Source organism: Tauraco erythrolophus, chromosome 24 (genome assembly GCF_009769465.1).
Source record: "Tauraco erythrolophus isolate bTauEry1 chromosome 24, bTauEry1.pri, whole genome shotgun sequence".
Classification (NCBI taxonomy): domain Eukaryota; kingdom Metazoa; phylum Chordata; class Aves; order Musophagiformes; family Musophagidae; genus Tauraco; species Tauraco erythrolophus.
The window spans coordinates 8,270,800-8,341,347 of NC_141488.1; the positions used below are offsets into that span (position 1 = coordinate 8,270,800).

Consider the following 70,548-nt stretch of genomic DNA (forward strand, 5'->3'; position numbering starts at 1 on the left):
AAGGGTGACCTTGTGGCCCGGGAGCCAGGGAAGCTGATCCTGATGGCACTTGATTGATGGGCTCCGAGGAGTCGTTCTCGCTCAATGTCAGTCAGCCGCCGCTGCCGACTGCAAATGAGGGTACAAGAAATTGGGCAGTAATCAATGCCAGATGGAAAGTGCGATGGAAAATGCCTCTGTCTGGAGCGCGCAGCCGGGAGGGACACGCGGCCCGTGCACGTGCACAAACACTCTCACGTTCTCTTTCCGCTGGTCAGTTACTGCACACAAAGACAACGGGAGATGCAGCTCCACAGGAACCCACCGGACAAGGAAACCACTTGCCAAGAGCTGCCAGTTCCGAGTCCTGCCAGCTCCCAGCAGCTCTCGCAGATAAAAGAGAGCTGCTGTTATCCTGCCAGAAAGGGGCAGAGACCTGAAATGCAGCAGCTCTGTGCTTGGCAGCGAGTGGTGCAGAGCGGAGTCACCCGTGGTAGCGGTGAGGGCAGCGCGCAGGGAGCAGAGCTGCCGGGCACTGGGGCGTCCTGAAGGGCCAGGGCAGCCGCAGCGCCCTTCTGTGCTGTGAATTGCAGCAGAGCCTTGGGAGAACGTAAACCTCCGGGACGGTGGAAGCGTGTCCCCTCCAGGGCTGGCACGGCTGGGCCCGCTGAGGCAGCACAGACCAGGGAGGGGAGGTCGGGTGGTGCTGAGCATAAATCATGGGCTCTGCAGCACTTGTGCATGAGCGCTGCTTTAATTTATGCCCAAGTGCCCAATGAGTTCACGCGGGAGTGCCCAGCTAGTTCAGGCGTACGCATCCAAACAATGCCTGTGCGAGTGCCCCGTTGGTGGATGCCTGAGCCCCTGTGCACAGGGAGGCTGCCAGGGACCCCTCTGGCATCGGCGCAACGCCCCACTGCGTGCCAAAACGCCGGTCTGGCAGAGGAGCTGGCGACACCCCGGTGCAGGCACAGCTCAGAGCGGGTGGCTGGAGATGTCCCAACCGAGCACTGAGGAGCGCTGCTGTGGGGCAGGTGGTTTTTGGCTTGTTGGAGGAACCAGGTGTGTCGCTGGGAAGGAGTTACGGGTTCATTTTCTCATCAAATACCCAGCTCACCCTGAAATGAAGGAGAAAACTTCAGAGACAAAGTTTGATGCTAATAGCCCAAGTTAATTGCCAATTGTTTGGAATGGGGTTGTTGGAGCCTGTGGCTTGCTCCACATACTAACATCTCCTTCCGCAGACACCTCATCCATCTGCCACTTGCCATCTGCTCCCACAATACTCCCTGCTGTATCTGAAGTGTGCTGTAGGAAGGTTCTTGGAGCAGAGCTGGAGCCCCGGGAAGGGCAGTGCCTGCTGTGGTGGGGGAGGCCGGCCCCAGCTGCGGGCAGGAGCTCAGGGGCAGCACAGCACACGTGTTTTCGGACACTGACGGTGGCCCCTTGTGCCCCGAGCAGAGCATCTCTGCAGACACCTCCTGCACATCTCACCCCTCTACCAATTAATTATGTCAAAACACACAGACACTTCTTGACCTAAGGGAGCCACTCATGTCTCCGCTGGAGCCCCCTGCCTGCGCTGGCTGCCTGTGCCCCAGACGAGGGCAGCCACCCCCTCCGGGAGGAGGAAGGAGCTGGGATGTGGGATGAGTGCACCTCGGGGAGCCCAAAGCATCCACCAGCGCAAGTGGTCTGGAGCACGTCACCCTGGTCCAGAGGGGACGCACTGGGATGGAGGCTGCAGCTGTGCTGGTGTCCCCAGGCGAGAGTGGCACTGGTGGGACCCAACAGCTCCAACACTGCATCCCACAGCCCAGGAATGTGCTCCCCGGGTGGGGGGCTGTGCAGGCGGGGGGCTGTGCAGGCAGGGGACTGGCAGCTCTGTACAGGCAGAGCCATGACCAGGGTGGGCTGAGGACTCGGTAACTAATGGAACCAGACAGGGGCTTGCAGGCTGCGAGGAACGTCTCTGCTAAGGTTTTCTTTTTCTTCATCTGCCAATGACCTGGTGTCACCTTCTCACTCCTTTTTCTGGCTAAACCCTGGCGCTGCAGTCAGACCACTTCTGCTCTTTGTAGCTGTTATTCTTCTTAGAAACAATTTGCTTTTGAATAGAAGTAGAAATACTATTTTAAATACAGAGCCACTGTGTTGCTTTTTCTGCTTCCCAAGATCTCCCCGCGCTGACAATATTCTTATCCCATTTGGAGGCTGAAATTGTTTGCTACAGTCATAATTGCCTTTTGGCTCCCAAGATTACTGAGGAGTCTTTCCCTGCGGGTATGCCATGGCAGCACTCCTCTGGCCACACGTGCGGTAGCAGCAGCCGTGCAGGGTGTGCTGGAGGAGTGGGTCTGATCGATTCCGGGCTAATTCCTGCCTGCGAGACGGGCAGGAGGGGAGCGCTCCCAGTCTGACTGCCCACGGCGTAAGGACGGAGCATGGGGACCCTGCTCTTCATCCCACCTCCCCTGCTGTGGGTGGGAGCCCCGGCACCGCAGTGCCCCCAGCAAGAGGGGACTGTCACCATCCCAGCGGTGCTTTTAATCAGCCGGAGCTGTAAAGGGAATCAGTCACATTAAAGGGGAATCGTAAAGCTGCTTTGGAAAGCAGAGGGCCGTGCAGAATTGCTCAGCTGTGTTTGCTCAGAGCCCAGCCGTTTTATGGTGCCATAAACCTCCCGGCACGCAGGCTGAGGGGTGTAAATCCTGCCCTTACTCCTCCACGTGCCAGCGAATGACGGGCACGGCGCAGAATGGGGCGCGCCGACACGGGGCGCAGGCACTGCGCCGCCGTGTCCTTGGTCTCGCACAGCTATCCCGGCGAGATTTACTGTTACTGAGCAGACAACTTCGCGCTCCTGGGACACAACAGACATTGCAGCTTCACCATCTCTGCACGCTCATTGTAACCAACTTGCTGAGCTTCTCAGGCTCCAGCGATTTTCCTCCTCGTCACCAGTCTCCGGATCGTGTCGCTCCCTCCTCTCGCCCTCGGCTCTGGCCCAAAGTGGCCACCGAGGCTCCTCCTGCCCGGGGGTTACAGAGATGTGGTGACAAATCGCTGGTTAAGTCGTTGTCGGGATCACACACGGGCAGTAACGGGGCTGTAATGAATTAAGTTCTGTTAAAATTGATGCAGGGCTACTGTAACGAATGTGCATGAGTTGTGTGGATTAGGACACAGGCGTGATGAATATTGTCTATCAGCTGTGATAAAAAGCCTATCACCCCTACACATATTTTCAAAAACTAATTTAATACTGAAAGAGATTATTAAAAATGAGGAGAGGAAATTGTCTGGGATATATTTAGAGTCCCTCGCCAGGTAAGATGAATTCCAGAAGTCAAAATACCGCCCGTGGGGTGCAAGGATGGATGCAGAGACTGTGGTAGCTCGTGGCAAGAAGACGGGGCTGAGGCAATCCTGCCGCTGGCGGAGCGTGTCGGGAAGGACAGCCCTTGTCAGGACCTGTGTGCTGAGCAGATCCTGCAGTGCTGGGGCTGTCCCGGGGCCGTGGGGAGCTGCTGTAAATGCTGCTAAAGGACCCCGGGGCTCCCGTGAGGGCAAAGAGCTTCTGCAGAACATGGTCTGAGAGCGGCCTTTGCCTGGAGCTGCCAGGGAAGGAAACCCCCAGCGCTGCCGGTGCCAGGCGGGCACTGGTTCTGTCGCGCCGTGTTTAATTCTCTTTCATTAAGAGTGTGTGTGCACACACGTGCCCCGCGCTGCTCCGCCAGGCTGGGTCTGAGGAGACGCAGCAGTGCCAGCCCGCTGCCTGCCGAGCTCCGGACATCTGGAAATCTGAGTTTTGATCTTGTCTGTTCCCTCGGTCTTTCATTTAATCTCTCCGAGCTGTTGACGATGACAAGATCATTAGAAACCCAGTTCCTGTTGCAGAGCTCTTCCTCCCGAGCAGTGTGTAACCACGCGGATGATGCCTGCAAGACAAGAGACTTAATTGTGTTCTGCCAGCATCCAGGAGGATGTCAGTGAGTCAAACGTAAAGCCAGGCTGGATGGGGGTGGGAAACGCACCTCCATTACTCACCTAGCCTGAATGAGGTTTCGGTTTTATTATCTCCCGAAATAGCCCGTGCCTGGGAGGTGCTGATTGAAGCCATTTGAAAACATGACAACATCCTCAGGACAATAGGTGTCTAATCTAATGAAGCCAGAACGCATTAGCTAAGAGCTGCGTAAAGCGAAGAAAATGCAATTAAAGCATTCCTGGGGACAGATGTCGACCTACGTAGGGGACACTGATATGAAGACGTCGGCAGAAGTCTAATGAAAATAAACGATCTGTTTGAAACATTCCTCAAATCAATAACGGAGTCCAAGCCACTGCCGCTCCCCCCAGCCCGCGGCGGCTGCCACCTCGCTCCGTCTCACTGGCAGAGGCTGGGACAGGGCTGGGACAGCCCGTGCAACCCCGGGGACACAATTCTGCTTCTGCCACTCACCGGCTCTGCCCTCTCTTCCCACCTGAAAATTCCCTTTAGAAAATCCATTTGCTTCCCAGCAGCGTGTGTGCTGCACCCCGCAGGGCTATCCCAGCCCAGCCCGGACCCTGGACCTTGGTGGAGCACAGGGGTCCTGCCCGGGGCACCCAGCCCCAGTGGGGCAGTGCCTGCGGGTGCACAGCTGGCACACACCGGGTGGTTACCAACACTCACCCGCACCGTGCCGTGGCCACGGCAGGAGTCATGTCTTTGCAGCAAATCAGTCCAGGAGAGCGCCGCTGCCTCGTCATTCCCTGGGATTGCAGGGCTGCACGTACGGACACGCACCTGTGCTCATCGGCACCGCCAGCAGATCGGGGCTTTTCCCAGACAAACGCCCTTCCCGAGGTGGGGAGACTGAAATCTTTCTCACAGTCTGTTGACAAGACAGGATCCCTTCCCTTCTTGCAGAATTTTGTAGGGTTTTGTCTCTGAATAACCACTGAAAATACCTCAGGCTGCTGAATTTTGATCAGTCCTTTTCTTCCTTAAAGACTAAATCAGAGGAACGCGCAGAACCTCTCCGTGCAGCTCGACATTGATGCATAGGAGCCAAATTTCAGAGGTTTCACCATCCATAACCATGGCTTCTTGCTGTGTCTTGTATTTCAGGTTCTCAGACTCTCTCTGACAGATTTCCTTTTATTCCCAGCACCTCGCTGACCTGGGAAGTGTGACAAGATTTTGGTCTCAGCCCATACATCTCGCTATCTTCTATCCCGGTGCTGGTTCGGAAGGCAGCAGAGCCCTTCCCCGTGCGAGCGGTGGGTGCCACCCCGCTCCCTTGCCCACCCGCTGGTTTTTTGGCAGAGCACCGTGCGGGAACAGCAGCCGAGCCTCTGCACTTACGCGCCATCCCGGCTGCGTAAACGAGGGCTGTAATCGGGAAACGCATCTTCCCGCTGCAGTGTGACTTGTGTAAGCAGCGGAACGATTCAAAGCTCTGGATGAGACACTTAAAACAAAAAACGCTGTTTCAGTCCCCCAGGTGAGCGACAGACCCTGCCCGCAGGCGGGTCACTGGCACCAGGGCTGCCCCTGACCAGGCACGACCATCCCTGCCCGCACCCCTCTGCCTGCGGAGACCCCCAGCCCATTGCTGGGGAAGGGGAGGGCTGGCTCCTGGGGCTGCTCCTTGGGTGCTGCCATGGATGGGCACCTCCAGCTCCCCGGGCCAGGCTGGTGCCCCACACGAGACAGCACCTGCAGGAGCAGGGATGGGAAGGGCCACCTGATCCCCCGCAGTCTCACCATCCGACTCCCTGCCCGCTCCCTGCCCCTCTCCTGCCACAGGGTCACCCAGCACCTCCCCAGCTCCTGCACCACTTGCTGTGGGGGCACGAGGCCACGCTGCAGGTCCCCATCATATAGCTGGGCAGCCCATCCTGGGCAGGGGACGATGCTCCAGCCGGACTTCTGTGGGAGATGTGGTTAGAGCCTCCCCACCAGCACAGCCACTGTCACCTCTCTGGGTGTCTGGGCACGTGGGAATGGAGGAAATGCTCCTTCTCCTTGAGTGCTCGGAGTGGATTGTGTTTCGCTCCCTCCAGCTGAGGCGCTGCTATACTGGAGCTCCATCAAGGACCTGGGTTTTCAGTCGAACGCATATTTGGGTAGAGACACCGTTCTCTCTCTCTTTAGGCTCTTATCTGTGTTATAAACAGTAACTAAAACCACCCACTTTTGTAAATTGCTGGCAAACTCACATCAAATCACGATTCTTTGGCAAGAGCTTAAATTGACAGTGAGAAACTTATTTCTAGAAGAAAGTTTTATTTTTGGAAGTTCGATTCATTATGCCACATCACATTTTGGTGCAGCGTGATGTGACACCTGACACATTGCATTCCCCACAGGTCGACGCAGAGGTTTATATCTTGCTCAGCACGCGGGCCTCGGAGAGCCGCTCTGCTCTTATTAGGCAAGACAATACTCTCCATGATAATTTTACCAGACTTGGGGAAACTCTTATCCTTTTGTGGGCAAATGCTACAGTCATAATAGAGTTTCCTTACAAAATTATTGAAGTGGAAACCAGGAGCTGTCCCAGCTGCAGGCACTGTAGACTCTACTATGCACTTACTCATGATTAGGGAGTCAGGCATGTAGCAGAGCTGACTGTGAGCGTCTTTCTGCCCAGCTCAGCACAACCAGCTGCCCAGTAACACAAGTACTTTGATTGCCGGTGCTTTAGATGGAAAGGACTCAGACACATCTGGGAGACAACTGAGACGGGTGCTTCTGTCCCACCTCCTGCTCGTTCAGCTCCCACCTGGGCACTCACCCCTCCGAGCACGCAGGGGCTGCTCGGAGCCACTGCCAGCCCCCCATGCGCTGCCAACCGGCTGGCGAACAGGGGTGTCTGCTAAACCGGTGTGTGGTGCTACGGTTTCAATCTTCAGCTAGCAGGATTTGGCACCACCTTTACTAACACAAGAGACTCTTTTTTTGGGTGAGAACAAGAAAACACACAGGGAAGAGAATTGCAAGGAAATGTATAAGCTCGACCCACAGATGCTGGCTGGGCTCAAGGCTGGCACTGCAGGAGCGCCCGCCCTGCAGCAGGAGCATGACGGCATGCAAGGGCACCAAAACATGAAGACCCCTTTTTGGGGTGTACACAGACACAGATAGGTACACAGAGACACACACACACATGCACGCACACACACACGTGTACAGTTGGCACCAGTATAAAGCAGTTGCTTTGGGAGCCAAGGGCTCTGTTGCTGCTCCTCACATGAGCTGCTGTAATGAATTCTGCTGCTCCTGCAAAGCTGTGCCCTATCTCCACTTAATTTGCCTTTGCCCAGACACAGGGAAAGCAGTCTGGGTCCCTGAGGCTGGTTTTCCCCAGGGGTGTCCAGCATTACCAATTTACATACCACTTACCCTGGGAGCTTGTATTTACAGTCACAAACCGCTATTTATCCAGCACACCAATTGCTATCACCCCAGAGCACCTAAATCTCACAAAAAGCATTTTCATTACCCTATGAATCTCTTTGTCTCCTGGCGTTTAACAGAATTCACTTAAAAATATTTAACAGCATACAGCTCCCATGGCTGAGTGCCAGCCCTGTGGGTGCCTGCAGAGATTGTCCTGCCGCTTCCGTGCCTGGAGCACCGGGACCGCATTGCTCTGCTGTGCTCTGGTCCATGGCCCTGTGGCCACGGGGTCTTTATGAGCGAGCACGGGCTGCCCGAGTTCCCCTGCCCCAGAGCTGTGCCCGGACAGCTCCTGGGTGGCACCGGCACAGGCACAAAGGCAGGTGCCAGGGGGCACACGGCCTCTGTCAGCTCTTGCTGTCAGGCTCCGAACGTGGCAGGTGGTTGGAACGCAACACGAGCCAGGCAGGGACGGGGCCAGCTCACGCTCTACATGGCGGTGCGGCAGAGCCTGTGCCGAGGCGGGGGCTTAGGGACCGATCCGGACCCGCCGACTCAATACTGTTCCTCTGCTTTTGTTCGTGCCCCTCAGCTGTGGCTGCTGCCGGGAAGGCAGCCGCTGCACCGAGCGATAACGGCTTCTCTTTGTCTGATGCTGAAGGTGCTTGTCAGCCTCGGCAAGATAAAAAGGCCAAAGACATTTATAATTGTGTAATTAAACGGCTGCTGTGCCTCCCAGGCCGCTCCTGCGCTGGGCAGACGGCTCTGCTGTCAGTGGCTGAGGCCGACGGCAGCCGAGGGTCCCCGCGGGCGGCTGGCACCCAGCCCTGCGCCGGGGCCACCTGAGCCAGGACCCTCTAGAGCCAAGCTCTGTTAGTATTCCCTGGCATCGCTCTCCTTCCCGTGCTCATCCCAGAGGCAACGCAGGGGGGAAAGGGACGCGCACCAGCGAGCCAGGCTCATCTGTGCCCACCATGCTGCTGTCGCCGGAGCAGCAGCTCGTCCTGGCCCCGTCGGCCACCGCGGCAGAGACGGGGCCGCGCAGCCTCTCTGCAGGAGATGTCCAGAGAGGAAAGGGGAAGGTGATGGATTCCACGTCCGAGGCCGCTGAGTGGGAGCGAGGGGCAAGAGGAGAAGACTTGGCCCCTTCTTTGCTCTCGCTGGGACCCAGAGCTGCCGGTGGGGCTGGCCAGGCACTGAGGCCAGCTGCTCTTGTGAGCGCCACGCAATAAATGTTTTATTTAAAAAATCTCCACCTATGAGGCAGCACCTGCCAAGGGCTGAGCCCTCCCCTGACTGATCACCGCTGCACCGCACGTCAGGCTGTGTCTCAGCCACAACAGCTTATTGATCCCCCCGTTGTCACCAAACAACATCTCCGTTACAGCTCTCCGTCACTCTTCACACGAGGCACCAAGTGGGATGAGCTCAAACGTGCCAGGGCAGAGAGGAGACAGGCTGAAAGCCGAGACCGAGGCTCAGAGCTGGGACGGAGCCAACAGAGCTGTGGCACGGAGCCATGGAGCTGTGGCATGGAGCTGTGGAGCCATGGCACAGAGCTGTGGAGCCGTGGCACAGAGCCGTGGCGCCGTGGCACAGAGCCACGGAGCCGTGGCGCAGAGCTGTGGCATGGAGCCATGGAATGGAGCCACCTTCCTGCTGACCTCTCCCGGTGCGCGGGGACGCAGCTGCTAATGACTTCTCAGCCATCTCCGCGAGCCGCCACACGCAGCCTGCGGCGGCCTTGCTGCCGTATGACATGATCTCAATTAACAGCTCGATTTGCACAGCGCGCCGCAGCCGGCCCCTGCCCCGCTCCCGGGAGAGCCCCTGCCCACGCACCACGGGAGAGCCGTGGAGCCGAACACGTGGTACCTTTGCCGCTGCTCCCGCCGGCCCTGCGGGAGGGTAACACCCGCAGCTGGAGCCCCCCCCCACCCCCAGCATCACCCTTGTCCTCCACTGCACCCCCTTGTCTGTGCTGGGGGTAACCAGCCCCCAGCAGCACAGGGGTCCTCACCCTCCCTCGCAGCCAGGAGGGGAGGTGTCCCACGTGCCCAGCCGCGATCGTGCCAGGAAGGTCACGGAGAGAGGTAAAACCATCACCCGCGGACCACGGGAGGCAGGAGTGCCGCTGACTCTGGGCAAGAAATACATCTGCTTGGCTGCGCCTGGCAATCCACTACTCATAAACGCGCTTCAGAGCACTAATTATTTCTTTAAAGTGCCAATATAGCCCTGGCCGGGCTCCTAGTGAGGACTAGCTGAATTAATTGATCGACAGAAGGCAAACAGACTTCACCCAGTCTAAGCAGCCATTCGGCTCTTCTTCCCGAGCAGCTGTCACTGCTGTCAGCGCACCGAAACGGGGCTTTTGTACTAAGCAGCCCACGAAAAAGAGAAGAAATGGGAACTAGTGGAAGAGTCACATCAAATTATTTCTAAATATTGTTGTTTGTGCAGTGTTTGCATTTAACATGCTGCCCATACACCGCTTTCATTTACTCAATTAAACAATTAATTACATGCCTTGAGCACAGTAACTGCAGCGTTTTCCCTCTGCTCAGCAGCATCCCCACTTACACAGCAACACGTACATTAGACTGACAATTGCACTCGCATTGACAGCTCCGCACCGTGAGCACTTCCAAGGGCATCTGCTCCTCGGGGTGATGGGAGGACCTGCCTGCCCGAGCAGCATCCAGCCTGACTGCCACCCACAGACCTTCCTGTCCACAACTAGGTCAGTAATGGTTTTTCCCCTTCCTAACAAAGTGTCAATCGCAAGAAACCACCATCCTGAGTTCCACTGTTGCTGCCACCTCTGCTGCAGGAGCAAAGGTTCTCATCTCAGCACACATGCTATAAAACAATGCATCATTTCACACCTTGCTGCTACTAAAACTCTTCCTTCCCTGACACCTGCTACCTTTGCTAAAGCGGTGCTCCTCATCAGGACACCTGAAATGACCCACACGGACAAGCCAGGGCAGAATTAGTGGCTGTTTTTACTTAGGTATTTAGATATCTTGTTATTGCAATCTTCATACATGGTTCAACAAATACAAAATTAACAAAAACATCAATAGATCTTTATTACCATTTTCTATTATTATCATTAATTATTCCAAACCAACTGTGATTCCCTGGAGATGTCTGACTATAGTTCAAACATGAAATGTACACAGTGTCCCTTATGATATTATATTACATTTGTTTCAAGCTTATAAAAATATATATTAACTTCTCAAGTAGGTATTTACAGTATATAACATGTGGTTGATGAATATCAAAAAGCATTTGGAGACGAACCAACTTGATTCCAGTTTTGGTTTCACGTGGGGGGGTGTTGCAGGGTGCCAGTGACCGCGGAGCCCGGGCAGCACCATGTCGGGCAGCGGCCAGAACTTCCCCGTTCCAGCTCCAGCACATCGTTCCGACCCCAATGCTCCTCAGGCTCCGGCCGCCCCAGGGCTGGGGGCACGGCCCGTGCCCACTCGCTCACACCCCGCTACAGCGCCGCGCTCTGCCTCTCCTCACCGTGCAGAGGAACAGCCGGTGGAGAGGTTCCCACCAGGAACGTTCAGCCAAGCCCAGGAACAGGAGGTGTCCCGCTGCCGTGCCAGGGCAGCACAGGGCACCGTCCAGCCTCCCAGACACTCACACCACAGGCTGGACGCTGGGCACAGGGGACACGCGGCGGAATCGGTGCCCTGCGTTACAGCCGCAGTGCACTGACGGCAGACGGGATGTGCCAAGGGATGGGGGAGCTTTCCAGGGGCTTCTCCATGCAGGAACAGTCATCAGTCCTGGTCGCGCAGGAGCTCAGACACACGCGCTCGCTCTGCTCCTCTAATTCCTACCTGGCCTCCACTCCGCCTGAACATCTAAAACCTCATCCTCTCCTAACTGGATTTGTCAGCTCCAGCACAGCCTGCACACCACCAAGCACTCGCGCTTCCTCCTGCTCCAAACAAGCCCGGCAGCGCCGACACCGCCGCAGAGCCGTGCGCTCGGCAGCCCCGAGCCCTCGTTAGCACCAGCGTGATCGGGGCTCCCCGCAGCCTCGGCAGGAGGAAGGGGCCTTCCACCGTGTCAGGGGCTGCGTGGGCAAAAAGACAGAAATTATTTGGAGGCATTTCCCTGGGTCGAGCAGCTTCAAAACAGTGTTGCTAATTAATTTAATTATAAGGCATTGAATGCTTCCCCAAAGAGAGGTGCTGAGAGGATGCAAGTTAATTTTAAAATCCTAACAGTCTATAGCTTACTCTGCTCATTTTATTATCCTCAGCACTGATGAGGAGCTCAATGAAGTGTTTATCGTTGCAACAAGCTAGGCTAGAAAGCACTACCTCCATGATGTGCTTTTCCTTTTCTTTCTTGAAGGAGAAGTCAGGAGAACAAATACCTCTTGCTTCTGCCGAATTAGAGCACAGTTCCACCCACAGAACCACACTGTCTACAAGAAACAGCTTTCTGAAACACCACATCCAAGTCCCTCACCAGAGTAAGACAGAAGTAATTAAACACTGAATTTCTTTGGGGAACAGCTAGAGAGACTCCAAGAAATTACACCTTTAATTCTGATTGAGCTAGAGAACGCAGCACGGGAGCCTAACTCAGCGGGGGAAAAGCTGAAGAAACGATCGAGAGATGGTCTCATCTTCACTCGGAGCACTCAGAGAGCGAGCACCACGCGTGACACAGCCCACGGCACAGGAAGCCACGGGGCTGCAGCCCCATGCAGAGCTGAGCTGCGGTGGGAGGGCAGGGACCCCCACTCGCTCGGCCGTGGCAGCTTCCCGAGGGACCCGCGGCTCCCGGCCAGCCACTGGTCACTGCGGCTCAGGAGAAGCTGCCGTGACTCCAGAGAAGCTCTGCTGAGGTTTCTCTCTCTCCAGCCAGGCAATGTCCGGAGGGGCTGAGGAGCAGATCCCGGTGGCGGGCAGCACACGGAGCCGGTGCCTCCTCCTGTCCATAACTTTGGAGACCGGGTCTGAGGGGCTCAAGAGGAACGTGCCGCTGTGTGCTCACGGCCAGGTCTGTTTCCAGGCTCCGGAGCACTCTGCTGCCGCGTCACCAAGCCCTGGATTTCCCCAGACCTGAAAGCAGCTGCACCAGCCTGGAGCCAGCCCCAGCACGGACCTCCCAGCACGGCTCCTGCATCCCAGCGGGCAGGATGAGTACAGGGAGAAGAGAGGGGATCCGGAATCAAGTTGGTTCAACTCCCTGCCTAGAGATCTATACTATACTTTCCCTATAGATAAAATGTAAACATAAAGAGCATACAAATTGCACTTGATCCTTGGGATCTGACATTGCTACCAAACGAAGGTACCACTCCTCTGGGTGTGGGACAGCAGGACAGCGCGTGACCGACCGGACCGGGCACGGGCCCAACTTATGGACAAACTATTTCCATTTGAAAACTAACAAAGTGACATTGGGGAACACTGTTTAAACTGCAGAGCTGGCAGGAAAGAGCTTCTGTTTAACCCTCCCACTGCCGGAGCAGCTCCGCCTGTGCCCGCTGCCCAACGCAGCTCCGGGTGCCGCAGAGTGCACCTGCCTCGCACTCCGCACACGCTGCTCTGTGCCGGCTCACGCTCCCCTTCGTGTTTGCTACTGGGAGCTCAAAGCCTCCCCGGGGGAAAGCGTCCATCTCCCCACCAGCGGCCCCACTGGGGTGGCCGGACCCGAGTGCGGTGCTCACCACAGCACTGCCTGGGAATGCTGGCATGGGCAGAAAATGGATAAACCAGCATCAGCTGGCATGTTCTTGAGACCACTGGTCAGTGAAGTTGAGGCACAGTGTTCTGATCTCTGATGCAATCAAACTAGAATATCTGAAAAAGTGAAATGTTGTCAGTGCCGAGCGCCCCTGGCCCCTGCCCGGCCGCACCGCTGAGCCACAGCAGCCCGAGAGCCACTGGAAAGGAGACCACCGCCACTGAGGCTCTACAAAGCAGAAGCTGGATCCCGACAGTAATGTGTCCTGCGAGGGCCAGCGGGGCCAGGACAGCCACCGGCACCTACGGCCGTGCCGCTCCGCTTGACGCACGAGAGGGAGAGCAGGAGGACGGCCGGGCAGGGTCAGTGCCGTACCTGCCCCACCACACGCTGCCATGGGGCCCCTCGCTCCATCATCATCTGGAGTCTCATCCCCTCAGAGCAGGATAACAGGAGGATGTGACTCCGATTTCCAGCCGCACTGGGAACATCTCCCACAGCATTCATTCCCTTTGTAAATCTTTGCCTTTCATCATGAATAATTCACTTGCAATACTTACAGATGATAATAAAAGGCCTACAAAACTCTGCACAAGGCTGCAAAGACCTATTTAATTAACTAACTTCAAGGAAACTTGTATTATTAAACAGATGCTATTTATGTCTTCTGTCAGGGATCAGGTGTGCGTCAGCGGGAGCTGCCAGCGTGCCAGGCAGGCAGCACCACGCTGCCGTCGGCAACAAAATCAAGCGCGGATGCGCCTGGATTGCATGGCAGGATTTCAGGGCTCCCACGGATGCACCAGTCCTCCTTGGCACAGCCCCTGCACCACCTCAAACACCCGGACCCAGGGCACCCCCCGCTGCAGAGGCTGCGGTGCTGCAGGGCATGCTGGCACGCAGCCCTTGGGCACAGACCTCCCCCCAGCCATTACCCTGCAGTGGAAAATTGACAACCTGGCACGGCAGAGCAGGACACTCCAGCAGCCCTTCCCTTTCCTGCTCCCAAGCAGGCCCAGGGCAGCCAGGCTGCCAGAGGAGAAGGGCACTCATCGCAGCCAAGGTGGCCCTTCCAGCGGCTAAGGCACGCTGCCAGAGCAGACATGGGCAGCATCCACCCAAAGCAGAGCCATGTTCGCCATCTCTCTGACTCCAAACCAGTTCCCAAGTTTTCATCCCATTTCTGGATGAATTGGGAGGTTCCTTTCCACTGCTGCGGGTTGAATTAGTGTTGTTCACAAAACGTTTTCCCCTGCGAAAGCTTCCAGACCTAGAGGGGGAAGAGCACTCGTCCATCCACCGCTCCGAGGCAGAGCAGACGCTTTGAGCGGGATGCTCCAGCTCGGCTGACAGCGCCCCAGGCTCTGGCGTCAGCCCACGGCTGCGGGCAGCAGCGACGCTCTGCCTGCTTCGCTCCGCAGCTTAGGCACCGCAGGCGGAGCCCACCACAGCTGCCCACAAAGCCAGCGAAGGCAAGCTGTGGGATGCTGTGCCCAAAAAACTGCAAGGCATGAAAAGCAGGGAAGAGATGCTAACGCAAGGACAGATGCCTCAGGACCAGCCCAGCACGGCGGCAGGTCCCTGCCCGCGGCTCAGGCTGCGCGTGGGCGGCAGCGTGCTGCCTGCTTCGCTCTGGTCGGTGAGTTCCCCCTGCACTGCTGGGCTCCAGCAGTGAAACGAGGGAGCAGGACCTGCGCAAAAGGCAGCGAAGGCTGAGAGCATCAGCAGGGCAACCCGAGGGCTCCACTGCTCGCCCTCTCTTGACTATGGCTCTCTTCATCAAAGCTTTTCATTTCTTCCCTGAAATTGTCTTGTCAAGAGAGCCTTAGAAACATTCAGCACCATTTGCTCTGAAATTCTGTGGAGAATATTTGTTTTTCTTCACCAACTGTGGTGTCAAGACTCAGTGAAGTAACTCTTGGAGTGGAAGGGACGTGTCTGGGAAACAGTTTCCTTCAGCATAGCAGATGGGTAAAGTCACCTTCCAGCAGTTGAGCGCTGGGTGTGAGCTGTGCTCCGGTCTCTAAAAATAAAAGCAATAAAAGCTCCTTGTGGGGCTGCTAGAACATGTCAGCTTGTATAAAAAATACCCATGGATTTCACCAGTAGGATGCTGGATACGAAAATGCTGTCAGCTCTGGATTAAGACAGTGCACAAATGTCCATCCACCCTGTTAACCTAATTACCATATGAAATGGCATCATCACAGTTCGACTCATCTGACAAAGCAGTGCTAGAGAGAGCCACGTCCACCCAAGCACACCGCGTGTCACCGCATGCGTCCCAGGGATCCTCGGCTTCCCCAGCACGGCGGACGGGAAGCCCTGCTCTCTCGCCACATGGAATGACTTGTTTGGCAGCAGCCCAGTGATTCCCACGTCCCACCTGAAACCACATGGGTTCAGAGACTTGGTCCAGTTCGGGGCCGGCTCGCTGCCCCCGCCCCGGGAGCGCGGGGTCAGTGCTCTACGCCTCTGCGGGGGCTGCTCACACCTGCACACCTCGGCCGTGCATCTGGATCACCTGCGCCCGGAGAGTCTGGATCCCGCTCAGGATGGTCTTCTGGTGCTCCGCCAGCGTGATCCCCAGGCTGAGGACATCTCTGCAAAACGAGCCCTGCGTCAGCCATGGAAAACGAGCCCTAAAGTGCCCGACACCCACCGCTCCCGGGGCAGCGCGGGTTTCAGACCGTCAGGCTGCTGCGGACCTGCTGGAGTAAGAAACCCCCAACCTGTTGTCCCAGGCAAAGCAACACCGACCCTGACCGGGAATCCGGGGGCACCGCACGGCTGCGGCATGCCAGGCGTGGGACGCTCCGGCCCTGCTGCCCCGTGCGCCTGCGTACCGGTTAGATGTGACTCTGCTTTCTGGAAGGAACAGGTAACGCTGCGCTTGCCAGAAACTGCACGTTTGAATCTCAGCTTCAAAAACCAGCAACAGAGCTGCACAGCACAGCGCAGCCCACGCCAGCGGGCTCTTACAGACCTGTTTTGGAACATGTGTCCTCTCGTTTAGTGATGCCTGATTGTAACTGCAAAGCAGAGCGTGCTCGCGCTGCGCCCACCAACATGCGATCATAGCCAGGAAACCAGTTCACTTACTGGGCCGTCATCCTGGCCACCGATTCCAGGTAGCAGTAGCCTGCAGCGGTGAAGTTGTCTTTGTACCTGCCCATTTCTATCGCTTCCAGCCACTCGCCCACAGAGCTGAACGACGGGAAGGCTGAGAAGGTACGCTGGGTGAGGGGGATGGATGTGCCATGGGACCTGCCAACAGAACAGGGAGGTGAGGAGGGAGCGGGGCACGGCACGCCGGAGCTGGGAACCAGCAGGCGAAGCAGAACAGCCGGAGGGAGAGCAATCACCTGGTGCACGTGGAGCTGGGGCATGCCGGCGATGCCGGACCCTGCACCATCTTGCTCAGGATGTTGTGGATGTACGAGAACTTTGGTCTCTGGCTGCGGTCCTTCTGCCAGCAGTCGAGCATGAGCTGGTGGAGGGGCAGCTGGCAGTTCAGCGGGGCGGGCAGGCGGAACCCGTCCTCCACCGCCTTCATCACCTGCAGCAGCAGAGGAGGGTATGGGGAATGGGGTCAGGCAGCGTGATGCAGATCACAGGCACACCCCTGGGGCAAACCCCCCTCCTCGCACCCCGACGGGGGAGCAGTGGCGGCTCCTCCTGCACCACGGGGCCACCTGCACGCCATTAGAAATGGCAACATTGGCATCTACCGCGCGGCCGTTGGGGACTCACGTCCTGGTTGGACATGTCCCAGTAGGGCCTCTCGCCGTAGGACATGACTTCCCACATGACGATGCCGAAGCTCCACACGTCGCTGGCGGGACTGAAGTGGTGATACTGGATGGCTTCGGGGGCTGACCACAGCACCAGGCTCTTCCCATTCTGGATGGGCAGGAGGAGAGACATGACACGCTCACGCAGCAGGACGCAGCCGATGCACGCGCTTCCCGGGCAGCCGTTTGTTGTGCCCTGCCTGGCATCACACGGCAGACCCCGACCAAGCCCACATGCCACACGCAGGGTTAGGACTAAGAGAAACCCTTTGCCTCAATTTGTTTTAAAACGGCCATGCGACCGTATGCTACACGGGAACGTGAGTCCTCAAATATTAATGGGAGAGGAGAATGTCTCTGGGAAGAGCTGATGGCATTTTGTACATTAATATTTAAAGCAAACCGGTTCAGAGCAGCGCAAACACACAGTCCCTCCACCCTGGCTTGCTCTCCTGTAATTAGCAATCCCCACCTTGGCATCTGCAGAGCCCTCCAGAGGCACCAGGGGATGCAGGTGACAGACACCGCAGCTAATTGTAATCAACAGCGGGCAGACCTTGAGCCCAACACCACAGCCCCACTGCCCCGCGGGGGGAGCAGCCAGGGCTCCCACTGGGTCCCCACCCTCGGGGGACCCTGCTCTGTACCCGGCGGCACGCCAGCACCGGGGCAGCTCTGCTTGAGAGCTCTGCGGCACGGCAGCCACGGCCGAGCTACAGCTCTGTGCGACGCGCTCGCTGGGGGTCACGCTTTGCCAGGGCCACCAGCCTGCTCACGGCTGGCAGGCAACCGCAGCTCGCGGCAGAGCGCGGGCTGAGCCCGGCAAACAGGCGCTTCCCCCGGGACACCTGTACCCCACGCTGGGACACGGGCAGTGGGTCGGGTCCCTGCGGGCAGCGCACAGCAGCCGCTGCCTCCCCAGTGCTCCCTGCAAACAGTAAGTGCTCACTGGACTGGGAAATCAATGCTCTTTAAAATATTAACGCTCCGTTAATGCGGTGTGCCCGCAGCCCCGGCTGGCACCAGTGAAATACATCTTACTGCTCTGCAGCGACACGCGTCGACACGGCATGGGGAAGAAGTGGGGAGGGAGAAAGAGCCGCTCGGCGAGGGGCTGCGGGCTCGGGGCCCATGGGGTGCTGCCCACCCGTGGGCAGGGGCAGCCCCAGCTCTGCACCCAGGGGCTCCCGCAGCTCCTCCAAGCGCGTGTAGGCACTCAGGAGACGCACTGGCTAGCAGAGCTGACGAGGCATGAGTGTGAAACAAGCAGGACTTAAATTCTTAATTGAAACCCATGAATTTCATTGCAAGTGATAAAACAGACAGAAGGAACCCTGAGGCTGCCAGAGCCGCCTGCAGCCACCCGCGGCCCCTCTGCCAGTCTGCCCAGACACGCAGCCAGAGGAAGAACGGTGCCGGACGGCTGCTGTGCAGCTCCTGGCTAAACACATTTGATTTCTAGTGAGAAAAACTTCTAAGGTGCAGAGTCTGCATTCGTACACGAGGAAGGAAACGGGAACCTAGCAGAAATACTGCTTCTGGGTAGGATTGCTAGGATTCCACCTGTGGAAGCTGGCTGACTTTGCACTTGATCCATAGTTGGCATTCAGAGTAGGCTGCACACCTCTCCAGGGATGCCGGGCCCCTCTCCAAGCATTCCTGGTCATGCCCTGCCTTGCAGCCAGGGAGATGCACCTCTGTGGAGGGTTTGTGGCCGTTCCATCAGCATTTTGGTTTCGGGGAATGTGACAATAGAATCTGGAAACGCAGCTTACCATGGTGGAGAAGATGGTCTCCATCTTATCTTCTTGTGGCCGTCTGAAACCAGTTATTTTGCAAGCCAGGCTGCTGTTCACAAGGACTTTGTGGGCAGCAAGGCTCTTATGCACGTAACCCATCTCTGCCAGGTACTTCATGCCAGAGGCAATCCCCTGCAGCATGCAAACAAGTTGGGTGGCTGTGAACTGTCCCTCGTGCTTCTGTAAAAACAGAGGAGAGAAAGCCAAAGGTGAGTAATGTCCAGTTCAAGGGGGCACTGCCAGCAGAGCCTGAGCAGGTGGCAGACCCCAGCAGTCACTACTGGCTCCCACAGCACTCACCCTGAGGAAAGAGTCCAGCACGCCATTCCCCATGTACTCCATCACGATCATCATGGTACTCCCTGCACAGACAGACGAGGAGCACTGCGTGAGTCCTGCCTGCTGCTGCGGGCAGTTCTAACGCTGTGGGGGTCAGAAATCCAGGTGCTGCAGTGCCCGGTATCGAGGGAGACAAGGACTGTATCTCGGGCAGTTTGCCATGAGCAGTGGGTCCGAGGCTTTCCTGTGGTTCCCAGCTGGGAACACGCAGGATCCCCATATCAGATGCTCCTTTTATCAGGACACTGAACCACATCACAAAGGAGGACAGCACTACTCAGCGAAGGCAGAAACAGCAGCTCAGCCCAAGACTCGGGGCAGAAATACTTCCTCAGCTAACAAAAAGGCTAGTCAAAACCAGCACACGTGCTCGTTTCTTTGCATTTACATGAATATCCATTTAACTACAGCATCCGCAGAGTAGCTCAGCGCACACACTCCCACGAGAGCTGGGAGCAGCCACAGTCATCTGTTTTCCTGACAGAACCTCACTTCAATTTGCTTTTATGAAGAGTGCACAGTTTTGCTGCTAAGCCAGTCCTGCTACCCGGATTTATTAATCTCGCTGTAAGCATTTTATTAATCACCAGAATGCTAAACAGCTAATACATGAGGAAACACCCGATTTCCAGAGAGCGACAGTATGGCACCTCCAGCAGCTGGTCATCGCTCCGAAGCGGCAGCGGAAGCACATCACGGGCACAGCAGCCTTCCTCTGCTGTGCCCAGCTCGGGCTGCCCGCATGGCACTGCCCCCCCTCACCTCTGGTGATGACCCCCTCCAGCCGGATGATGTTGGAGTGGTCGAACTGGCCCATGGTGCACGCCTCCGCCAGGAAGGAGCGCCGCTGCTTCTCCGAGCACGCGGCCCGCAGCGTCTGGATGGCGACCGGCAGCTCCCGCTTGCTGGGCAGCTTCAGGTACCCCCGGCAGACTTCCCCGAACTCTCCTGCGCGGCAGAGGGGCGAGTTAAACAGCGTCCACGGCCACGGCGGGACGACCCTCACCGCTTCCCTCGAGGGGGTATGTGCTTTGCTTTGGGACCACGAAGCACATTCCTGCAGCACGAGATGTGTCTCGCCGTGCAGACACGCGAGGTTTTCCCATCGTTACCCCGAGGCTTTGCCAACCCCTGGACTCAGAAACACACGCAGCCCCGCGCGGCTGCAAGCTCCCCCGCAGAGTTTGTTCCACCACCTTCCCCCACCTTTGCTGAGCACACACACGGCTCTTCAGGCGAGTTTGGCACCGGCGTGTGACACTAAAGGCATGTGATACCACAGCGGAGTTTCTTCTTCCCCTTCCTACACCTCCAAGCCGTTCTCCCTCTCTCTCTCCACGCTCTGCTCAAGGGCATGTTGCATTTTTTCTCATGAAAAGCAGATTGACCCCGGCTGGGGGGTTCACGCTGCCGGTGCCTGTCCCGTCCCGCTGCCCCACTCAGCGCGTGCAGGGGCCGCGTCCCGCGGGACAGCGCTCGCAGGGCAGGATGGCTCCCGCAGTCGGAGGCACAGCATCCCGCGCGGCACAGCCACGCGCTCGGCAGCAGGAGCTACCAAATGCAGAACACAAAAGGCCAATATTGGCTCTACAGCAAAAAACGTGAAGCTATGAAAAGCTTTATTGATTTGAAAGCCAGGTACTTGTTCGGTCAGCAGTAAGACAAATGCCCTCCCAAATTCCTCATATTTAAACGTATTGCTGACTAATTTTTCTGGATTTTTTTTCCAACACCAATTTGCTTCTGACAGGTATGTGGGATTAGTCTCAGCTGCTCCACTCAGCAGCTACAAAGAAAACCTCCTCTTCTCCTCAGTGTCCTCTTGCCTTCAACACCGTCCTTTAAGCGGGTGGGCAAGCCCTTCCCTCTTCCCTTCCTCCACCTCTTCTTTTTCTGCAGCTGAATTTATCTTTAGGAAAAGAAATGACAAAGAATAATCATGTTTCCCACGTTCTGGCACACATTAGTGATTAAGGCTCTAGGGCCCAGTGAGGGGATTTTAATTTGCTTTTAAGTTTTAGGCAGTGAAGTTGATGAAAATCAATAAATCATTAAGTTCACATATTTATAAATAGTTTTCACGCTGCTGTCAAACTGCCCAGATGCAGATAATTGCTGATGCTTTCTGGTCCGCGCGTCACTCTGCTGGCTGTACTCAGTGCCTCAGAAAAACAAACGGGAATGCAAAATCGAGATCCCGAACAAAACACTCACCAGCCCCATTCCCACCTCCCCGCTGCGAGCTCGTATCCCTCCGAGACAAGAACAAAGGTCTGCAGCACGTGGGAGACACCGTCCAGGTGGGCAGAGCCCACGGGCAGTGGCGGCAGAGCCGGCACGCGCCCATGGCACGGTGGGTTGGGCAGGACCGCAGCAGCAGCGGCACAGCACCACCGCGGCCCCATGTGCCAGGGCGAGAGCGGAGCGGGACGGGGGACATGCACAGCACACAGCACCGCCACCACCCATGGCACCACCACCACCCCATGGCACCGCCACCGCCCCACGGCACCCACGAGAAGGAACTTGCCTGTCCCAATGATCCTCTCAATTTTAATACTAGCGTTATCCAGCTCTTTGGCAAAGAGGTGCACGGCCTGCATGGGGTCTTCGCAAGTGTCAGGGTCGATGTACGTCCTCCTGGTCGGTATTTTAACTGCAGGAAAGCAGGAAATGCACAGAGGGCGCGTGAGAAGGGCCCCGCAGAGCTCCTGTCTCCTGTCCCAGGACACGCTCCGGCAGGTTATCCACCTCCAGGTCTGCTGGCAGGACTAACCTGCCACCTTTCTATAAGCAAAGGAAAAGACTCGGCTTTCAGTGTGCCCGGAAATTTCTTGTGGGATAAAACGAACCAAATCACTCTGCTCCACTGCCACAACCCCCGGGTTAAAGGGGAGCAGCTCCTTCACTCCGGCGCAGCTCCCTCCCGGGCTGAGCCCACCCACAGCGCTAAGCCTCCAGTACCCGAATCATCTCCAGTCAAGAGCTCTGGGAAAGACAATGATAATAACGAACAACAGCCATGTTCCAGGTCCCCTTGATTAGCAGCACCGGCAGCAAAGTCCCTCCCACCAGCAGCTACCATCTGCTGCACAGCGAGCGACCCTGCTGGGGAGCATGTCCGGGAGAGCCGCACGGAACGAGGCCGACCCGCTTACGGGAGCCCTCGCAAAGCTCCGGAGGGAAACAGCCACCCGCTCGCTGGGGCTTCCTCGAAGCCCTAATTCACATTTCCTGGAAACAAACAGCAGCACGAGGCTCTTCCAAGCCAGGTGAAAGGGCTGAGCCGCATCCCAGCAGCACGTGGGCTCTGCTGTTTCCGAAATGCTCCCGGAAGCAGAGGAGCATGTGTGCGCTTCACGGGCACATGCCAGGAATCCAATAAACTCATCAATCCTGACATCTGAATTTCCTTTGACAACTGTTGTCTGTAAAATTATTGCTGCTCAATAATCAAGAGTAGCCCCAGAAAACAAAGCTGTATCCTCATGTAGATGTTTGTGAAAAGCTGACGGAATAATCCGTACACCCTGTGGAAAGCTGAAAGCATCCCCCCGTCCGTCGGCACGGCAGTGACCTGTGTGCAGGAGGACAGACACTGGAGTATGGAGCTGTCAAACTGCCATCCCAGAGCCTCACTGCGCCGAGCCCCCGCTCCGGGATAACGCAGGATGACAACACGTCAAAGGCAAGGATGCTCTGTCGGGCGCTGGGTTACTAATGGCAACGACCACGGGCGTCCCCAGGCAGCCCCATCAGCGCGTGGCCAGGCGTCACTTACAGTGGAAGTACAGCTCCTCGTCGCCGTCCTGGCTGGCTTTGCTGTACCCACACTGCCTGCAACGAGAACGCGGCGCACACTGTTGCCCGGGCAGCAGCCTCCCACCGCAGCGCACCGGAGCAGAGCCCAGCCCGTGGCACGAGGAGCCAGCAGTTCCTCCCAGCGCCCACGCTGTGAGCCAGTGCTGCCCGTGCTCCCGACAGCCCCCGCTGCGGGCTCTGCCGCAGCCCTCCTCCCCTGCCCCCATCCCACAGCTCCTCGGCCCGTGCCCGGCTCAGCCCCGGCCCCGCTCACCTCCTCCAGACCATCACGCCGATCACCACAGACACCAGCACTGTCAGCCCCGCGATGGCCACCACCGCGATGACAAGGACGGGGTTCTGCTCGCTGGAGGCCACCGTCACTGCGGGAGGGAAGCGGAGCTGGTCGACAACGCGCCCTGGGACAAGCCCAAGGCACGAGGCAACCCCGGCTGCTCTTCCCGGAGCTGGCTGGCATCCTCCAGCCAGGCTGTGGGACAACTGACCCGCAGCACCGGGCTACTTCTTGCCATCCTCATGGCAATTCGTGTTCTGGTTCAGTTATAAAAGCTCGAGCTGGTGCAGCCAGACCACCGTGCAGGGCAGCACCGCGGGCACAGACGGAGCAGCCCCAGCGCTGCCACACCGGGCTCCTGGGTTTGTTAATCAGCGCTGAGGAAGGTCCCTGTTTATCGGAGGGACATATTAAAATTTATGGCTTACAAAGAGTTTTCCTTCATCACATTAATCCCTTCCCTTCCTGCTTTTGCTAACAGGGGTATTAGAAAGCTACATTCTATATAAAATTTTTATTGGCTTCAATTCATTCTGAAAATATCTTGTGTGGCAAATGGATGCAATTTAAAGCCCTGTTAAACACCATCTGCGAGTCGCACTGAGCCAGCCGGCTCGGGGCCTCCGTTTCCAGCCAGGGTGGGTTGTTACGCTGAAGCCCCCCCACCTCCCCGAGCCCTCGTCTAGTCAGGGAAATAAGATGCTTCTGGACTGCAGCTATGAAGGGAAACTGGGAAAAGGAAAAGCCCCGGCAAACAGCACTGATGGGGGCTGCCCTCACTGAACCGAGCAGTTAACAAGCCACGTGTCTCCTGGGCCGGGCTGGCAGCAGGGGTAAGCAGCCATCCCCTATCCGGGGGACGCATCCAAGGTCCCTGCAGCTGCACAGGATCATGCAGGATCGTGCCCTCGGCAGCTACGCCAGCAAGGACCAACACTCGCTGCCTTCCAGCATCTGCTTGGTGGCCCCACGAAAAGGGACCTGGTGAGATCTCTTCCAGCGCCAACATCACGTCAAGGCAAAACCAGCCCCAGTCACCCCGCTGAGCACTTTCTTGGGCAATCTCGGCCAAAGAGCAGAGACTCTGTCCCTGGCCCCTACACCAGCGAGGAGCCAGGGACTGGCTGCCCTCACTGAGAAGAATGAGGACAGACACCTCCAGGACAAGCCGGCCAGCAGCACCAACCTTGTTAAGATCAAATAGGAAAATGCAATTAAAAGCAAGTCCTGGGAAGTACCTGCTCTCAGACCCAGAGTGGGAGAGCCAGAGGAAGAGACGCTGCTCCACAAAACCAAGAGCACCCAGGGCAGGAGGAGCGAGCAGCAGCGTCCCCATGACGCAGCTCAAAGAGCTGCACGTCTGCAGGTGGGCGTGCAGGAGGTGACACGCTCTGCCAACACTTACGCTCTGCCAGCGTCTCCACTTCAATACTGGGGCTGTAGTTTCCGTAATCAGCCGAGGAAGATGTCCGGATTTGGAAAATATAGAGGGTGCCAGGCTTCAGGTTATTGACCGTCACGGCCGTTGATGTGGTTTTCACAGTCGAGTAACTTTGATCTCTCTGATCCTGTGAAATAATGAGACAGTGGAGATCTGGCTGGACTGGCAGCTGCGCCACGGAGCAGGCATGGCACAGCTGGATCTGCGCCTGCCTCCGGGTCCCGTCAGGATGGTCTATCTGAACACAAAACCTTCAACAGAAAGAATACATTTACGAGATGTCTCATTAATAGAAATTACATGGAAAGGTCACATGAAACGGCAGACGGAGCCAGATGACACGCTGTGGAGACAGGCGGAGGACGGGGTGGTGGGCAGCAGCTGTGCCACCCCACACAGCTCCTTTCCTGCCGCCTGCCCCGCTGGCACCGTCCCACCCCTTCCCGCTCGGCTTCGGCTGCTCGAGCCCGGGGAGTAAATACACGAGTATCAGCACACACCGAGTAACCAGAGCTGGCGGGTGTGTGTGCCAACACTCCTGGTCCCTGGGATTTTGCTCACTCGCCCATCGACCTACAGAGCCCTCTGCTTCAGCTACGGGAGAGCGCGATGGGCAGCCCCCGTCCCGCGGCTGCTGCCGGCGGTGTGACGGCGGGGTGGGCTCTGCCCGGCAGGGTGGGCTCTGCCCGGCCGGTGCCACTGGATGACCCGCGCTGCTCTCGTGTGCCAGAGCAGCGCATCCCCGTGCTCTGCCTCTGCAGTCTGCAGAGCAAACCCAGCCCACCCTCCTGCCCGCTCCTGCAAAACTTCTCGTGCTTCTGCACAGCCGCCAGACATCATTTTCTCAGTCGTGTCGGGTCCTTCCAAACACGCTTCCTGGCAAGGAGATGAGGCTGGTGCTGCCACGGTCCCGGACTGGGGTTATCTGAGGCCACCAGGAGTGGGGCCAGGTCATGTTCCCGTGGCCTCAGCATTGGCCTCTCCTGGATCCCATGTGCCCATGCTGCACCCTCATCACGCCGGGTCCAGCCCCGCGGAGCACCCCAGCCCCACGATCCCGCACAGCCGCAGGCAGCAGCCATCCATCGTGCCGCTCCAGGGCCAGGACGTCGCTGCGAAACGTATTTTCCATTTGATACACTTTTCCCCTTGAATCTCCATTGTTAGTCTGGCTTTAAAAGCAAAGATTAGGAACTAAGTTGATTTTCATGACAGCATCAAGAGCCTAATTTCAGTGAATAATTGCTAAACTACAGTTTGAATTCCCTGCCCAAGCAGGACATTTCCTCATTTCACATACCCTGAGGATCTAGCTGCTGCAGCCCATTTGCACTGGAATTACCATCTCGGGCTTCAGCATTTGCCCTCACCCACAGATTCCTCCTTTCAAATCTATCAGATGCTGAAAATCACATTAATATGAATCAGCTTCAAGGTAGCTTGTTTCTAAATACAGAATGCCATCGTGTCACCTGCACACTTTGCTTGACATGTAATCAGTTTCGTAACGAGCCTGAGCACATGCAGATAAGGTAATTTGCGGAACTGTGTCATAAACTGCATTTATTTTGATCTAGAGCATTGTCCCTGCTCTCTGCCCACCGATACTTCTTCTAAAATTCTCAACCAACCACATCTGTCAAAAAACAGCTACTTTTCAAATTAAGAGACTGTCAGAAAAACGTTTGCTTGTGTCCCCTCCTGCGTGGAAGATCACTCACAGCCCAGAGTCAGGGCTTTGGTGGCACTCGGTCCTAAACCAGTGAAGACCACATGGTCCAACACTTTCCCAGAGAGCAGGCTATGAATACAGGTGTCACCTCAAAGAGTTACAAACCCAGCGTGGTTTAGCAGTCCCTGCCTAGCAGGCTAATGGCAAGCACCCAAACCTCAGATTTCTAATGTCCCTGAAAAAAGCCATCCAATGCATAAAAAAACCCAAAAAGAATGAATGAAAATTATTAGCTTTACTCTTTCTCCCAGGGAGATGTCAGCATCAGAACTGGATGAAGTCTTGCTGCACAGATGGGAGAAAACAACACTAATTAACATGCACTCTACAAATAATCCAAACTTCCTCCAACTTGCACAAGCAGATTGCGTAACGCTGTTGGAGAGAAAAAGTCCTTATCGGCCCCAGTCGAAGCACATCTCTACTTCCAGGTGCCCGTAAAATCTCCCCAACAGCACCATCACGGACACGCACTCCCTCCCTTTCCCACCACTCAACCTTCACGCGGCGGGTGGCTGCTTATGACCGGGAGCGGTGGCACACACGGCACCCCCGGCACCGCGCTCCTGAGGGGCAGACGGGGCGGGCGAGGGAAGGACGCAGGAGCTGGCCGGGGCACGACCGAGAGCCGGAGCCAGACCCAGAGCCAGAGCCTACCTTCTCGTAGTACTTGACCTCGTACTCGGTGCCGTTGGCAGGCGGGAAGCCCGGCTCGTGCCACGACAAGGAGACGCTCTTCTGCTCCACTTTATCCGTGCGGATGTCGGTGACAGGAGTCGGCGCTGAAAACGCAGAGAGGAGAGCAGCAGGTGAGTGCGGTGCTGCCGACAGCAGCACCCCCCGTGCTCCACACCGTCCCCGTACCAGCAGCACCCAAACCCCCAGCAGCTGCCCAGCGCAGCCCGGAGCAGAGCCCCGGGACGGCCAGCGACACCGTGTGCTGCCGCGCTTTGGCTGCTCTGGGTCCGAACCGCCGAGCAAGTGCAACCAGATCACCCGTTACAAGGAATTTTATCCCTATCCTCATTTTCATCTTGGCTGCGAGTCCCACGCCAGCACGAGTGTGTTCAGTTGTGGTTACTCCATTTCTGCCTCTGCCCTGTGATGTCAGAGCGAAAACTTTTAGCAATTCAAACAGCTGAAGAGTGCCGTGCTTCTGCGGGTATCGGTAAGCACCCGGGCCAGAGCGCACCGCGGCGAAGGGGCTGCAGCGACCGATTCACCCGCTCACAGCAGTGGCCCTGCAGCGGGCACAGCAAAAGCTGCTCTGGGAAATCGGCTGTTGGGAGCTTGTCCCACTTCTCCATCAAACCCAGAGGTTTGCTGGAGCCCACAGAGACTCCCGTGGAGAGGAACAAGTCTCTGGAAAGTAAACTTAAGTATCTGTGAAATTCTGTATTTATTACTTAGCTCATTAATCTTTGCTGAAGAAAAAAGTCCTCCTGATGTTTTATTCATGATGATCTGCTCCTTGATTCCAAGTCCCTTCGGCTTTTGCTCAAAGACCGAGAGGACCCGACGGGCAGCCGGGAGCCCCCGTGCTCCTGCGCGCTCCCCGCCCCCGGCTCCCTGCTCCGCAATCCGGCCGCGCGTCATTCTGCGCTTCTAAAAGTAATCGGAGCAAATACACCGAGCCCAGAACTGACCGTTAAGGGGATACTGAACCCTTAAGGAAGGGAGAAGCCCACCCCGCAGCACGGCAGAAACATCATTAACGCTCCCGCCAGGCAGTGGGACACGGCGGCACCGTGAGCCCCGCGGCACAGACACGTGCCAAGGTCTGCCTCCTTCCCGGGGACCCAGACGAAGGGCAGGACCACAGAGATTGCCCACGGAGCGAACCTCTCCTGCCCACGGCAGACTGCCAAACACTCCACAGCTTTTGGACCTCTGGCATTTTTTGCCAACGTTTCTGGCACGAGGGAAGTCTGCGCCTCCCCCGGCGCGGCAATGCCGCGGTGCTGCCATCCTCCCCACGCCGGTCTGTACGACAGCGCGCGGGAAACGGCCGGTGCCAGCAGCACCCGTGTGCGGCAAAGGTTCCCCTCCTCTGCCAGGGACCTCCAACGCCACCAGCACCAGCAGGAACCCTGTGCCTTCTTGTGGCACTTCAAACACCACTAAAGAGTCTGACCAAATCCGCACCAGTCGGGCACACTTTTGCTCCAAACCCTGCAAACTGCTCCTTATTTCCACTTCTTCAGAGCCAGGCTCAGGCTAGCACCAGCTGCAAAATGTCATTTGCTGTTGGGGAGGAGCGGTGAGAACGGTTTTCACATGTAAGAAATGTTTCAACAAGATTTAAAAAATAAAAAATAAAAAATCCTTAACTTCCTTCATCAGTCTGGCAGACACACGCTGACCCACATGCACAAAGAAAAGCACGCACAGGCGTGCTCGCAGCTCTCGTCGCTGGGACAGCGGGGTGATCCCCACCACAAGCCTTCGGCCTCTGCACGAGCACACGTCGCTGCGTGTTTTACAGAACGACGAGTGATGCGGGCGGCTGAGGCTGGCCCGACGCTCAGCTTGGGCTTTGCTCCTGTAAACCAAGTTAAGCACTACTTGCTGTTTTATATGATCCCCATCAATAAAACATCACACAGATGCCCTCCTGTATCTCTGAATCTTGCAAACAGACTGAAGAAACCTGAACAACTGGTCCTGACTGTTAAAGTCATCAGGAAAAACCACACTTACTTCGTGATGGGCTGTAGAGCAGAACCCACGGTACATGCCAGAAAAGCAGGCACTGGCCTCAAACATGTTTAAAAGGGATTAAAGAAAAATCACACGGACTATAAAGCATTTCACACTGTGAAAAAAATGTGTTTCCCATCAATATTTTAAGCTCCCCTAACATCGCCTCTATTCTGAAAAAGTAAACATTAAATTATTCACCACTCTGCCTGATTTTATACTCCATTCTGTCGTACGTGGGTTTGCTCCTCTTAATTAACCAGTGCACCAGTAAAAAAGGCATAAACCCAGGTGTGGGCACCGAGTCCTCCACTGAACAACCCCCCGCACCCAAAACCCCCAGGGAACCCTCAGAGAGGGACGACCGCGGGCACTCACGGATGGAGCTGAACCACGGGTGCAGCAGGAAGAGCCCCTCTGTGCCCGGCCCCAGGAACGCGCTCCCCACACCCCTGAGAGCCGGGGCAGCCGAGCGGCAGCGCCGAGCGCACCGCGGCCCGTCCACGCGTGGTCTGCTGCTCCCTGCACTGGGAGAGCGGCAAGCGGATGGACAGAAGTTGCCATCGCCCCCAAACACCTCTGCTGCCCCCCAGCACACGTAGCTGGTGCTGGGCAGAGCCAGCCAACCCCTCTGTCACCAGTAACACCCCGACACAGAAAACACACTGGGCACTGTCCCGGGCAACTCCTGCCCCAAGGTGCTTTCCAAACCAGAGACGCAGCCTCGCCACTACTGCGCAGCTCTTCCAGCTCTGGTTGCTGCTGCGTGGAGGGCAGAGACCCGAGCGCCCAGCCTCGCCTGGGGCTGGCTCACCCTGCGCCCACCACCCCTCCTGGCTGGGGCACGCGCAGAGAAGTCTCCTTCGGAACGTAATTCTGCACAAACCACTTCTCCACAGTCTCAGAACGGAGAACGCATTTCGGCACTGGCTGCATTATTAATCTGCAACAGATTTAAAAGCCCTTTAAGACAGGAGCCGGTCCCTGCCGGGAATATAAATGACAAGGTCCCAGAGTGTGCATTTACACAGCTAACGCAGCGCTGCTCCTGCAGGTAAACAGCTCCGCTCGCTCCTCAAACACTTTTATTTAGTCCCACGCTGGGGCCAGATTAGAAAAAACACAGTATTAATTTTGCCTCCTGCAGACTAAATAGCATCTTTTCTTTTCCCCCGCAAATACAATGAACAACTGCTAATTCCCTCTGGTGACTGCCGAAGGGGAAGGGCAGCGCGAAAGCCGCGCTCAGAGCTATGTTTAGAGGAGCAGAGATCTGACAGCTAAATAGGGTTTTGTTTCTTTGCTTAATTTTTCCTCTGAAGCTGCATTTCTGCAGCCAGAGTCTCCCTGCTGCTGCAAACGACTTCCAAGACCATCGTATCGCAGCCGCCAAGGAAGCCACCGCTGCTTTAGGCACCCCTGAAGCCTCCCCTTCTCCTGATTTCTGGCCCCATTCAGCACTTGTGCGACGGGCTCCCACGACGAGGGGCTCCAGGGCTCGGGGCTCGCGGAAGATGGCTCCGCAGAGCAGCTCCGCGCGCCGTCTGTGCCAGCCGCAGCTCCGCGCCCTGCCTGCACCGCTGCCCGCACAGGTGCCCGCCGTGCACAGCCTCCTCGCAGCGGCACAGCCCTCCTCAGAAAGGAGCTTTACGGGAAAACCAGGCTGAGAAGCCACCTCCCCAGGGGGTGACCACCTCCCTCTCTTTGCTGATAAGACACAGGTTAATCATCACTGTCACTCCTTGCCCATAGTGCCACAGTGGGAAGAACTGGGCACCTGTGGACAGCGTGGCTCCAGCCGGGCACTGCCCCGGGAGGGGACACCTTCGGCAGCACAAAATTTAAGTGTTTCAGGAAATTTCCTGCGCCTCAGCTGCTCAGCTAATTCTGAGCCACCATCTGCATCCGGAGACTTGACAGCTCGACAAGAGACAGTGATTTTGAGCAGATTACAAGATTAATTACGCCGCATTCTTCATGTGCATTTCGGTTCCTTCAGGAGCATGCAGTGTTGAGTAAGGGCTTGAGACTCTCACTCATCCATGAGGAAAACTGGATTAAACAGAGGAACGGCAGCGGCACGGGCTGGTGTCACGGACTCGCTGCTTCACTCCCTGCAGAGGACGGGCACTCGCTGCCCTCACTGCCCTCTGGTCCCCAGCACAGAGCTGAAGCTCCGGGCCAGGCGGCAGCTCCCAAGCACCAGCCCCGCTGCCCTCAGCCCGACACCGGCCGGGAGCCTCTGGAGGAACGGCTCGTGTTAAGCTCGTTGAGCTCACTCCTCCCTTGCTTGTACGCTGGCGCGAGAATAGCCTGAGCTCAGGAGACAGAAGATCATCCCAGAGTGAAATCCATCCTTGAACAGCAAAGATCCTAATGAGGAATGACATCTCCACTGAAGAGCGGTCTGTGCCACAGCATCCACCCAACGGATTCACAGAAATTATTATATGAGGGAAGAGAAAGCAACAAACACATGCAAAAACGTTTGATCAAGTGGTGGGAAAATTATTTATAATGAGATCAAAGTTTAATCTCTTCAGATGAAATTGTCGGCCAATTCCTGCCAAGAGGTACGTGGGGATCATCTGTCTCCATTAACCGTGGTGTGGCAAAGGGCTTTCATGCGAATGAATGACGTAACCACAGAGGAACAGACAAGGGCACGACAAGCCAGAGCTGATTTTCCTTGGGCACAGCTCACAAGCGAGGAGGGATCGCCCCCTCCAGCCAGGGCACACCGGCAGGTGGGATGCTGTTCCCTCACCTCAGGGAACAGAAATGAGAAACACGAAGTGGAAGGGGACACTTAGAGTAAGAAACTGTGCACAGACCAGCACAGAAGAGAGATGAAATCAATTGGTTTGATCCCAAAGGATAGTCAATATTTGAATTATCTATTTTAAGGAGGATTTTTTGCGAATGGGCTGAAAACGCTTCTTTGAAGGTACTTTCTTGTGATCTGGAAATTCCAACCGCAGCTGGATCACAGAGCAGACTCGTCCCTTTGGAGCCCAGGCTGTCGCCACACTCGCTGCCGCCCGGCCGTGAGCCAGCACCACGCCGTGGGAGACAGCGGCAATGGGCTCCTCCAGCACAGGCGGCTCCTCAGCTCCCCATGGCACCACCAAAACCCCCGTGGGAGCGGCGCAGGTTGGGCTCTACCCGCCCTCCCGCCTGTGCTGTCCTGTGGCTGAACACATCTGTGCCACCGGAGCAAACCGAGAGGGACTGGGGCACTGCCACTGTGTCAGGTGGGCAGAGCCCATGGATGGCACCCATGCCACCTCCATATCCTGCATCCTCCCGGCAACAGAGCCACTGACGTGGCCACGGAACAAACCCGTCCGCCCCAGAGGTGACACGCGAGTAAGATGGCGCAGACAACTGTCACCTCGGTGCCCCGGGGCAAGGCACCGCTCGCCCGCGTTACTCAGCGGCCGTACCTGCGAGGCCGGTGGAAACGTTCACCTCGGCGTACTGCTGCCCGGACAGCGGGCTGACGCCCGAGACGCCGTTGACAGCCGCCACGCGGATGGTGTAGTTGACGTGGGGCAGCAGGTTCACCAGGGTGACGGTTCGCTCCACGAGCCCCGTCTGCTGCGGCACGAAGCCCACGCCGCTGCCGCACTGCTCGCAGCGGCCCCGCGGAACCGCCGGGCACCGGCCGCACCACAGGCTGTAGGTCAGGTCGCTCCGGCCGCCCGCGTCGGCGGGCGCGCTCCACTCCAGCACCAGCGACGACTGCCGCAGGCTGTACACCAGGTTCCTCGGCGCGGAGGGTGGACCTGGAAGCAGAAGAGTGTCTGTGCATGGGCACCGTGGCTTGGCACCTCCCTGTGCCACTTGCACCACACCAGCCCAGGTTCAGCCGCCCCACAGCTGGGAGCCCCACTGCCAGTTGTCACCAGGAGCCCCACCGCTGGCTGCCACCGCCCAGCCACGCTCGTTCTCAGGCAAAGCAGGAGGGTTTGCCATTGCTGTGCGGGCAGCTCCACGGCATCCATCACTGGAGCAGCTGAGGTCCAATCCAATTAACTAGAGGCCATTTAATTAAAATCTGTGAGCTATATTGACTAAATGACTGTGCCCTAGTTTTACCGGGGAGTCTGCAAGCCCGACCGCACATCTGTCTCGTCAGACCGCAGCCTCAGCCTGCGAGCTCCGGGGTGTAGGGACGGCCTCTCCATCCCCTCCCCACCGCGGCAGCCCCCTCGTGCAGGCACGAGCTCCCAGGACACACATGCCCAGGTGGAGCTCCCGTGGGTGAGCAGAGGGACGGCCTCGGGCAGCCCCCCGGGCACCCACTTGGCTCCGCGCTGAGTCTGGATCCCCACGTCCTCGCTTTACAGAGAGCCCCATTTCAGCGAGACGTACGTGTGCAGGAGGCAGACGGTGGGTCCGACGGGGACCTGGAGTAGTTCTTCTGGCACAAACAGAACGTGGAGGCTTCCTTGTGCGTGAAGCTGTGCTCAGGGCAAGGAGAGCAGAGAGGAAGACGAAGGGAAAGCTTGTAAAATCCAGGAAGGCAAGCTGAAAAGACAGAGAGAGGGAGTTACGGGAAGAACACCACGAGATGAATGGGGGATACATCTGATGATTGCGTTTCCCCATTTCCTGGGCCATCCTTTGCTTGCCGCTGACCAGCAGATATCACCCTCCAAGCTACTTTCCCTGAGAGCCTGCGTGATCCTGGCACCAAGAGAGACATGCCCTCAGTTTGATCCAGAATGGACATTTGGGTGCTGTAGCTCTGCACTGACTTCCAGGCTGGGCGACCCTTCCAAGGGGCGGGAGGAATGGTCAGACATCAGCTGGAGCAAGGCGAATAGGGAGCTGGAGCTTCTCAAGGGACATGGGGGACACGGTGGCAGCGTATGGAAAACACATGGCTTAGGGTTTGGAGTCAGGTGTGCAGAGCAGAAATGACAGGGGAGTCACAGAAGGACTCGGCAACAACACCAAAAGGGGAAGAACATCAAAAATGGAAAAAGTTGGAGACCTCATCAGTCACCAGAGCTCCAGACACAAACCCAAGACACACAGTCACTGGCAGCTACAGCTTCATCACTGCGGATTACGCAGCAGCCACTGCTGGCAGCGAGGTACGGACTGAAGTTCAACAACAGCAGCATAAATTTGCTTTTATAGGTCTACACACACTTCCCTCACCCTTTGCAAAGTACCTCTGGTCCACAAACAAAGCAGTAATTCACACGCTGGTCAAGGACTTGCTTGATCTTTACTACAACCCGCGTGCAGCCTACGAGCAGGGCACGCAGAAGCCAGTTCTGCACGAAAGACCTATCACTTTACAAAAACAACAAAAAAGGCTGCAAAACTCCATACAGCAGTTTGCAACAGCTTCAGTTTCACCCTGAAACACCTGAAAAGGAAGCAGCCTGCACACAACCGTGTGCCTGTCACTGCTGGGTGTCCCCAGCAGCAGGGGATGGGGCAGGGTCTGCCGGCGCAGGGGTCCCCGCGGGTCCCCCCAGCAGCGCCAGCCCGAGGGGCAGCAGGTTGTCTCTGCTGGATTTCAAGGCAAACAGAAGCACTCCTGTTTGCTTGGCTGCTTCATCCTCCTGATGCAGCGCTGCTGTCTGCTACCCCTTCATCAGCTCCCTGAATATTTAAACTTAATCACTTGTAAAGTTCCCAGATGAACAGCTCCACTAACGCCGTCCCTTCTCTTATCATTTTTAAGGAGCCGGCTGCTGAGACTGTTCCTTTCAAAGCAGATTATTCCAGTGCACTCTGGTTCATTAATTTTTAGCATGACATAAAACTGGCAGCTACAGCTGTGATCTGAGGACAAAGCCGCAGAACAGCACAGGGCAGAGAGGATCCTCCCCTGGGATGCTGAAAGTGGGCGAACATCGAAGAGGAGGTTATTTCACTTGCCACAAGGCCGTTAGCAATCCAGTGCCCTGCACTCGCACACCGGGAGGGCTGAGGTTTGCCCTCCCCGCGTCCCTTCACCCCCCCGCCACCGGCACACGGCAGCCAGCAGCTTGGCAGAGCTGGGAGCAGCAACGCACACGCGGTGTTTCTGCCTTTCTTACATGATGGGTACAGCCTTCCACGAGCTGCCTGAAAGCCTTGCTCCTCACCAGGCAAGATCTTGTGCTGTCGTGTCACCCAGCGTGAGCCAAGCCTGCAGAAAGCAACAGATTTGGCATCCTCAAGCCCCTTCCAGTCATGCCCAGGTAACAAAGAGAGACTTCCTTGTATCTGGAATAGAAACGGCAAGTTCCCAACTGCTGTGGACTCGACATTACATTTCTATAGCAAAACTGAAGAGTTAAATTGTTAAAATGGAGAATAAAAAAAAAAAAACAAACACAAAACTTTTAAAAAACAAGAGAACCAAAATTAGCAGATTATTCCTGGGCCCCTCTGGGCTGAACTGGACAAGACAAAGCGTTTCAGGGCTCTGCAGTCGCCCAGACACAAGGGGCAGCCCGTTGTCACAGCGTCAAAGCCTGAGCGCTGCCTCGAGGTTCCTGCACACCCTATCAGGCAGAACAGAAAAATCGATCTCGTTTGCAAACTCGACGGGACCTGAGCCCTAAACCCGGAGCACGCGGCCGCTGTCCCTCGGGTCCAGCGGCGAGGCTCATGGCCACGTAAATCTGACATCTCGTCGCAGGAAATTGGATGTTTTCAATTAGAAGCATCTTTTGGGCTGTGCCTCCCCGTTTTCTAACAGCTCAAAGTAAGTTTACAACAGCGTCTGTCAGAAGGTACGTTGGTTAATAACGGCACGAAACGCCTCAATTTGCTTTTCCCTGAAACAGGCACTGTGACCCTGCACGAGCCCGTCCCCCCAGGCGCCTGAGCACAGCTCAGCCCGTGGCTCACTCGTTAATTTTGTGCCTCAGTTGTCTGTATCTGACGCTTGAGAAGAACAGAAGTGCCCCAGCACACGTGATGCATCATGTGTCCATCGCTGCTTCTTTTCTCAGATGTGTAAACTCCCACCTTCTTCCACCTCATCCCACAAGTGTTTTTCATGGTCCCCAGCTGGTTTAGGCGTCCCTGTCATTTCGCAGTGCTCATTTTTGCCGTGGATATGTGACAGCTCTCAAGAGAACAGGCCATCAATTTATAGAATGAAATTCTCTTTTTCGTACACTATTTTCTATTCCATTCCTTGTCCTCTGGTACTACCGTAACTTAATTATCAAATAATAAAATTCAATAATACATTCTCCTAGAGCCAGGGGGAAGCAGCTGGACGGGTCAGACAGCTTAATTGCCTCTCTCCAGCTCCATCATCTCTGCCCACACGAGTTACTCCCTGTTCACCAGGCGTCCTTATTTCACTGACCGAGAGAGCACGTTCCCTCCTCGACATAACGCCGTCATCACACAGGATCAAACCAGCAGCAGAACAAGCACATTGATCCGTGCTGCAGCCGTGCAGATCACCCGGCACGATGCACCCACGGGAAGGGTTTCTCTTACCGACGCATCTGCTGCAGCTCCTCGGACAGAGCAGGCGGCTCCATCGAGAGCAGAGGGCCACGTCCTCTCTCCTGCTCCGTCTGTGCCACGGGGAGAGCGGGGGCAACTGAGGATGCGGAGTTGAAAAACGCATCGTTTCCTGCTCAGCTGGCATGGGACAGCTTTCATTTCCCTCCCAGCAGCTCAGACCTCTCCGTCTCACTGCACCACGAAGCTGCCAGCCAGACTACTCCTGCCAGCGGCTCCTGGGCACAGCCTTCCTCTCCAGCCAGCGACTCGGAGTCACAGCTCCAAGGACGCTGCAGCTTCTCCTTCCCCAGCAAGGATCACGACATTTTCTAAGCCACAGTTAGCTGCGTGTTCAGGTTTTGGCTTAGAAAACAGCAGAAGAGATCCTGATTAACTGGCAAAATGGCATCAGAGTTTGAGCAGCTTCATCTTGTTAATCAATGATCAGTGATTAAAAGCAACTCGCTAAGTGCACCAAGTAGGACAACCCGACTGCAGGACAGGCTGTGTAAGCTCCAGGGTTGATTGCAGTTGCTGTTCAAGTCAAGCATGGCCAAGATTTTGCATGCAGCAGTAAAATGGAATTCTTAATCACCCTGGCAGTATTTACCAGCTGGTCAGCAGCATTTTACGTCGTGTGCTTATTACGGTCAACGGTAGCAGTGACGGGTATCTCGAACAATTAAGCTAACCTTCGTTTTCTTTTTGAAGTGCGGAAACATTAACCGCACTGATGAGCGGGAAACTGGGATAGAACAACTGTATGACTTGCACAAATTTATATAAGACAAACAGGGTCTCTGGAGGCCCGACCAGCATGCTGACTGCACAACCAAAGACAGAATTTGACCCTTAAGGATTCACAGCTTTCCTCTGCAAATGCTCTGCAAGTTGGTTTACACACATTCAAAGAAAAAACTGGCTTTTAACCAAACAAGAGCAAAGACTGAATCCTATTCCAGCAGCCTCTTGGACAGACACCGCTCCTGCCAGCGTTCCCCCATGGAGCGGCGAAGCTCAACGCAAAGCTGCTGTCCAGAGAACATCCCCCCTCCCGCAGCGCCACGGCTGCCACGTGCAATCCCACCGAGCGCGGAGCCGAGCTGCGCGTCTCCGACTGTAACTGCATGGGCAGCAACTCGCCTCCTCGGGAAAAGCCAGTCTCTAGGAGAGCAGAGAGGTGAGCGAGCGGAGGCTCAATCCTGGAACTCTGGCAAGTTTAAAGGAAATTCCCCCTCTGCCACCTGCCCCGGGACTGCACGCCGGGGGACCGCGTGGCTGCGGCTGCATCCCCAGGGAAGACGCTGCAGATAGCGGCAGCAGCAGGAGGAAGGGCAGGACCCTGCCAGCGCCTGTGACGGACACATTGCAGAAGCAAATTCTGCATCCACAGAGGCTGCCAGAGCAGAGGGTCTCCAGCTCCATCCTGGCTGTGGGACTCTTGGCTGTTCAGCTCAGTCCGATGTGACTTTTCCGCACCCACACCCAGTGTCGATCCTGCCCGCTGAGGCAGCGGAGCGGTCCGTCCTTCCCCAAGCTTGTGCGAGTATCCGGGTCCGGCTGCTCCGCGCAACGCAGCTGCATCAGCTGCCAAATGTTTTGTAATTACACAGTGGGTTTCAACAAATAAATGTGAGCAGCGTTCACCAACATCACCCCAGACACGTCGCAGGGTCCAGTAAAACCAAAAATCCATTTCCTGCAGCTTATGAGTCTCTCCTAATTAAAAAGCGTTCATCGTTCTGCAGAGAGAACGGGGTCAAGACCTAAGTAAATACTGAAGCTTACTATAAAATATTAAGAGAACGAGCACAGATGAAAGATTAAATACTAGGCTGTATATGTGGATATGGATATTTGTGGATATGGACCACGACTCCTGTAACCGGGCCCCGGACCCGCACCAGACAACGGAGATGCCACTTCCCAGTGAAAACGTCATTAACGATTCTGCACGTGCCGACGCAGCTTCTGTTCTGCGTGGCCGTGCCGAGGCACAGCGCCCAGCCCGGGGCAGGCAGGCGGCGGGTCAGAGGGTCCAGCAGGGACCCCGCTGCCAGGCAGAGGCGATGGGAAGGGGCACGCAGCGCTGTGCCAGCACGTCCGCGCCCGGCGAAGACCACGGCCTCGGGTCGGCTCTTCCAGGCTCCAGCGGGACAAACCCCTCGCCGGCAGGGGAAGGCGTTTGCTGTCTCAGCAGTGAGCTCCAGCAACGCCCTCACAGCCACACTCACCCCTCCTTGCTGCCTGGCATCATTTTCTTCATATCGGAGTCTGTTGGTTTGTTTACACCCTCCACAGCATTGAGTTTTCATGCTTTTCATGGGTTCTGTCTCTTTTTCCTCCCCAAACTGTCTCAGGTCAGCTGGCTGATCCACAAACCTTGCAGATATCTTTGAAGAAAGAGAAAAACCCATGAAGGACACTGCCTGCGTTAGCACTATTGAACTTCTTTGTGTTGCTGAGCCCCTGCAGATAGCGGAAGAGCCGCGTGCGTGCCCGTGTGAATCGATAACGCCTGCGGTTCCACTCGGAACGCCTATACAGTCATCTATAATTAACACTACAACTCGGTTGTCTTCCAAAATCAATTCCTTTCCATTTTTTGTCATGAAATTGTATTTGACAAAGTTCATCTGCTTTTAATGTGTGTTAATTTTCCCTGCTGAAGTAGGCATTGATAAAGATGCTATTTAGGAAAGACAGCAGCTAGAGGAAACAAGAAGCCAGCACTGAGGGGGTGCTGTAGCGAGAACCATCGCAGCACCCACGGCCGCAGCACCCCGTCAGACCCACAGTCCCCCCCAAGCTCTTAGACCTGCATCCAACCCTCACCGAGCAACGGTCCAACTTGTGCTTGCAGGATGGGGAAAAAAGACAAGACAAAACTCTACACAGTGCTTATCAGGGTCCCAGCTGCGGTGCTGTCCAAACTGGAACACACCCCTCCCTGGGCAGAGTGGCCTCTCCGAAAGCTTCCTGCGGGCAGGTCTGCCCTGTCCCTCTGCCCACAGCAGCAGGATCCGGAGCACCCCCTTTCCCAGCCCCTCCACACTCGTGCCTCCCAGGTGTTCCACCAGTCTCCCTCCAGGCCCTGGGGCCACTCTTCCCAGGGTGCTTCCTTCCAACACACCGCCCAGTTTTGCTTGAGCAAAGTCCCCCACAGAGTCCCCACCTCCCGCGGGGCAGCTCTGTGCCCAGCGCACACGGGGCTTATCCCGGAGCACAGAGAACAGACACGTCCGCTCCCGCGATTCAGGTAACTGGAGGCACAGTGACGGTCCATGGCAGCACCTTCCAGCACCTTTGGAGAAGCCCTCTGCTCTCTGTGACACAGGCCAGCAGTGAATGGCGGGTGCCACGCACCACATCAACATCCGTTTCTCGTGTCTCTGCAAACTCACCCTTATCATCGGTCATATAAAATACGAAGTTGTTCTCGACACGTCTCTCACAGGAGCTATTGCTACTGCTAACCCCTCCCGGACCAGGCTGGCACATCCAGCCTCCATCCATCTTAATTCCATTATCGAGCCGAGCACGTCACTGTTTATTGTGTTCCAAACATTCCACCAAGGCTGAAGAGGAGAGGTGCTGCACACCGGCTCAGCCGGAAGGACGGAGCAGCAGCCCCAAGGAGGGACAGAGCCGTCAGCACCGGAGCGGGCGCCCCGGAAGGACGGCTGCCAGCGAGTGCCCGCGGACAAGGACAAGTTGCCCAGAACCAGACAGGGCATCTTGTGCAAAACACAGGGACAGAATAAAGTTTCAGTGGCGTGTTGAGCACTGGGTGAAAGAGCCAATGAACGTGCCCAGGTACGAGAGACACTCCCGTCCCCCCTCGCACGCCGGGTCTGCAGTCTCGCCTCGTCTCACCGCAAAAACTGCAACCAATACTGAGGCTGAGCGATGCCATTGCAGAGCTCCACTGCGAGGGAGGGAACGAAATCGTGTCCAACCTCCCCAGCTGTGCAAGAGGGACCAAGTCAGTGTGAGGGAGCGGTCAATACGAGCACGGGATCAAGTCTCCAGCTCCTCTTTCCTTGGTACCTTGCCTGTCAGGATGGTATTTCAGGCTGCAGCACTCGAGAGAATTCAAAGGCAGTTTGTCTTTCACAAGCTTTTTTTTTTTAATAACTGGCTTTCAATAATACTTTTCAGCAGCCTACAGTCCAACATGTTCCCAGCATCTCTGAAACCATTAGGACAATGCCACTCTATAATTTTTGCCCTTGTTAAATAATTTGAAGAGTGCTGAAAGGAAAAACCTATGTCCAGAGGCTAGATCTTTGTGCATCTCCAACAATGAGCTCTTAATAGCTGAAATTAAATTCAGTGATTTAGTCCAGAAGAAAATTAAATACCCAAGAATATTTAGTAAGACATTGCTGAAATATCTAAAAGAATGAATTTGCTTGAAATCAGTGCTACAGCAGTACTGAGCAGAACCTCACTGCTATTTATGTAGGAATGGTCCTCAAGGACACACTAAAGCGGACACATCCACGGAGCCAACTGCAATTTACTGTTGTCTCTTTCCGTTCCCTGATGTATCCACCAAACGATTCCCCGCGAAGGACTCGCCGACCTGCATCTCCAACGCGCCCTACTCCTGCCAAGCGCTTTATCCCACACAAACTCCCGTAGCCATGGGTGACACATGCTTCCCCCTGTATTTCAGCAGAATAACCAGCACGTCCATCTAGCAGCCAGGGATCTATAACCTTAAGCCTGACAAGAATTCTGCAAACGAATTGTGATGCTTGTGATTTTCTGAGTAGTTTGCTCTAAAATTAAGTGTCATAGAGTAATTTGTGTCTGGCTCTGCCACAATTTCCATAGCCATAATTATTTCAGACACACTGTAAAACAGCAATATAATATGCAGTCCCAAATAATAAATATCTTCAAGCTCGAACATTTCTCCAAAAAGAGACTGAAGAGAAACACATGGGTGTTTCAAACGTGTGACTGATGGAAAGCAGCATCTGCCACACGGCATTTCGGCTGCCCCAGAGGCCGGCACGGGCGGATGGAGGTGGACACTCCAAGTTCATTCAGTGCAAAGCTCTGCACCTTCAAACTGTCACTTTGCCCCGGCCACAAAGGTGCTCCAGCCGTGTTCTGCTAGAACACAGGACCCAGGAGCATAATTCAGAAAGGAAACTGAAGTATCAATTTCCTCAGCAATTATTCGTTCAGCAGCAGGCTCAGACTCACGCCCCCTGCCCCCACTTGCCGTGCAGCCCCCGTTTCCCACCCTGCTACCACCCGGCACAGCCCCACGTGCCTGGCTCCAGCCCTGGCAAGTGCTGCTAAACCTGTGCGTAAGCGCCGGCCCTGAGTGCTGCGTCCGTCTCTGCGGGATGCCGGCGGCTGCGGCGGTGATGAAAGTAAAACCAGTGCTTTGTGCAACTTGCAGAATCCCAGGAGGAAAAATAAACTTACTATGCATAACACTCAAGCATCAGTCAGAAGATAAAATAAACTCCAGCAGCACATACAGGTTTGTAAGCTAATGTATAAAAGATGAAACAAATCAAAAGCCCCAAGCACTGTACATTTGGATCCATCTTTTTTGTATTTAAATGGAAAAGCAGACCTTAGGCTTCAGGAGGTATCTTTGCACTAAATGACAAAATACTAATTAATTCTAAGTTTTTTTCGCTTCCAGTTGAACTATTTATTTTCCATCTAAGGACACTGCAGTGACCTGATGCCTTGATGGGACACACGCAATGCACAGGAAAGCATCTTACCAATCCCGCTCCCCACCCCCACCCCAAACTTTTGCTCAGCTCAAGCAAGCCCTGGCCACGCAGAGCACACGTGCACTCCATTTCCAGAAACATCTTCCAGAAGGAGACAGTCTGCTCAGAAGTCTCTCTCCAGCTCCCACAGTCTCCAGATGCTTTCCTTCCTCCTCCTCTGCTATCAGGCAAACGAAGCAGCCGATTCCCAGAACAGGAAGGACTCTCGTTGCTGTAAGGCATCGTGCTTCCAGCTCCGAGGCTCTCCCAGCACACGGGGAGCGTGGCCTTTGCCTGCGCCCAGAGCTGCCCTTCCCCGTCCCTGCCCGCCGCCAGCGCAGCAGGGGCACCGCTGCCCGCACGCTGCGGAGCGCTGCCGGTGCACGACGCGGCCGCGCAGCCCTCGAGACGCACACGGACACGAGCCTCGCGCGCAGCTCGCTGTCATCACGAGAAAGATGGTGTCAGGAGCTCTCAGGGCCAGGCCGCTGCTTTGGGACATTTTTTTCTTTTTTTTTTTTTAAAGTCAATGTCTGCAATTCCTCGGCAGAAGGAGGCAGAGCCACCTCCAGGACACGCCAGCCCAGCCCGGCAGCACAGCGCGGGCAGGAAGGCGCTGCCAACGTGCTGCTGCTCCCCAGGCAGGGGCTGCCTGTGGCCCCGCGGGACCCCCAGCTGGGGCACCGCTGGCTCCCGAAGCAGAAACGTGGCACAGGAGGTTGGCACACGCTCCTCTGCCGGAGCAGCCCAGGGCTCCTGCCTCTGGCGCAGCCGTCTCCCTACCTGCATCCCCGTCTGCCTCCCCACCGCGGACGTGGGGACTGAGCAACTGCATTTCCCTCTCCCAAGGACGGGGAAAGACAAACGCTGCTGTCCGATGCCAGGAACCAGGCGAAGGCACTCGTGGAAGTCTCAACGGATGAGTATAAAACGAACGGGTCCAACACCAACACGGTTCACCCCACGTCCAGCTCGTGGCGCCCAGCAGCACGACAGCAACAACTAAGGGCCACATCAGAATCCAGACTGTGCTGTCACAAAATCTTGTCTCCTCATTAACAGTGACAATTATAAGCTGCCATAAAGCATAATTATGCTACGCACAGTGTTAGATTCATCAGGCAATTAGAGCCATTAATAACACAGCCCAACCTGATGAGCGGAGTGGACTTGCAGTCCGGGGTCCTCCGTTTTGCAGCAGACCGCTCGCGTCCCGCAGCAGATCAGAGAAGCTGCTTCTTTCCCACTGCGCAGTGTCGAGCGTGCGACGCGTTCTGTACCACTAGCGGTTACCATCAGCCAGGGCTGCCTTCTGCTCATGAGCCTTGACTTGTGCCCTTCGTCTTACCCCTGCATGGCAAGAGCAGCAGCCGTGCCAGCTCGCTTGCGAAGTCCTTTAGGTGGCAGCTGCCAGGGATGAAGCCAGTGCAGAATGAAGACAGTCCACTTCAGCCAGAGGAGAACAGCCCAGACGCAGACACGCAGGCTCGCACCGACGGCCTCGTGTGCTGCAGCCCTCTGCAGAGCACATCTCTGCCCTCCCGGGAACGTCCCCACGGCAGGACTTGCCTCCAGCCCACACTGGAGGTAACTCACACTGGTTATTGCACACAGGTGAAGCGGGCAGGAAAAGGAAAAACGCTACAACAGCAACGCCTTTCCCCTCTCTCTTCTTGGAGTTTCATTTCAGGAGAGCCCAGAAGATCAACAGGCTTTAAAGCAAAGGTGTAAAATGGTTCTGCGGTTGGACTCGATCTTAAAGGTCTTTTCCAAACAAAATGATTCTCTAAGTCTACAAAAAGAATGAGTCTACGGGCTCATATATTCTCCAGCTTTCTCCCAAAGTGAGATACAGCAAATCTTTAACGTGTCCTGTCCATGGCATGTTGAGTCCAACACACTGCCCGAAAATCCATTCAGTAACGCAGAAAAGGGAGGAACTTCCTTTATTCTCCTTCTCAAACAGCCGCTGTGGCCGTTGGCAGCTGCTCCTCACGCCTCCTCAGTGAGCAGCACGTCGCTGGTGAGACTCCAGGCTCTCCTTCCCTGCAAGCGGCGGCACTCGCTGCTCACTGCAAGGGAGGAAAAACCCACACACGTGCTCCAGCGCCGCGGGTCCGGAGCGCGGAGCTCTAAAACCAGCCCTGGCCATCACCTCGCGGTCACTTGAAAACATGTTTTTAAAATCCTGATGAATCACTAGAAACTATTTCGTCCCTAAAATTGGCTTCAGCAGTGTCATCCTCGCGCAGACGAGGGTCACGGCAGCTAGACCATCGCCGACCGGAAGGAGCGGTGCCCGGCCGCCGCGCGGGTGATGCCAGCGCAGGGCAGCGGAGTGCGGGGCACTTCCAGCACAACGGCAGAGCTGGCTCCCGCCACCGCTGTCAGAAATTTCCTTCCCGCGGAGGGAAATAAATTGAGAAGGAAACTTACCTACAGCACAAATTTACGTTTCTGTCAAAGAAGAGTGGCTGATGGATATTTTTGGAAGCTGGTCTCCATCATATTAATTCAATGCCTGGCTGAAGTTGTCTCATTTGCAGCAAATCTGGCTGGTAAATATTAACCTTGGGCTTTGTTGAAATTCTCCTTGCAGATATTACAAGGGATTGGAGGGAGAAGATGAAGCAGAAAGAGATAACTTTACAGAAAATGTCAGGCAGATCCTCCACATCACGGTTTCATTTACACAAAAGCTATTGCAACACACTGCAAAGTAAATGGCATGAAGGGGCCACAGCTCATGCCTGGTAAAATTAAGGTTAAAAAGACATCAGTGCCAAGAAGCCTGCTGAAAACAAAATGGGGAGGGACAGGTGATCATCCACAGTGCCACAGCACTTCTCGCTCGCCCACCACGCATCTGCTGGAAATAGGTTTTAAGCTCAGAGCAAGCACAGACCAGCATCTGGCTGTAGATATATATTAGACAAGAAAAGCAGTTTAAAAGTATTTACAGTGACAGAACCTCTCCTCCTATTTGAGAGAAGACGTTAAACAGATGCTAAAGCTGCCCGGTTCCACCCCAGAGATGGCTTCATTTCTGCAGCCCCCGAAACGATCCGCCAGGAACACGCAGACCCACGGCAGCCTGGCAGAGCGCCGGGGCGGCTGCGGCGGGGCGGTGCCATGCAGGACGGACGGCCAACAGCCTCGGCTTTCTCGCAGCGGTAATTAGCAGTGCCGTAAATCCTGCCAGTCTGTTTTCATCTCTCCTAATCTCGGCGTGAGGATACACATGTTCTCTCGTTAGTGCAATGATTTCTGCACCTAAATCACAGTTACAAGGACACCCTGCCTGCTGCCCCCGCCAGCATCGAGCACCCTGGCACCGCGCTCCGGTCAGTCCCTGCAGAGGCCACTGTCGAGTGCCCCAGCATCGGAGTGCAGTGATGGAGAGTGGTGTCCAGCCACGAGACAGCCTGGGGAAACTTCTCCTTTGCTGCTGCTGTCCGATTTCCGTCTGATTTGGATCCCAGACGCTGCACCTTGCACTTGGCCCTACGCACCACCCCGGATCCAGCCACCGGCCGGGCCCCATGGGGTCACCGGATCCGCAGCCACCCCAGCAGGCTCAGACTCACCACCCGTTCAGTGGGGTGAACGGGCGACCAATTCCAGACATTGGCATGTCCCTCGCCACACGCGCAGCCAGAACGTCCTTGGGGAAGATGGAAGGATAAGGGAGAGGACCAGGAGACCCAAGACAGCCTGGAGAAGTGCCAGTCACCCCTGGTACCAGGCAGGGGTCGGCCCCCAGGCTGCCCCTGCTCCCCGAGCCCTTGAGCAAACTCAGGGTCCAACCTTGCATGGCCATGAGAGCTGCAACAGAGACAGTGACCAAGAAGTTTCATGGGCATGGAGGATCCAGCAGACTCACACCCGCTGAGCCCTCCAAAGCCACCACCACAGGACCACAGCAGCGATGCCAGATTTGCTGTGTCTTCACCCACCTCTTTTCACATCCCCGAATTCTCACCGTAATTACCTGCCTCCAGCTCAAGGGCTTTTGTCCTTGTTGAAGAATTTCCGCAGCCCTGGATGCTTTCATCAGAAATCTTCTAAAGTTATTCACTTAGCACTATGCTAATGCAGGGCTCTAAAAAAAAACCAAAACCTTTCAACCCTTAAAAACTATTTTCTGATATTTGACCAGACATCAGATGCTGCTCCACAGAGAGTGACTAATGACCTGCTTTCTGTGAGAGTGGGAAAAACTTAATTATGTCCATTAAATTACTTCAAATATTTTTCCTTAGAGAATGTGAATTATTTAAACTCAACACAGAGAAACCTGAAACATTAGCGAAAGCCTTCTGGGACTTGCTATGTAAATTCCCACTCCAAACAGATGGGGAAAGCATGGCGAGCTGCCACGCAGCCACTGAAGCAATGAACAGCGCTGAGATTTCAATCCAATAGTTTTAATAAGGTGTTCTTAAGGAAGGTACCGAGCAAACAGCCACGACCCGGAGCACAAGGAAAGGCTTCCCATCTCCTGGAAGAAGGCAGCACAGTTGGCACAATTCAAATCTGAAAGCCTCAAGTAGCTTCTGAAAGGCACCTGATTCCTCCGGACAAGCTCACTCTTCTCCAGCAGCATACGCCTTAAACACAGAGGAACTGTACCTGCTTGGGACTTATCCAGCCAGGTGAAAAGGCAGAGGTCCAAGGCACCCCCTGCACCGCAGGCACGGGCACCAACGGGTCTTTTCAGGCATATCTTGCTGAAGAAAACATCTCTCCTGCATGCCAGCTGGTGGTCTGACCTCTCCTCTGCCCAGAGGAGCTTTGCTAACAGAGCAGCCACGCACACTGCCATAATAATTACAGCCAATTACACCTTTCAGAGGAGAAAAGCCCCTGGGTGCTGATGGTGGGAGGAGCAGCCATTCCTCGGGTAGGAGATGCACACTTGTCGCCCTGCACCACGTCCATGCGCCAAGGACCACTGCTGGCTCGCGTTGGCACCTGACTCAGCGCACAGACAGCTGAGACCAGGTCCTGAGCACGGCCCGAAGTGGGAAGGTGCCCGGGAGGCGGCATTAGCCCAGCACCTCTCCCCTTTCGGAGGCTCACACGCTCCGAGAGGAGGAGCAGAGCAGCCCTGATCCCACACCCAGGGCTGATCCCATGCCTGGCTCCTGCCTTGCCTTCGCGAGTGAGATCAAAGTGGTCACAGCACCAGGTTCATTAGAGGGACACCCGTTACGGCAGAGGTTACAGCCGCTTTTACAGCTGTCATTGAACACAACCTTACAAGCTGTCAAGTCACCGAATTATTAAGTTATGTCTAAAGCACGACAGTGGGGTATTAACGTTCTAGAGTAATTTCATAGCTACAGACAAAGCTGTGGAAATGCCTGACTGTATTCAGAGCTCTGGCACGTCTGCCCCGCCAACGCCGTGCTGCAGAGCAGCTACCGGCAACACACCCCATTTACCCAATTGCCACCCTTCAAATGAAGGTCTGGCTGTTAGCTGCGGAGCTGCAATCAACTAAAAGAATCATATTGCTGACAAAAGGCGATTCTGCTTGCCTGAGCTGTGCTCAGGCACTGGGCAGACTGGAGCAGTCTGGCAGCAACACGGACCAACACAGACAAAAACTGCCAGAGGACACCGGCGGCCACTTTTACCTCTGCATCCCCCGTCCTTCTCCTCGAAGCCAGGACTGCACGTGCACTTCCCTATGGGCACCAGCCACTCGCCCTCTGCACTGCAGTGCATCCTGGGGGGATTATCCACATCCACTTCGGCGTGAGCGACACAGGTGCCCTTAACTTCCACCAAAGTCGCAAAGGCCGTCTCTGCCACCGTGTCCGGAAACACAGCCAGGTTCTGCACAGTGGCAAGGCACTTCTTGTAATAGACCCGCACGGAGACCAGTGCCACGCAGGCACCCACGTCCTGGAAGCCCAGGTGGAAGCCTCTCTTGCTCAGGTGCCCAATCTCCCTCAGCTCAGTGTTCAGCTTCATCTTACGCTCACCCAGGTCCCCCTGCGTGAAGCTCTCATCAGCAGCAACGGTGTCAATCTTGGTGTGCTTGCTCTCGTGGACGCTACGGCCCAGATCGAAGTCAGACTCGACGTAGTACAGATTGAAGGTCTCCTTGCAGGTGCCCGTCACGCCAGGGATGCTGTTGCAGTCCCGCAGGGTGAACTTCAGCTCGATGAAGATCCTCTGGCCGTCACGCCTGGCAATCCAGCCTGTCTGCAGCCAGTTGTTCTGGTTTGGCTCCATGACATTGCAGACCTGGTACGTGCGTATCGGCTTGTAATTCTCATCCACGCCGCTGATTTCTTCCCACTGGGGAAAGAACACAAAGGGCTGTAACAGCTCGAGAGCTGCCGTGAGCAAGAACCAGCTGCCCCAACACAAACACACCGACCTGTGTAAGTATCACCACTGCAGCCCATTATATCATGGGCACTGAACGTCCCAAGCCCACCAAAACCAGAGGCTGTAGTAACACAGTGGTTTTTTCTGGACCACCCAACACCTGAGCTCTTCACAGAGGTGCAAACAGGGAGATGCAACCAGAAAGAAGGTGCTGCATCGGACCTTCTAAACCAAAGTCTAACGTGAAACCGACACATCATCCGCTGAGAAACCAGAGCCTTTCTCTGGGATTTTCTGTCCCTGGGAAGATGTGGCTGCACAGTGTCACCACACAGCACAATGCCAGACGAGGCTGGGCAACTGAAGGAAGTCAAAGATGGCTGAGAAGATGTGAGGCCAGTCACACCATCACACAAGGACAAACCTTTTCATGAACAGCAGCTTCTCTGTCAAGAGAAGTTTTAGCTAGAACAGGACAAGTCCTCTGCCTACAAGTGAAACAGTCTTTCCCCAAAGCTACCAGCAGAGATTCTGATTAGCGCAATGATGATTCAACCCTCGGAGCCTTAAGGATGACCTGGCAACTTCCCAAAGCCATTGTTTCTGGGGGTAAATTTACACAAGATTGCCAAACATATCCAAAACAGAGTTTCCTCTGCAGACTAACAGCTGGGCAACACAGACGACTCCAGGATCTATCACTATTCCCTCTGAACGCTTTGTTTCTGTTCTGGAAAGTGAACCCAAAGCAGCCAGGAACACAACTCTGATTTTCCTGACACGCTCTCCCAAGACAGCTATAGACTGACCCTGGCAGCAAGGCAAGGACCTGATCAAACAAACCCTACAAGATGCAGAGCTCCTGATGATCCCACCCCGGTCACAGCCCTCTTCCAAGAGCTGAGCTGATCCTCAGGAGCTCATGCTGGTGTGCAAACTACAATACAAAGCCTTAACTGGCTGATGTTCATCTGCTTATTACAGGAGTGCAAGATTCATTTTGAGGAGGCGTTCCACATTGGTCGTACCACTCACACAGCCAGCACTTCACTTCTCACTCTGCTCCGCGGGGTGCCCAGCACTGAACAACACGACTGCTCACACTGGGCTGCCCACCCACTGCAGCTGAAGGAGACCCCGTGGCTGTCAGCCCCCTCCACCGGGTCCGTGTGTGGACTTTCAATACCGCTGAGCACCAAGAGGCAGAGCCCTCTCTAGCAGCACAGAGGGACAGTCCCACCTCCACACTTACCCCGTTTGATGGATACGAGGTCCAGCCCAGCTCAGCTTGCGATTCCTTCGAGTCCAGCAGGACAACTGCAGGGAAGACAAGATGTCAGAACGCAAACTCACTGACCCAGGAAACACCAGTAAATACCCATCCGGCCCATTCGTTGGGAAGCTCAGTGCCGCACCGCACACTCCTGCCCGGCCCATGCGCCCGCCTGCCCGAGCGGTGGGTCAGGTCCCAGAGCACAAGGAGCAGCTCCCGCTCCAGCTCCACCAGCCATCGCGTCATCGCATGAGCACCGAGCACTGCACCGCGCGCTGCACCGAGCAGGACTCGCGCTGCAGAGCTCCAGGCTGCACACCCAGGGCAGACCTTGCAGTCCTGCAATTAGCACCCTGCCCTAACGAGGATGACATCCAAGGGCTGCAGCCCTTCCCAAGGGACTCTGCAGGACAAGCCCTCCAACACCAATGCAGCCAATGCTGCAACTGTGCCATGCCTGTAGCTCGCCCATCTCCCGGACCTGAAAGGCGCTGGTGGCTGCTTTCAGACAAGCATTTCCTTGAAAGACGACATCCTTTTTGCACGAAGCAGCTCATCCTCTGTTTGGCAGGAAGAGGTGTTTCCCCCCAAATTCACAGTTTCACGACCCTCCCACGGCCAGCGAACTGAAGCAGCCCCTGGCGGGCAAATCGTCCCCTCTCAGCTCCGCGACAGCAGACGAGGGCGGTGCGCGGAGGGCGCATCCTGGGCCGGTTGTTTCCCACGCGAGCGCTCCGGGACACCGTTCCCGGCGCCGAGGCAGCGCTGCCCCCCAGGACCGCTCAGCCGCCCGGCCCGGTACCGGCGGCGCTGCGCGGACAGCGGACACCGCAGGAGCTCGTTCCTCCCAGCGCCTCCGGTGCTCGCGGGGACCGGGACCCCCCGGGCTGACCCGGCCACCCCGCGGGGACCCGCCGAGCCCTCGCGCCGCACTCGCCCGCCTCGTCCCGCAGGTCGCCGCGCCCCGGAGAGCGGCGGCACATCCACCCCACGAACCCACCGCCGCGCCGCCGGGGGCTGGCGGAGACACCGCGGGGAGGACGAGGGATCCCGCCCGGACCCGACCCGCTCCGTCAGCGCCGGAGCGGAGCGGACCCGCCGGCTCTGCCGCCGAGACGCGCCGGCCTCTCCCGGCGGCACCGGGCACCGCAACGCGCAGCCCAACCCGCCGCGGGCGACCAGCGCCGGAGCCGATGCGGCGGCACCGAGCGCCGAGGCCGCCGGGCACGGAGGGCACAGCGCGGCCGGAGGTGCCGGAGCACGGGGGACGCGGCACGGCCAGGGGTACCGGAGCACCGGCTGCCGCGGCCGCGCCGCTCCGCCCGCCCGGTCCCCGCGCGCCCCGCCCCGGCTCACCCTGCTCGGCGGCGGCGCGGGGCAGCACCGGCAGCAGCAGCAGCAGCGGCAGCACCCGGGGGAAGCCGCCGCCGCCGCGCGCCGTCGCCATGGCGCCACCGACTCCGCGCGCCCCGCGCCGCCGCCGCGCTCCTGCCGCCGCGCCCCGCCCCCGCCCCGCGCCGCCAACCGCCGCCGCCAGGGCGTGGCCGCGGGCCGGCACGGCCAATCCGCGGCGGCCGCCGGGGCCCTCGGTGGGAAGGGGCGGGGCGAGCACGGACGAGGGTGTGCCGTTCACTCTGAAGCCTAATGATGGCAGCTGCAGTCGAATCCTCGGCCAGCGGTGTCCCATTGCACGATCTGTGGGGCAGGCTCCTGCTGCAACGGGCCGAGCTTTGGGCTGCCTGATACCACTGCTGAGGGCAGGGACTGCCCTCGCTATGGAAGCCAAAGAGCTGCTGGGGCACGGTCAGCCCTTGCTGATGCTGAGATGCCATGGCCTTGTGGTCACAGCCCTGATTAACAGTGCTGCCAGACCCCACCAGGTGACATTTGCTCCCTGCTGCCAGTAATGAGCCGTCAGTGGCAAGTCAGAGCCCTGTTCCTGCACCACAGGAGCCAGACTGGCCACACACAAACCCCAGGAAAAGGCAACCCCAGGCAGGGCGGGTCCTGCCAGACCCGTGCAAAGAGCAGTGCTGCAGCGGCAAGCACTGCGCGGGGAGGCTGCGGGGAGGCGGGCTGGGCTGGGGAAGGCAATTCCCGGCTCCCTGCCAGTGAGGCGCGTGCTGCCAGGCCCACAGCCTCCTGCACCGGGGCAGGAACTCAGCTCGGTTTGATTATCGCTAATTGTAGGTATTGCAGGTCCCTGCGGAATTTAGTCAGGCTGAATGCCCGTCAGGTGCCCACCGGATGGCTGATACCGAAGCTTGCTTGTGTAGCAACGCTTGTTCCTGTGGGATGTTCCCTTCACTGCGATTATGTGCTGTCAAACGTAAAACATTGCAAGTCTGGAATAAAAATACTGAGTTTCCATCTAACACAGACTGGTTGGGCTACGGCACCCTGTGCGCAGCCCCGTTCGCGGCGGTGGGTGCTCGGACCACAGGCCGAGCCCCGCGTGCAGCCCCACAGCCCTGTGCACGGGCACCCCCAGCCCTCCTGTCGCTGTCGGATCTCCGCTGCCACGCTGGCCACCCCCAGCGAGGGCGGTGCAGGACTCAGACACTGGCTCGGCAGGTATGAGGAGCACCCAGAGCGGAGAGCTGTGTCTGGACACGGAGAGCTGACGGCTGGGTCATGCGGGCAGCAGGACTTGCCCAACTAAACCCCAACCCGCCATGGAATGAGAGCTGTGGTGAGGGCTGCTGAGGGGGCAGCAGCCCGGTGAACCCACCCATGCGAACGCTGGCGGGGGCTCAGCGCGGCAGGGGAAGAGCAGCGTCGTGTGTCTGCGCAAACCCGCTGCACTTAAGCACCTTCAAACGTTGGACACTAACGCCTGAATTCTGCGGCGCCTCACACGTGCGGGAGATTACTGGAGCAGGTCTCCTACTGAACCTTGCTGCCAGTCAGATCCCAATTTCCATATTGCATAATGAGATTAATTAGATATGGTGATTGCAGTTCATCTGCCTCGTGCCCCAGGTTCTAAGTACTCTCTTCCCGAAGTCAATAAGACTCCCCACGCGAACACATTTAACCGTTTGTGAAAGTCCCTGCAGGATCGGGAATCCTGAGCAAGCCAGGTATCAGCTCAGAATCCTGAGCGCAACGTTTCTTTAACCTGTTCCACAGGAATCTTGCCTTTCCAAACATTTTTTTAACACCTAAGGCATGTTTGCTTTCCAGAGGTTTTGGAGGCATTGCATCCGAGTACAAATCTGTCGGGAAGCTGGGGCTCTTGGCCAGCTCAGAGGAAGATGCTGCTGCTGTGGCCATTCTGCAGAAATGGGGGAAACGTTTTCCAAGCATGACGAGGATTCGCAATTGCGTTGGACACTACGTACCTCTAATGTTTCGACTTGCTTTCCATGCCTTCCAGCACTCACCTCCCACCCCAGAGCACCGACCCCCCATATTCCAGCTCAGCCTCGGAAGCTGCTGCTCAGCCACCACGTTAGCTGTAGCCTGGCAGATCCAGGGAGAGACCCACCACGGGACGCAGACAGCCCAGCTGCACACGTGAAGCCAGAGCGTGTTTCCAGCTCTCCCTCCCTTTCCCAGCCCCTCTGGAAACACAGCCACTACCTTTTCTCTGTGCTAACTCGACCAGCGAGAGAATCCCCCTCCATTTATCATTGTTCTTTCCGGCCGGGGAGCTCAGCTCGGGCAGGTGCTTTGCTGCGGTGCTGCCGCAGCACGTCAGTGCCAGTGCTGGTGCTTCCAGCCTGGCCAACGCTCCCACCTTGTGCCTGCAGGCCGAGAGCTCCCAGTGAGCCTGGGGGTACAGCCCCGGTGACTGGGTCACAAGTCCATACGATTAAAATTCCCCCTCCATCCCATTACAGGGTAGGGAAGCAAAAGACAGGGTTTATTTATAATCTCCCTCAAGTGGAAACCAGAAGAAGTGACCCATTATTACTGGAGATTTTTCAAGCCACCCAGGAAAAGTGATATTTAGTTGTCATTAAAGGCTCATAACTGCATAACAATTTCATGCTATGTTAACTTCTAGGTTTTCTTTCACATATAAATTTTTAAGGAGTAAAACAGAAAAACCCAGGCACTTGACCTTTAATCACAGTTATTTGTGTGATCAGTCAAGTGTGGGAAAAAGCTAGTTTGTGCTTGAAAGATGCCCTTTAAAACCGGATTGCTCTAATATGAGACACAACTCACATGGTGTGATATATGAGGTCTCGCTTACCAGCCTCTGGTGCACAGCAGCCTCCCTTTTCGTGTTCACGCACAGGATCTTGCTGCTGGTACATTGGAAGGTACTAATGTCATGAAGCAAATTGATCCGGACCCCTGGGATAGCTCCATTCACCACCGAGAGACCCGCGGGGGGTGTACGCATTCATGTCATCGAACAAACAACCTGGGAAGAGTATTCCAACGTTTATGGAGGATTTGCCGTTAGAGCTATGTTTCACCAGAAGAAGGGTATTTTAAGCTAATAGAGCACAAAGCTTTTCCATTTATCTTAAATATTACCCCAAGCACTTATAAAAGCTTAATACTAGAACAGCCAGGGGTATTTTAATTACAATTTTGAAGCATTATGTTGTTTTGGGGAAATTATGAGTTTTTCTTTGGCAAGACTGGATGACTAAAAGCCATTTCTGGGGTGAAGGGAACAGAGCAGCCTTTTAAATTGGGACTATTGGATTTATTCATTATCAGGCACGGCCGATGGCCAGGGACGGGCCTCTGACCCCGAAGACAGGCTGCGGCACAGCCGAGCCAGCAGCAGGGATGCTGCCCCAGGACGGCACAGCAGAGAGTTGCCTCCTCAAGCACCAGCGGCGTAATGAGGGGCCAGTTTCTGTAAGGAAAGGGAGAGGGATGCACCCCAGTTGTCTGGTCACCTCTGTGACTCACATCCAGCACTCGGGCAGCTTCCCTTACCCCGCTCCTGAGTGCTACCACAGCACAGGATGAGCCTGGAGAGATGAGTGGGAAAGCAAAGACACCCAGGTTATCCAGGCTCCAGATTGCCATGGGAACTTCTGCAAAGAGCTGGGGCCAGCACGGCCCAGAAAATGTGTAATTCTCCAAGCTGAGCTATTACCTGCTGTAAGTGGAGACAGAAAGATAGTTTTGAAACCACAGTGAAAATAACCCTCCTGGAAAAAAAAAAATCAATACAAACACCAAGGAAAGAGGATCAGAATCCGAGACCATCAATTCCTGAGATAAAGAGTTGAAAGTCTCAGTGGGAGGACAGCCAGATCTGGACTGAAAAACAAAACTTCGTTTCTTTTGCTGACAAATGACTTTTTATGCTAAAGGACAAAAGAGCCAGGAGGCTGCGGGCGTTGGTATGTGGCGCAAAGAGCTGCCCTTGAAGAAAGAAGGAGCAGGCAGAAACCTCACGGAAGCTTTTGCACCTCTTCTTCCACTTCCACACTTGAAAGGATTTTCTTACAACGGAAAACAAGGGATTTGTGCAATTTTGTGCTGTTTTGGGCATGTCACAAAAAACATGGTCCAGGATGAGTTTTGCTGCGTCTGCTGTGATGAGGCCGGAGTCAGAGCAGAGCAGGCAGCAGCACTACTGCACAAACGTATCCGGCATTAAGGAAATATCCCGCACAGGAAAGCGGCAGAGTTAGCGCGGCTCCAACGACCCGCACCGGGTACCAGTGGTGCCTCGCCAGCCCGCTGCTCCCGGCTGATCCCAGGGCTCAGGCACCGCTGCCCACGAGGACCACGCTCCGTCGCAGCCGGTGCCATCACAGCCTGATGCCAACAGTGCCATCCCGTCCTTGCGCCATCTCCTCCCTGCTAACTGGTAGAAATCACAGCAAAAATAGAAGTTAATGTAAAGCTTCCCCATAAATCTCATTATCAAACTGCCCAGCCCTGCATCGTAGGCTGCTAAAGGAAAATACTCCGTGTATTAACTCCTTTTACCTTCTGCATTGTTTGTCTGAAAACAAAAGTAACAAAGCTATGCATTTGTTTTTAACAGCTTAATTTTTCTATCAGATGTGCACTCTTTGCTTCAGGATCTCTGTACTACAAATGTTTTGCAGCAGCTCTTCAGCTTTTAAGGTAATCACATAAAAGATCCTTGACTACATAAAGGCAGCTAATCTGGGCAAATGTCTTTAAGCATCTTTACATTTCTTGTTAATGGATTTCTAGGCATCCCACAGAGATCCACATTCTAGAAAATAATGTAAAATATAGTAAGTGTCTAATTTTTTTAAATGTCTCACATTTGTCATATACTGAGAAAATCCAGAGCTCCAGGCAGCATAAGATCATTATACTTACATAAGTAACACTCCATTCTGTCATCATCAATATGAAACTCAGCCTTTCACTGGGGGCAAGGATCCCTTCAGCATTAAATTCCAACTCAACCAGAGACAAATTATCACACGCTATTAATTAGAGCCAGACCAGGAGGGCTCTGGGCCCTGCAAGCCGGTGACAGGCTCTGAAGGGCAAGTCAAGGCAGCTGCTGAGCTCGGGAGCCACGCGGGGAGAACGTTACCCGCTCCCATCTCGGACCTCTGGGAGCAGCGGGAGGGCTCGCGGAGGGCGACGCCACGCCGTGATTTTTGCTGTGCGGAGCCAAGCAGCTGGAAAAGCGGAGAGGTGAGTGCAAACCACTTTGCAGCAGCGGGTCTCCCCTAGTGCCCTGCACCCCTACGGCCCCTCTGCCTGCTCCCCATGGAGCCGGGGCAGGACCCTCTGCACACAGAGGTGCGGCAGCGCCGCGAACCCACATGCCGCCGGGCAGCAGCCCCGTCCCCTACCTCCTACCGCAGTCCAGGGCTCCCGGTGCGTGGCCTACAGCCACGGCAGAGCCACTGGCACCCAACACGGGCAAGTTAATGCCAGCGAGCAAATGGTCCCTGGGCAAAACTCTCCTGCTTTATTTTGCTGTCACTTTGCACTCGCACGCAACAGCTCTCTTGTTCTGCTCCATCCACTGCTGTGCTGCCCTCACCCCGTCGCAGCCTGACCCGCTGCCGTCCTGCCTGCGCACACCGGGCATGGCCCCGTCTGCCCGTCTCTGTCCCCAGTCACGCCGGTGGCTTTGGCAGGGTCGGAGAGAGCTGCAGGGGCTGCGCGGGAGCAGCCGCTGGGAATGCCGTGCAGCACAGCTCTCCCTCAGGACTTCCATCCTCTCGCTGCGTACCACGGCTGACAGCCACCCGCCTGGCCCAGAAAAAACAGAAGCCAAGTGCCCGCTCGCTTACTATGCGGGGCAGGGACAGGGAGGGGGGCACGTCCCAGGGGCCACGTCTCCTGCTGTCCAGGGGTTGCGACCAGCGCAGCCCCCGAGGGTCCGGGCAGTCGCCGCTGACCGAACACTGACCACAGCTCCAGCACCCACCCGGGTGACACTGATCAAGAGGAGACCATTTGGTGCTAATAGGAAAGTAATTTAGAGCTCCAGAGGAATCCAGCTGTAATTTAGTGCTAATTAATGTCCAATTACTGCAAGTAAACATATTGAACTGCCCCCCCTATTCGTCCGCTTCTGAGCACCAGGACCACAAATACCGACCCCCTGTGCTCCCACAGGTGCCAGGGCTGCGGCTGGACCCAGAGCCTCCTGGAGCCCCTCTGCCCAGCTGGCACCACGCCGGCCCCTTTGCTGCGGGGAGCGAGCGCAGACGGCCGTGACGGAGGCGTGCACAGCACAGGTGTAACTGGCTGGGGGGGGTTCTGACTGGGCAGATGTCCCAGCTCCCTGGGGGAGGCGGCTCCTGCCCTGCAGAGATGATTTACCGGTGGTGCCAAATCTGGGGCAGGACACCAGCACCCCGGTCCTTGCACAGACGGGCTTCTTCACGCTCAAACTGCCCCTCTGCTGCTGCTCCTCTTCCTCTGGTTGAGAGACAGAATTGCATACTGAGAGCTCAGGTCTGTGATAGAAATGATGATAGACCTCAAGTATAATGGTGCAAACAGCCATTAGCATAATTTTGATACCAATTACGTGTAATTTGAACAAAGGAGTTGTCCTAGCTTTGATTTGCTCTCCTTATATTCCTGGCTGGTTTCATTAAAATCACTTACAGAGATTTGCAGCAGTTCTGTTTGAAGTGCTGTCATTAGGATTTCCATTTTCAGTGGCATCGGAAATAATTTCCCAGCAGGGTGTTTATGTTTTACAAAGGGATCTGCAGCGTGAGGCCATCACTTGTGGTCAGACGCGTTTCAGACGGACGGGTCCTGCCGGTCGTACGGCCGCGCGAGGCTGGGGAGGACGCTGCAGAGCGCCTGCCCCGACGCAGAGCTCTCACCGTGGCCTTCCCAGCCCTCCCTCGACAGCTCCAAGCAGTGCTGTGCTGTGTTCACATCCCAAACCTTTCCGAATCTGGATGCTGAGTGCATGCTGGGCTGGCAGGCGCTGCTCCCGAGCGGACCCCCAGCTCTGTGTGCATCCCCGAGGGGGGACCCCAACCCGCCAGCCCGCCTCGGGTGCGGATTTCCATGTTTCACAGTGTTTCTCTTATTTGTTAAGAGCTTTTTTACGTTTGTGCCTTTGTGCTGATCACCATTTAAAATCAATTAGCAAGATTTCTGACTTCATTGGCCCCTCACTAAAGCGGCAGCAAATGTCCCTTCACAACAAGGGCGCGGAAGTTACAGCACTGAGCTACAGTGGATTCCTCGGGGTGAATGCTGCTCCAGCTCCTACTCATTAGGCAATCAAAGATGCAAGTTGCATGGCACGCTGATGAAGAAGGACGCTTGGGACCCGCTCCATAACTCAATCACCACAAGGCACTCGCCAATTATCCCTTAGCCATGGGGTGAGGGCAACAGGAGGGTCACGCAGAGCAGGTCTTTTCCATTTGTCCATGATAAAAGAGAGTAATACACTTTGCAAGTGATAATTAGCAATTTACTCCAGCTGGGGCTGATTCCTACATGCATTTTGCACTCCAGGACTCGACACTTGGGCAGACTCTAAATAAGGCACCAGCGCGGTGTGCCCAGCCCCATTAAAGCTCCCCAGTAATTACAGAGCGCTCAGTGCGCGGTGGAGAGCTGGATGCCTTCCCACGCCCCCGTGTGCCTCTGCTCTGCCTGCCACCGTGCCGGGGCTGGATGTGCCCCCAGGGAGGGACCACCAGCCGCTGGCCTCGCTGTCCCCCAGGACACCTGCCACAGGGGTCCTGCCAGCTCCATCCTGGCCCTGCTCCCAGCCCCTCGCTCAGCACTGGCTGCCAGTGAAAGGGGCGCTGGGGGAAAAGCCCTGCAGCTCGCGGAAGCAATAAATTCCTTTTCATTATAACAGTGCATCCACAGCCCAGGGCGAGATTATCATGTATGTTCGCAAAAATACTGCTTAAATAAACAGAAAGGGAGGAAATGCTGGAGAGAGTGTCCAATCTGCATTATAATTAGGGAAAAGAATAACAAATGGCAGAAACAACCTGTTCCCATCTGCAGCTGCAGTTTGTTCCTACTGTATCTGAAAGGCCATGCACCATCCGTACCAGGAGCTTTCTCTGGAAATGTACGAATGTTTCATTCAGCAAGAGTGGAAAAAGAGCATCTTTTTGCGTGTATTGCAGATTCTGCTGTAATGAAGCATCAGAGAGAATTTTATCAACTGAGACACTTACTGCTGTCTCCAGTCTGGCAGCAAAAGTGGGGCCCGCACCCCTCAAAGGGTGCCCATGAAGAGAGCCAACATGGGCGCAGCAGATGGGCTCCGGAGCCCGGGGCCACCCTGGCGTGGGACCGGGTCTTTGCTCTGTGCGGCGTTTTGGGGTCCCCAGAGTCACATCTGGCCACCCAGAGTCGGAGGGTGCAGTGCTCAGGGGACGCATTTGAGACATTATTCAATCCACGCTAATATGTCTGTAAACCTCCTTAACGAGGCCGATAGTGTAGGAGCGGAGAGAAAGCAGCACTACGGTCTGCAAACAGCGGCTGATGGCGCGTTTAATCACCGGCTGTGTAGCAGAAACATCGGCGGAGGACAAGATCAGACACTTCCCCAATTAGTCATACACCGAAGGCACAAACGCGGGGCTCGAGAGTCGCTTAACCCACCAACGAGAGGAGCAAAGACCCAACGCCGGAGGCTGCCCGGGGAGGGGAGGCACTGGGGGCCAGGGGCAGCTGGGCTGGGGCCGTCCCTGGCACAACAGCCTGCGAGTGGGGAGAGCCCGGGCACCGCCGCAGAGCCAAAGCCACCGCCCGCACCCAGTGCCCGCGCTGCCGTCCAGCCCCGTGCGCTGCCGGCACCTAATGGGATTTGGCAATCTGCAGTGAGTGTGCTAATGGGATAGAGAGGTAAAGAGTTCATCCTACTCACTTTTCTCTGCTGCTCTCCTTTTTTTCTGAGCATCTCTCTCTCTCCCGGTTTTCTCTGGCTCGCCTCCCCCTGCTTGCCTGAGTGCTCCTGAGGTCTGCAGATTAAAAGCATTAATAAGAGTCAGAAATTATTATGTGAATCCTATTTATGACAAAGCACATGGTATCCAGCGGGCTGCAGCCTTGGGAGCCGCAGCCGCCGGTTTCCAAGAAACGCTGTCGAGGCCACGAGGTTTCTCCTTCCCCAGCCCTGGCATCTGGGTGACACGGCCACAGGACCAGGGGAGCACAGAGAGGAGACAGCAGCTACCGGAGTCGCTGCTGGGGGACCATGGCAAGAGGGAGCAGGGACGGCACAAGAGGCAGGTGGTGGAGCCCGGCAGACTCCGCACGAATTGCCGGAGGCACTGGATGTGCCAGGCACTACAAGGCAGCAGGATATGGCCCCAATCCCAAGATAACTGGGGCCGTGGCATTCCCGCTGCCAAGTCTGCCTCCACAGCAGACGAGATTTCAGCACATGCTCTCTCTTCCTAATCCCAGTATCTTGGGTTAACCAGTAGCTCCTCTGGTGAAATCCAGGTGTTTTGATTTATCCGTGAGAGATCTCATTACCAGCCGCAGCGACAGAGACTCTGACCTTTCATGTTAGGGCCCCTTTGAATTTACTCTCCGCCCCGAGGTACAAAAGAAATCGTGAGAAATCAATTATCTTTCCTCCAAGACCCCTTAGTTTTCAGAACTTTTAAAGGGCAGGGAAGCCATTACTGGGACATCTTCTACCTTTAAAAACGTCCATCATCACGTTAGATTTTTGGTTAATCAGCCTCCTACACTCCCGTTGCCTCGACAGGGGAGAGTGCCGGAGCCCTGACACGTACGGGGAAGGCTCTGGCCTCAGTGCCAGCTTGGCCTCCTGCTCCTGGTCCCACTCCCATCAGCAGGGAGACACGGCATCATGCCAGGTGCGGGATGCTCCGGTGGGCGCTGCTGGTTGCTGGTTTCTGCTGCCCCAGTACCACTTGCAGCAGCTGTCTCCAGGCTGTGAGGTGGTTCCTGGGGCTGCAAACCCTGAGACTCCCCGGCTCGCTCCAGCAGGTGCCAGGACCTCGGGGCAAGCATCGGGCTCGTGGATGAGCCTGACATCGTCAGGGATGAGGCTGCTCACCCCGGCCCCGGCCCCGGTCCCGGTTGGCAGACTCGGGGGCCTGGCAGCCCTGCAGACCCTGCCTGGCAGCAGGCAGCCTCCCCTGCCTGCCGGATGACATGCATAATTCAGGCGAAATATTCATTTCAGACCGTCTGAGCCGTGGTAATAAAGCAGGCATTATGACAATACAGATCAATAAGTCCAGAGAGGATCCTTTGCTGAAACATGCTGCAATTGTTCAAACCAAGTCTTAATTGTGACAGGAATTGATTTCTCTTTTCTAATATCCCTGACTTTTAATTAAAAGGTAGTTAAGTAGACGATACATTTCCAGGATCATTTAGAGGCAGGACAACATCAAGGGGCACGCATTTAAAATGCAGAAATGGTGCCTCGTTGATACGAGGAGACTGCAGCTTGGGGAGTTGCTCCGTGCTGATTCTGAGATGCCAGCGGCTGAGCAGGGCACAGGGACGCGGGGCCCGTGCGGCTCCCACAGCCTGCGCTCCGTCCGCCCTGGCCTTGGCAGGGACCGCGGCACGTCCTCGCTCCTTCTCTCCCGCTCCCCGGGGTCCTCCATCCATCTGCATTTCACACCCTCTTGCACACACGAGTGTCTCCAAGAGCTCTGACTCTCCCACGGGCTCCAGCACTTTGCTTTGCCCTTGGGCTGCAGGGCAGGGTTGGCAGGGCAGGCAGGGGCTGGCAGGGGCTGGCAGGGGCTGGCAGGGGCTGGCAGGGCAGGCAGGGGCTGGCAGCACTGCTCCCGCAGCATGCCCAGGAAGGCAGTGCTGCAGCGTCAGCTGCCCCAGGAGCTCAGCAGGGTAGGAGCAGCCCCCGCAGAGCCTTTCCCCCTCTCCCATCCCATGGCTGCACGCTCCATGGGACAGCGTAGAGACGTGTCCGCAGCAAGGAAGAGGCTGGAGCCCCTGCGAAGGGAGGGGATGAGCTTCTCCAGCCTTTTTCTTTTCCAGTTTCTAGGAAGCGCCTCGTCAGCAGGGGTGGCAGCGTCACGGTGCAGAAGGACGTGCGGGGCAGCCAGCTGTGAAGCAGCCAGACACTTCTCAATCATCCCCTATTAGAGTAAAACAGGCCAAAGCACCTTAATCTGACTGGAGGAAGGCCATTAGCATCAGAAACTCCATTAAAAGAAGAAATGGGCCTTTTATCTACTCATCAAGAATCATAAAGGAGAAAACCTTGGAAGACACCCATAAATCCCCAGGGAAGCCCCAGCACTGCCACCCGCAGCACGGCGCAGCAGCAGCAGTTCGGCGCAGCGGGACCTGCCGCTCCCACGCCAACCCCACCGACGCGCCCGCGCGGCCGCGGCATCTGCCGGACAATTTAACGTGACGGAGCTGCAGCCGTCCGTGCCGGAGGCAGCAGGTGTCTGAGCCATCCCCAAGGGTGCCCTGTCCCCGCCGAGTGGTCCCTCACTGGGGAGCAGTGCTCCCGGGCTGCACAGGTGCTGGGATGGATGCTGGCTGTGCCTCCCCATGCCCCGTGGCACTGCGGCGTTGCCCTGCCTGGACCCGGAGCCAGAGGTTTGCCAGGTTCGCACTCCCCAGGCAGGTGGCCCCGAGGGACCATTCCCTCCCATCACTTGAGCTTTAATAACGGAGCGTTAACAGGACTAATCGAATCTCCCCTGCCTTACCACTCAGTCTGGTCGCTGCTTGGAAAATACATGGGATGTGTTCAAGAAAGTGGCATTTGGACCAGGTCCCTAAGAAACTGAGGAGTAGTTTAGCACTAATTTAGGGCTCTCCCTGTCACCTGGAAGCCAAAGTTGGACTAGCAAGTCCTTGCTGAGCTGCCTCTGCCATCCCTGGGCACAGCCGCCCCTCTGCACCATGCCCAGCAGATCCGTCGGGCTCAGCCATGTATCTCACGAGGAGGAAGGGGCTGCGCACCCCCAATTCATCTGACCCGCTCCGTGCACCCAGGAGAGCCCCTTTCCCCGCCACCCCAGAAGTGGCATCTGTGCAGCTGGTTCAGACGTGGCACCGCAGCATGGGCAGGGTATGAGATCCAGGTCACCTTTCCGTGAGCCACCACAGAAACAGGAAACACGTCTGGAGCAGGCAGGACCACAGCACCTTACCCGCGGGCTCCGAGGGCTGGGACAGGGACGGGCTGTGCCCCTGGAGGAACGGCCGGAGCCGATGCAGATCTCGAACCCTCAGAGGAGCAAAGCCACGTTTTTAAAGCTGATGTTTTTAACCACAGTGGCTGCAGTCACTGGACTATGGTCACAAGCAGCTGTTTACAGCTGGTTTTGTCTTTGCCTTTATAAATAAACACAAGCACCAGCAAAGAGCTGTATGGTGAGCTGCTGTACCAGTCCCCATCACAGGACTTTGGAGAGAACAGTAATTACTTCTCTACACTGGAGTCCCCTGCATAGGCACCCTCCTCTGTACCGAAGAACCTGCCTGCCAGAGTCTTGCTCAAAGCCAGCAGTGGTGGAATTCGGAGCAGCAGCATGAAGCAGGGAGAGGTCCAGGTCCCGGAGACCCCATCTCTGCATTGAAAGGTGCTGGGATAGCTTTTGGCCATTCTCACAAAATAAATCTGGTATTTACTCTGCTGGTGGGTACCGGAGTGGTCAGACACTGCGGCAAATCCTGTTTCCCGAGGACTGATGAGATTAGAGAGCAGAGGTGCTCGAGAGCTTGCTGATACTGCCAGGAAAGAAGAGCAAAGACTGAAGATTCTCAGAAACATCCACGCCCTGCTATTCCTCCCCAAAGCTGCTTGTTCATGCCAGTTAGGAATGCAGAAGCATCATCCTTGCAAATACCGTCTCTTTATACTGTTTGGCTCATCAAATATAAGCCAAAACACAGACAGTGACAAATGGTCTCCTGGCTTTTTGAGCCCCCACAACAGCCCCACCACGCTACGTCCCTGCCAAATACACCAAACAAAGCGCAGCCCCTCTGCCATTCCGCCTGTTTCCGGGCCGTGTCCGTGAGCAAGGCACCCCTTCTCTGGGCAAGTCCCATCCCTGCGCCCAACCAGTCGCACTGGGGAGCTGGGGCAGGCGGGCGCCGGGGAACGGGGTGAGCAGCAGCACCACCACAGTCTGCCTTCCCCTAAAGCCGCCTTCCTAGAAAGAGGAATCCAGCCACTGAGCATGTGGACAACCCCTGAGGAAGGACAGTGCTGCCCGGCAGGGGCGCGGGGCTCGAGGAGTGGGATAGCCCAGACAAGTTCCCCCAGAAGTGGCGGTGCTGTAATACCTCTTCATGCTCTTAAGCTTTTAATTCATCCAGCTTTGTTGCCTTGGATATTTCATTCTCCAAATCAATGCAGCCCCAAGAATGATAAAAGCCTTCACTAATGCCACTGGGTTATTGCCTAAAACAACAGCACACGATCTGGTCCTTTTTAGCTTGATTTCTGCTGTCACTTGGGACAGGATTAGAGAGAAATATACCGACTAATTCTTCCAATATCCTCAGCAAACACCAGCTCGCACCAAAGAGGACATGAGATGCCAGTGCTAGTAATTGGAAAGGAGCTCTTCACTTGCAGATGGTCAGAGACCCTGGATGGCACCCCAGGCTTTGACATAATTGTCGCGGGCACAGAGCAGCTGCCAGCCAGCGCAGTACTGGGGCTAAAGGAAGAGCTGCTTAACCGCGCAGCCTCTCTCCCTAAGAGGAGGCTTTCATCCCTGTTCAAACCCTTAGCAGGGGTGCTGCGTGAGGCACAACCAAATGTCACAGAGGGGGCTTACATGCAATTAATGGCTCTTCTCGCTCCGACCGAAATTAGCGTTTCGCCTTTGAAGGGGTGGGGGCAGTGCCACCTCCTGCTGCTGAGGTGGGGGCAGACGCCGGCGGGACCCAGGCCCGTGCTGCCAGGCCAGCGCTACCGCCAGCAGCAGGCAGGTCTCTCCTGCCACTGTCCCTCCCACGTGCTCTCCTGGCCATGCCCATGCCCGTGCCCATGCACAGGGACAGGGACAGTGCCCCTTTGCCCTCTGACGCCTTCAGGCTTGCTGCCTCACAAAGCACGATGCCCGAGCCCCTCTGCACAGCCCTACGAGACCACCGTGTGTCTGCTGCAAAAGCCGCCTTGTGAAGCAGCTCGGGCCATTCTCCGCAGGCCGGAGGACGGTGATATCGATGGCCGGAGGGAATCATCTCCTGGCACGCTGACAAACTCGGGTCTTTCTCCAGTGCAGCTGTTTCTAGCAGAGGAACTCCGCTATAGCAGAAAGTGTTGCCAGGCCTCAAGCACAGCATTGCACCTTGTAATAGCACATTTCATCCCAGTTACCACACTCCTGCATTTTCCTCTGAAATATTCCATCGCCCCAAACCTTCGGTGCCTCCCAGCCCTGTGCTTGCAGCACGTTTCCCAGCCCCGAGGAGTCCCCCAAGCCGGATCCCCGCTGTGGCTGTCGTGTTTACCCAGTTCTTACCTCGCTGTTCTTGCTCCCGTCTTGGTTTGTGTGTTTTAGCCGAGAGCTTGTCTCACATTTGACTGCAGCACGTGCAGTTTAGGTCTCCTGCACTCCCGTCCCGCTCGGATGGCTGCCTCGCTGCGCTGCACGGGCAGCCTGCCCGGATCGCTCGCCAGGGAACCCACAGCACGTTCTTATCCCACTTCCCATTTAGTGCTGTTTTTCTGGAGTTGTTCATAATCCAGCCAGCTCAAGTGTTGCAGCATCTCAGTGGCCTTTCCCAAACAAGATGGAATTTTCCAGCCGGACACCTCTGACTTTGTGTCATGTTCCAGTTTCCCCAGCCAGCAAGTCCCTGGTAATACCTGCCAGTCACTGAGCTCACGCCAGCTGTCGGCCGGGGTGGCCGCGGTCAATGCCAACAGCTCTCAGGGGTTCTGTACGCACCTGCGGAAAGGTTTCGCTTCCACCAACGTGCCCATAAGGGGATGTGGCAGTCGGGTCTGAGCCGCCTTCCCACCCACCCCACCCCGCAGGAAGGCACGAGGAGCATCGCCGTCATTGCCACTAACGTTGCAATTAACACGGGGCCGCAGACAGCCCCGGGCAGGGCGCGGGGCTCTGCGCATCCTGGCGCTGCCGCACGCCGCCGGAGCCCTGCGGCACCGGGACCGGAGCCGAGGGAGAAGCCCAGCCCTTGCACCCAGCGTGGGACTGCGGTTTGTGTTTTGTTTTCTCTCGTAACTCTCTGTTCCCGACCTTGTAACTGTTAACTCTCAAAACCTGACCTTAAGCTTTGCTAAATAAATTTTTCTTCTGTGTTACCGTAAGGGCTGTGCAGTACCGGGAACAACACTCAATCAAGGCGAGCCGGAGAAGCAAAGGGTCTCCGCGGGGCATGCCAGGCGTGCATGATGCCAGGCTGCACAGGGCTGGGAAGCTTTGCCAGCTGCCAGCACAGACCTGAACCTCATTAATGCCTGGACCGGGCACACATTTGCCTCCCAGAGCGATGGCACAAACCCCAAGGAGTTTTGCAGGGTGCAGAGCTGTTTTCAGCCCATCCAGCCTCAGGACACGGGGCCATGGAGATGCAGGGGAAGCATCCATCCAGGGATGCAGTGACACCACAGGACAGACACGCTGGGCCAAGTGTGTAGCAGGTCCACCGCACCACAGGCACGGACCGAGAGCTGGCTGCGACCCACCATGGCACATCAGCCCTGTGAGTCACATCCCCCTGCCCTGGCGTCCCACTCGCCCACCGGCCACTGCCGAAGAGCAGCCGCAGGTCAATCTCAGCAGCGATGATGTCTCAGGAGGGGCAGCACGAGCAGAGCAGCCAGATGCCACGTAGGCTTCAGAGAGCAGTAAAGTAATTAAGTATCGACTGAGAACGTCCTAAGTGAGCCCCGGATGCACATTACATCCTGCTTAACTCAATAATTACCGTATATATTATCCCTTTCCACACTCTATCTTTATTAAGCTAAAAGGTCTGTAATTAGCTACTTGGTTTAAGTGTAAGAATTTAATTCATTTGTATTATGAAATACAATTGCTTGTTAGAGATAATCCTGCATGTCCTATTGCACCAGTATCTGTCTGTAATATTTTAACCAAAATACGATAGTTTGTCACAGCAGGTGAGCAGAGGTATTATTAATCAGGCACCAGGATGCAAAACATCCTCTACAGAGCCCAGAGAAACCAACGAATCCATCAACAATTTGATACAAACCCACTCTGGGGGTCATTCCCCCTTCCAAACCTGAGCGGGACAGGGGAGGCCGCTGCAGCCACAGAGCGGTGTCCCCTCTGCCCGGGGAGAGGCTCCGTCCCCGTCGGACCAAGGTCTGCGACGGCCCCATACGCGTGTCCCCACACTGCGCACACGCGACCGCCCGCGCCGCAGCGTGCCGCTCCTGCCGGAGCCGGTCACCGACACGGACCACGCAGGAACACGAGCCGCAGACGCAGAGGGGGCAGCTGGGTCCGTGGGTCTGTCACCCCTCCCAGCTCAAACCTCAGCTCAAACCTCAAACCCCACCTGAGCTCGCGCCTGGACCTGCGTGTGGCCGTCACACGCGCGGGCGGCGCAGAGGGAGCCCGCTGCGGCGCACAGGCTGCAGCTCCCACTGCCGAACCCGGCCCCGTCGCCCACCGCCCGCACGATGGCCTGGCATCCGTACGTGTGTTTAGCTGATGATTTAAGCTTTGATTCCATTTAATTTAGATGTTAGAAGGGTTTTATTTTACGACTTAATATGTTATTTCTGAAGGTATGTCAACACGGCGTATCAATTTAGCAGCTGTTGCGAGTTTGCCGTGAGACGCCGTTGGAGACGGGACGATCTGTCTCCGTATCTGATGTCAATTCTGTGGCACTTACACAAATGCAAAATCACTACAACATTAGAAACAAACAACAGCCATACTAGAGACTTAGAGAAACACCTTGTAAACTGCACGATAAATTATTGGCTTCATGGCATTTGGTGCTGAATTAAAATGATAAACTAAAGTTTTTATCTGCCGAAAGCCGTTTCCATGGTGTTGAAGCAGCAGATGGTCTTTCCTAGAGATAAAGGACTTCAAAGCTTTGCCAGTGCAGAGAAGAACTGGAGATTTAACATATGTATTGTAAAATTTAAGAGGAGAGCACCTGGTGGGGCAGCCTACAGGGGCTGGCACAGCTCTGCCTCGCGGCGGCAGCGCGCCAAGCCCCAGCAGAACGAGCAGGGCAGGACCCGCCGCAGCGCCCGGCGCAGCCCCGCACACGCTCCAAGGCTGCGCGGAGCCGGTGAGCTGCTCCTCGGGGTCCCTTCCCGCTCCTTCAGGAGGGAAACCCCAACAGCCACAGCCTTCCCTTCATTCACACTAACAGCCTGTTCTGGGCCTGTTTTATGAGTCATTAATTTCTAATAAGTAGAAAACTGCATGATGGGCTTTGGATAGGAGCAGTTTACTGTATCAGACACAATCCATGATCTAAATTACCAGCTATAAATCAATTTTTGAATGTTGATGTATCTTTAATAATGATAGATGAAGAATTTATGGATGCTGCTAAAGTTCACATCAAGATTTTGATTTGTGAGTGTGCTGAGCTCAGGTGGAACCATCAGCCCCAGGTCCAGCACCTCATCCCAGACTCGGACACCAGCGCATCCCTCACCTGTGCTCCAGTGATCGTCAGCACCCTGTCTCCCTGCTGTGCTGCGGGGCTGGAGGTCCCTGTGAACCACGGCCGAGCAGCTGCAGGTGGGTCTGAGCTCCAGCAGCTCCTGCCTCCTTTCAGCTCCTGCTGCCCTCGCCACCACGCTGCGGGACAGCGAGAGCTTTTCTTTCTGCGCACTGAGGGATGCTCCCCCTCGTCCGGAACGCGTTGCTCTCAGGCGGTACCTCTCCCTGCCTCTCTCTTTCTCTTGACTTCACTGCAGACACCCTTTCTCACCGCCCGTGAGGGTCTGTGGGGGGACAGACACAAGCGTGGGGTGAGCTGTGACCATCTGAGCTTTTGCAGAATTCAGGGCACCAAACTGGGGCAGGTCTGCTGCCGGGCGGGAGGGAGAAGGGCTGGAGCGGAAAGCTGGGAGCCGAGAGACACTGGGACAGCGGCTGCAGGAGGCCGACGGAGACCAAAAAATGTCTCGGCCACCTGCAAGGCTGAAGTTAGTCTGCTTTTGTAACACACTGTGGTAATGCTGGAGCTCCACCGAGTATTTCACACGAACGAGGCACGCCAGCAGCTACAGGCACAGCCCTCCTCCGTCCGTCGGGCTCTGGCACTGCCCCTCTGCGGCTCCAGGACGCGTCTCCCTGGCGGGGCGGCCGTTCCCGCACACGTGCACCAGGAGAGCCTTCTGGGCTGCAGAGCTGCTTTTCATTTGATTTCAATTTACTGTTGGAATTAAGCTGGTGTAAAACAGTGTGCGAAGAGAAAAATCACCATGTCTGTTTAGAGAGCGTAAAATAGGTACTTAACTGTTCGACCACTTACACGGTGGGGGCCAGATCAATTTTCATCCAGCTCACGTCCTGCCACAATTAATAAGCTGAAAATGATGCTTGTTAGAAGCAAACAGTAAACAATGACTAACCTCAGTGCCTGTCGCTCCTCTCCTTCAGACTCATACTCTGCCCTTCTCCCCCGGCCCCCGCGCCCCGGCGGGCACCCGCAGCACTAGTGCCCCCACTGGCCCTGTGGCGGCGGCCAGGTGACACGGAAGGGACCACCCTGCATGGCTGCAGTGGGGCTGGGGCTGCTCGGGGTCAGAGTGGGGGGCTGATGCCCTTCCCCACCCTGCTACAAAGTCTGGAAGCTCTGCAACGAGGACCACCGAGTTGTTCATCCCAAGCCAAGGCCATGACAGCTCCCCAGCCAGCCAGAGAAACATTAATTGCTAAGCAAGTAATTAGTGGCTATGAAATATGACCAATACTATTACACTGAGGGTTTTTTTCCTCTTTCTGTCCAGAGTCTTGGCACTGAACAGTCTTATAATTAGATGACAAAACTGACAGGCAGCTCCAGTGAAACAGCCCATCTCTGCCTTTTGCAGAGGCTCCCCAAGTGTTCTGCACCAATAATTACTAATCAAGTTATTTCTTTCAGTATTAAAAAGGTGTTCCACAGGTAATTTGCCCATAACAGCACAGGAGCAGCGCTGGCAAACGGCCCCGCGCCTGCAGAGCCCCGCGGGTCTGGGACAGCCTCAGCTCTGGGCTCACGGACACTCCCTGAGGTGACCCCCACCCCAGCTCGGGACCCTCCTGTGCCCCCACTGGCACTGGGCTCTGCGTGGCCACTCTGTCCCCTGAAACTG

General features: G+C 56.1%; 1 protein-coding gene across 1 annotated transcript; it reads right to left on the reverse strand.

The window, feature by feature from the left end:
* Window positions 1-15,590: 15,590 nt before the first annotated feature.
* On the reverse strand, window positions 15,591-51,297 carry EPHA10 (EPH receptor A10). The gene is made up of 17 exons (XM_086625931.1): window positions 51,207-51,297; window positions 49,830-49,894; window positions 47,875-48,544; window positions 33,381-33,536; window positions 32,450-32,791; window positions 26,961-27,085; window positions 24,536-24,698; window positions 23,110-23,218; window positions 22,816-22,871; window positions 21,565-21,690; window positions 19,797-19,982; window positions 18,996-19,057; window positions 18,672-18,875; window positions 16,856-17,005; window positions 16,468-16,661; window positions 16,205-16,369; window positions 15,591-15,705 (listed from the first exon to the last, which is right to left on the reverse strand). Exons 1-17 carry the CDS (start codon window positions 51,295-51,297, stop codon window positions 15,591-15,593), a joined length of 2,979 nt encoding a protein of 992 aa, XP_086482057.1.
* Window positions 51,298-70,548: the final 19,251 nt, after the last annotated feature.

What these genes read in the sequence shown, in the direction of transcription:
- EPHA10 (XM_086625931.1), bottom strand. Translation starts at nt 51,297, where the DNA reads ATGGCGACGGCGCGCGGCGGCGGCGGCTTCCCCCGGGTGCTGCCGCTG. An exon ending in CCGCGCCGCCGCCGAGCAGG is followed by an intron (nt 49,895 to 51,206) that starts GTGAGCCGGGGC and finishes TCTTCCCTGCAG; the next exon opens with TTGTCCTGCTGGACTCGAAG. An exon ending in GGCGTGATGGTCTGGAGGAG is followed by an intron (nt 22,872 to 23,109) that starts GTGAGCGGGGCC and finishes TTCTCGTTGCAG; the next exon opens with GCAGTGTGGGTACAGCAAAG.